The sequence below is a fragment of the Pogonomyrmex barbatus genome, unplaced genomic scaffold (assembly GCF_055798465.1).
Source record: "Pogonomyrmex barbatus isolate J1 unplaced genomic scaffold, ASM5579846v1 scaffold15, whole genome shotgun sequence".
In the NCBI taxonomy this organism is placed as follows: Eukaryota; Metazoa; Arthropoda; class Insecta; order Hymenoptera; family Formicidae; genus Pogonomyrmex; species Pogonomyrmex barbatus.
In genome coordinates, this window is record NW_028297111.1 from 6,144,278 (window position 1) to 6,216,366 (window position 72,089).

The 72,089-nt window shown below is 35.5% G+C and overlaps 1 protein-coding gene across 1 annotated transcript; it reads right to left on the minus strand.

The window, feature by feature from the left end:
- Positions 1-10,493: 10,493 nt before the first annotated feature.
- LOC105429929 (uncharacterized) lies at positions 10,494-49,255 on the minus strand. The gene is made up of 4 exons (XM_011643188.3): positions 47,485-49,255; positions 21,018-21,190; positions 12,453-12,656; positions 10,494-11,976 (listed from the first exon to the last, which is right to left on the minus strand). The coding sequence occupies exons 1-4, from the start codon at positions 47,855-47,857 to the stop codon at positions 11,320-11,322; spliced, it is 1,407 nt and encodes a 468-aa protein (XP_011641490.2). The 5' UTR covers positions 47,858-49,255; the 3' UTR covers positions 10,494-11,319.
- Between the last annotated feature and the right edge of the window lie 22,834 nt (positions 49,256-72,089).

Here is a 72,089-nt window from a genome sequence, read left to right on the forward strand (position 1 = left end):
ATACCAGAAATAAGAAGAACGATAAAAGTTGAAGAGTTCAGACCAAATAAGTTACCAATTTATGAGAAAATACTAAAAATAATAATTCATAGGCAATTGGTAGACTACTTGGGGAGAAATAATTTATTAGAAGAAATAATTTATAGAAGAATGCCAATTAGGGTTTAGGGCAGAGCATTCATGTGAGACTGCACTACAATGGATTATATCGAACTAGAAGAAATGTGTGGATGAAGGAAAGTTGATAGGAGTTGTATTTTTAAATTTAAGAAGGGCATTTGAGTTAATAGATAGACAAATTTTAATGGAGAAAATGAAGTGGTATGGAATAGAAGGGGTAGTATTAAACTGGTTTAAGAGTTATTTGGAAAGCAGAACACAAAAAGTAAAGTTCAATGGAGTATTATTGGACCCTATTACTGTAACGCTGAGAGTTCCACAGGAATCAGTATTAGGACCACTGTTGTTTCTACTTTATATAAATGATTTATCTAGGGTTATTTGTGGCAATTGTGAAATTAGATTATTTGCAGATGATGTGCTAATATATTACAACAGGGCATTCAAGTCAAGAAATAAATAATAATCTTAACGAGCAGAAAAATTCAAGAGTGGTTAAAGATTAACAGGTTACAGTTAAATGTAAACAAAAACCAGTTATGTTAGTTAGAGGGATAAGAAAAAAAGTTTCGGAAAGCAATATAAATGTAAAGTTAGAGAATACAATATTGTTAGTGAAATTAAATATTTAGGTATCATAATAGATAAAAATCTAACTTTTACAGCAAAAAATTATCTTGAGAATTGTAAATTATCTTGGGAAAAAAATAGGATCGAAATTAAGTGTATTTCGTTGAATTAGTGGGAACTTTACATGAGATGTGTAGTATATAAGGCAATAATTGCCCCGTTATTTGAACACTGTTCGTCTATTCTATTAAGTAAATGACACTAATGTGCAGTATTTACAAAAATTGTAAAATAAAGGGATGAGAATTATATTACGATGCAATGATAGAAAATTAAGGATATGCTTGAGGCTCTACAATTTATGTCAATTAAGGAAAGAATTAAATATAAGATTTATATTTTTATACATAAAATGATAAATGGAGAGTGTCCGAATTATTTGAAGAATAAAATAGAATTAATTGGTACAGAGGATGGAGTTCAAACTAGACAAAGAGATAACATTCATACAAATAGATGTAAAACAAGAGAGGAACAAAAAATGTTATTGTACGACGGGATTAAAATGTACAATAATTTACCAAATGAAATAAAAAAGGAAGAAAGAAGCTGTGTAGCTTCAAGAAAGCATACATAGTGATCCTAGTATTGATTCCTGTGGAACTCCCAGCGTTACAGCAATAGGGTCCGATAATACTCCATTGAACTTTACTTTTTGTGTTCTGTTTTCCAAATAATTCTTAAACCAGTTTAGTATTACCCCTTCTATTCCATATCATTTCATTTTCTCCATAGTGCATACATTAGAACTAGAGAGGGATAATGCAATAGCAGAAGTATCGATAGATAGGTAAATATAAGTAGTTTTAAGCAACACTCTAGTTTTTAAGTATTATTAATATAATGTAATTATCTATTGAATAAAGACCAATAAAGACCAAATAAAGACCAATCAATCAATCAATCCCCTCCCCCCCTCTCTCTCTCTCTCTCTCTCCCTCTCTCTGTCTCTCCCCCCTTCCACTTTTCTCTTCTCGCCTTCTCTCTCTTTTTCCCTTTCTTTGCGTTCTCAAAAAAGAAATAATGAAAATATCCCTGAATCTTCCCATACTTTCTCTAATTTTTCCTTCAAAATTTGTCAAAAATCGGCGAAATTGAAGATGTGGGTATATGAAATGAAATGATTATATCTAATTTTGCCAAAACTAAATTTCAAAATTTTAAAATTTTATCTTTAATGTATCATTAAGATATGTTTATTTGCTGTTAAAATCTTAAAATCAAATATTTGCGACATCACTTTTCCCTTGAGAAAAACAAAGATTACCACTATGTTATTATATCAAATAATTTTAACGAATCAAGCACTTTGCTGTGTCAAGTAAAAGATAATTTAATTATATCAAATTGTGCCATCCAAATTGTTCTAGACACATGTCTTGTCATAAATAATTTACTTGCTAGAAGTAAATTTTCGATTTTTTTTTGACAAGCTCCTCAAGCTCATAAATTTTTCTCTAATTCTTTATTCTAAAAAAGAGACATAACGAACATAAAGAAAGCAAAGAAGGTGAGAGATTCTTGTTCTGAATATTGCCTAATTGGCGACAGCGTTTAGGGCAGCTCTCGCTTACATATTAGCAATGTGTAGAAAAGCTGCTTCCAGGAAAAAGGGACTGCGTTAGCAGGTGCTTGATAAAATGATGCCGGCGGATAATCCGGTCGCTCGTTCGTATTCTCTTCGCAAATGGTGATATTTCGCGCGGCATCCTTTCGCGGACCTGTTTTTTCTTGTAATAACGGAAAGATTTAGCGCTGGCATGACACGTCCGTGTCCCTATCGCATGCAACATTGCGAAGAGCTTGCACGACCATTCGTATTAGCATAATACTCAATTTCATTCTTTAGCCGCTTGTCGCCGCTGACACATTCGTGCATTAGCAGGTGTCGGGCAAAATTGCCGATCCTGCGGGATGATTGCGCCTTCCAGCATGACGCTTCGTGGAAATTGTATGAATTAGCTGAGAAAGAAAACACCGTAATAGAAGACCCTGTTAAGAAAGTACGACGACTCGAGTACAGTCCCTTGCATTTTAGTGATTTAACCCTTTGCTTTTGGTTTGCGACGACTATAAATTTCTATTCTTAACATATTCAAGTGAATAAGGAGAATATATTCATTAAGCATATTCATTTCCATCCATTCTCATTCCATGCTATCGTTTGAAAATTTGATCCTTATCAAAAGATTCCAGATATTTTAAGAGATTGAAACGTCGTATCGATAATGGATAAATAAATGACATATGAGAATTATACAAACTGAAAAAAGAATTGAAGAAAGAATATTTAATATATATACAATAATATTTAATAGAATATTTGATAAAGTTTTCATAAAAAATTTCAAACAAAAAAGTAAAAAAGTCATGGTAAGAAGATCATGGAATCGATATTTGCGAAAAAAAATAATTTCAATATGTAAATTAGAAAAAGATATACATATATTAAAAGAAAAAAAATATATAGAAAAAAAATTAGTAGAAAATTAATAGTAAATTAATAGAAAAAATTAATAGAAAAAAAATTAATAATCTAATTTTCGAATACTAATCTTCTCTTTTCATTTTTCAAATGAAATAAATTCTAACTTTGAAACTTATTAAAGCAACGAGAGAAGCTATGTTCTGAATGTGTACCCAAATTGAAAGGATTTCGTGGAGGTTCCGTGTCGGCCTGAGGGCTCGGACGATCGGGAATCGATTTTGGCAGAAAAGTGAATCCAACGAGCGTAGCGACCGCCCGTGAGGCAGCGCGATATCTCGATCCCACGAACGAGAGAGTACATGATATATACATACATACATACATACATACATACATACGAGTATATACATACATACATACATACATACATACATACACACACACACACACATACATATACCATTCTCAGGGTTCGCTAACGGTTCGCCAGTTCACGACTGGCAACAATATCTATCATCTTGGTGCATACAGGCGGAGGAAAATTTGGTAATAAAATTTGTTCCTGCCAGTTAGACCAGGTTCGTTGCCAAAAGCGGCTATTAATTCTTTATCATGCATCTTCGATCTTCTGCCAAGTCCTGATCCGCCTCCGGATGAATGCTTTTCAATATCCGGCGAGATTGCCCTTCGCGCGGCCAAAGTTCACATTCAAAACAAAAAGTACGAAACGTCAGCCAGTCGATACCGAAAAATTAATAACGCCTGTCACGTGTAACGAACGCTCCTCGACGTCACTATCCTAACCGTCACTGCGGAAACGAAGTGCGAAATCCTAACGTAATTAGCGTAAAGAAGAATCGATAAGATTGCGGAATTTTGCGTTACCCAGTCCCGGAACACGTATACATTAATAGATAGTCGATTAAAGTTTCGCAAGCTCGGTCGTCGATTTTTTTTCGGGAGCTTCGTGAACGCTCGTCGCACGCCTCGGCGCATGCGTTTCGTGGAAGTAAGAGCAACGTCCCTCGTACAGCACGAGAAACGACTTAATATGTGGGTAGAGCATATTCCCGTGCACGGCGAGCTATGTACTTGCCCTGCACACCGATTTATGTACATACATACATAATGGCGATTGCTGGGCCAAGTCGCCGGCATTTTATGAGACGAGCTGGCCACGAGCCCAGCGAGTTGTCGACCACGAGCTCGTCAAACTGTCTTGTTTCGCGAAGAAAACAATTCAAGAAAATCAAACCTTTCCTGTTTTTGATAAACATCCGATAAAACAGAAAAACGGTGGTAAAAGAAATAATTAAAATATTCAAAAAATATTCAAAAAATGAGAAATAAATGAAATATTAAAAATATTTAAATATATTGAACGAAATAATTTATATTTACAAATATTTATTATTTGCTGCTAAACAGTGTGAATTTTTGACATTTATTAGATTCTTTTATTAGTTTTCAATATTATAAAGAAATAAAATAAATATTTGAATTCTTGAAATTATAATTGAAATAAACTTTAGAATCCTAAAATGAAAACTTTCTATGGAAAAATGTGCGTTACAATTCTATTTCGATCTTCCATCGGAAATTTCCATCAAAAAGCCTAAAAGTTATTTTCTTCCTAGATTCGTTCATTTCAAACATTTTTTTTTTAATTCATACTAAAATATATCAGGCGCAAGATTATTAATTTATAGGAAATTATCGAATTCGCTCATCGCAAGGAAGAGTACTCGAATACATAAACACATCGGAAACAAAATGAGGAGCCAATGAGAGGGCTAGGAGACTCGGGCTCAGATATTAAATCTGATGCGGAGTGAATAAGGTTTATCTAGACAAGGAAAGAGGGCCTTGTCGGACAAAGATCGAGTGGAAAGATAGCCGATACCTCTGGGAAATATCGGTATCCATAGGTGATCAGAGCTAAATGGTTTATGCGAGCGATCAACCTCCGACCCTTTGTAATAACTAGCAAGGAATCTGCCGCCTGATCTATTGGATCGAACTTGATCGAGTTACACCTTGGCGGGAGGAGCTAGCCGTATTCTTACCCAGGCATTTTTTTCTCGCAAATTCAGAGAACGAGACAAATAAGACAAATAATAAAGTTAAACCCTTCTTTTTTCCAGTTTTGAATTGTGTTGGATCGATAATAAATCGAATCGAATAGTTTATTATCGATCGTAATTTATTAATTGCTAGTGGACTGATAATAATCGAACTCGAAATGGTATAATTGTGAAGCCTCAAATTATCGTACTGACCGCTCTCTCGATCTAGAAAGACTGACTACATAAATGGTATTGATACATGATAGCACAAAATTACAGATATTATTTGTATATCGATTATTATTTTTCAACCTTCGAATTCTTTCAAATATAACACGTTTTCGCAAACATCTAACGAATCGCTCCACATAGACATACTTATTTATTATTGATTATTTATTATATTTTAGTAATAGAAGGCGCTTATTAAATTCAAAAATAAATGATCAGGAGCATATAAGCGAAAACAGTATGTATACAAAAATTAATATATAATTAGTGAAAATAAATACATAAATTAATAAACAAAATTAATAAACATACGTCGTTTCGATCTTATATTAGGTCATCCTCGGTGTGATAAAAATTGAAATTAATTGAAAACAAGACTTGAAAAAACGTAACAATCTTAACAATACACGTCAATACATAAGGAATGTTTCTCACATTATTTTTCTGACTAGGTATATTCCGTCAGTAAAAATTGTATAAAATGAATAAAGCTAAGAAACATAGTTACAAATTAAAATTGTATGCGGAAACAAATTACACATTATTTAGCGGAGTTAAAATCGGTGATAAAATAAGAGTCGTTATTTTAGAGTCATTAAGAGTCGTTTATTAATTTTGTTTATTAATTTATGTATTTATTTTCACTAATTATATACTAATTTTTGCATACATACTGTTTTCGCTTATATGCTTCTGATCATTTATTTTTTATTTATTATATACAATTCTACACGAATTGTGTCAGCAATGAGAAGAGTTCAGTCGAGAAGAGTTCGAAATCAGTGAATTCATGTTTTAAAATAATAAAAACAGAAAAATCATAGAAAATTCACAAAGAGTCGCGCAAGTCAAGTTAGTGTCGAAACTTTGATAAAGTGTTATAGTCGACGAGACATTGAGTTGCGAAAGAAATAATTATTTTAAAAATTTAGCAATAAAGCAATGAATAAAAGACCTATAAGATCCCATTTGTTTTTCTCTATGTCTTTCCTTTTTTATCTTTTTCTTTCTCTTTCACATTATAATCAGTTTAAACAGAAGACGAGCCAGTGATATATATGTCCGTTTGACAATGACATTTTCTTAATAAAGGAGAGTGGTAATCGAGGATCTTGTAAATCTACGGATTATTAATACCTGGCAACTCCATATGTGAAATCCGGCAGGTGGCCGGTCTGGCTCCTAATAGCAATCTTAGAATAATTTACATCCATATTCCTCGAGAATCATCGCGGGAACGTTAATGAGCGCTGCGCAACGCCGCGTTTTCGTGATTTCCGAATGTGCCGGTCGCAAGCCAGGTGACGCCTGTCTGGACAATCATAAATTTCAACGTGACAATATCCCGAATTCTCTTACGTAGATCTCAAGTGTGAAATCAATTGCTTCAGTAGCAAGAAAGAAGACAGTCAAACGAAACCTAATCGTTATTTATATATTGTTAAAATGAATAATTAAACATTATATCTTATCTATCTTATTTTTATGATCTTATAACTAAAATATATTTAAAATATATTTAAAAATATGACAATAATATAGCTAATAAGTATCAGCGTTGTAAACAGTGCACAAATATATGTTTAATCTTAACTATGTTTATTAATAAAAAGTGCTAAACGTTCGATTTGAATTTGAATCATCCTCAGTGATACAAAATGTAGTAAGGATATTCCGAGTCTAGTCGGAAAGCCCAACCATAAAATATATTTCATCATAGAACATGTTTTTGGCATTTACTCTACATTTACAATTTTGATTTTATTTATATGTATAAATTTTATAAATATATTATGTATTATAATATATATTTGAAATTTTAAGTATATATGCACATATAAAATAAAAACAAATATACACACGCTAGAATCTTATGCATAAATTAACAAACGAATCTTAATTTGAGCGGCTTTGCTACATTACTGATGTGATTTGTCACGACTAAAGAAATCCGTATAACGATGCGAATAAATCATCACGCACTTTACAAATTCTTGCAGCATGTGCATGTATAAAATCAAGATAAATTTAACGTTGGATTACATCAAAAAAAGATAAAAATAATAAATATTTCCATACTCACGCTAAAAATTTTAAACTAAAAGGTCACATTCCAAATTTAGCTGTATATATAAATAATTTTTAGGTTAAATAAAATTATAAAATAATATAAAATTGCAAACACATTTATGTTTATAACATTCATCAATGTACATCAAGAAATATAAGAAATTTAGTTTCTTGGTAAGAAACGTAAATCTTGCATTTTAGTTTCGTTGATATGGTTAAGTAGAATGCTGAATCGCGTGTAGCGTCTTTCTTCCGAGCGTCCTAGACGACATTATGATCTTCCTCGACAATCGAGTAGCGCCGCTTTGGAGCCCGCTAGACTGAAGAGGGCACGTAATGCCATTCGTGCCCGGCGACAATAGACTGGTATGCGGTGAACGAGGAAGAGGAGGCAGCCGCTGCGAGGATTGGACTTTGGTAATAGAGTCCTCAGGCGAGGGCGAAGGCGAGGGCAGAAAGCATCGGCCGTTTAAGCGCGGCTCCTCGACGGCTAATAATATTAACCGCGCCGCGTCGCACAATGGCCCTTTGTGGAAGCGCCCAGTCGCGCGCGCGTAAATGCCCGTAACATAAATCGCGAGCGGCGACGCGTTTTATTGTCTTCGCGCGACGCACATTACCATCCACTGTGCCCCTACTATCCTTCTCGGTCGTTTTGCAATGTCCGCGGATTTCTATTCGCTAAAGTGGCAACGCCATTTTGGAGTAACTTGCTCTTCTGACGCTGTTGATCGTGAATTTGTCTTATATTTAAAGAAATGAATTTCGAAACTGCCACGTATTATGTTGTCACTTCTTTTCCAGGAATTAAGAGAATTGTTTATATAAGATAATTATAATTATGTATTTATTTTGCTACTTGATTATAAAAAAAAGTTTATCTAATTTTTTAAAATTTCTAATTAAAAATTTTTCTTTAAAATTGAAATTTAGATTTTTAATTATTTTTTAAAATAATCTATACTTATATGTGTCACAAAAATTTGCAAGAATTTAATAACATTTAATTATATCACAAAATATTTCGTATATATCACAAATGTTTAAGGTATTTAAATATTTATTTTTTTTATTTTAATTAAATTTGGTAAAACCATTTTAAAATAATTAATTGCTAAAAAGAATTTTCAAGACATACCATCATTGTTAAAGACCATCGCTATTTTATATATAATATATATAATATATAAATAATGTATATATATATATATATATATATATATATATATAACAATGTAACTTATTACACACAAAAAGCAAATAAATTAAAAATTTTTATAGTGATTTAAAAATATTCTGAAATGTGAAACAGATTCAGAAGATTCAGTATCACAAATCATAATTTTTAAAAATGATACAAATGTTAAATTGATGTAATAAATTTATTTTGATAGTTTGTTGTTGATATTTTCTTGTTTGGATTACAACTTTGAATTGCTATTCATTATTTTAGCAACTATCAAATTAATTCACGACATATATAAAATCACATCTCTATTTCATTATCATTATTTCAATATTTTACAGAACTGCACAATTTAGAATCCAAACGAGCAATACCGAAATTCCGTTGAAAATGCAAGGTCTGCTCGAAAAGGCTTTTAGAAATCGGCGACCACGATATTTTTAACAGTGCCGAATATAAATAGCATTGCAACTACAATATAATAGCGGAAGCAATGTTGCATCGTGTTTATGATTTATGCGCGGTTCATTGTTCGCCACGCGACGCTGACAACGGCCGCATTGTCGTATATCGTTATTATTCCGCCAGTCTCCTTCCCCTCGCATCGACGTTAAACGAACAAAAGCTCTCGACTTTCAGCGAGAGCATCCCGATTCGTGGCGAACATAAATCGCGCTCGTACGAATTTACATAAATATCCGTGTTGCAAACGCGATTTATTCTTCGGTAAACTTCGAATTGACTTTCGCCTAGTGAAAATTGGACGTGTTGTATTCTCTCACATTTAAAACATTCCAACATGAAGTTTCGAACGAAACTGTTAATAAAATTTAATTTTATTCTAAGAACATAGAAAAAATGTTTCGAAAAAATAGTTTTTAACAAGAAATATTTTTAACTCTTTCGCTGAAATAACAAACTCACATCACGTAATTACCAAGTCCAAATTAATTTAGTTTCATACTTACGCTCTTATCCTGTCATTGCTTTCTTCAGATGCGATAAAAGAGAAGAGGAATGAGATGACAGGGGGGGAAAGGGATGCAATGACTGAACGCCGGCGTGATTTGGAGAATAAATTAATATATTTTTAATGGATATATGATAGGTACTGGTTTTTTGCATCCTGGATCATTCGTATGGCAACTTTTAATCACCCCAACCATAAACCGGTCTCGTAGGTCAACTTTGCTTACGGGGGTGGAGCAAATTTTGTACCGCACCGTACTCACGCTTATCTAGGATCTTCGAAGTTTATATACAACACAAAACAAATGCCTATCACAGAGGTCCTCAATGACGTTTTTTCTTCGTTTCTCTTTGTCTCCCAAATCAGTTGACATTATTAGTTAATCACTTCGCTATTACAATAAAATAATGTTGGGAAAAATTTAATTTAAGGTTTAAGGTAAATTTGCCCAGACTATCTTTTGTATAGAAATTTAAGTTTATGTTTATATTAATGTATGTTTTTCTAGTAATTTTCATTAAACCGATCGAAAGTGTGTAAAGAATTGAGAACCTCTATCCTATTGCTTTAAATAATATCCGCGATTGACGAACACTGGGGTATCAACTACTCACAAATTAAATAAAATGGATTTTCTTCTCATTATTTACATTAAATACACGCGTTTATGCACTCACATGCTCGTTCTCAATTTCTCTTTCTCTTTTTTTTAATCAATCAGACACACACACACACACACACACACACACACACACACACACACACACACACACACTCTCTCTCTTTCCCTCCCTTCCTCCCTCCCTCCCTCCCTCCCTCTCTCTCTCTCTCTCTCTCTCTCTCTCTCTCTCTCTCTCTCTCTCTCTCTCTCTCTCTCTCTCTCTCTCTCTCTCTCTCTCTCTCTCTCTCTCTCTCTCTCTCTCGCTTTTTCTGTCTTACCTCAAAAACGGACCTGCCTAATTGGCAAGCGATATCCGCATTTATTGCACATTTTGCCATTTTCTTCCTTGAAAGGAGACACAATGGACGAAATCAAACGCACTCTATGGCGGTCACGCATGCATTCGATATGTCGAACTGATATCAAGTCTTGTCGGTTCGTGCCGATGACGCGAAACTTAGATCCTCGAATTCCTTCGGATCCAAAGAGTCTCAGAATTACGTAACTAATCGCGGTAATATAACCTGAATTTTAAAATTCGATCTATTTATTTCTTTTCTTTCTTCCTTCCTTCGGTTACTTCTGGCTTTGAATTCGTGTCGTTCAGACTCTCAAAGACCTCAGGATATCAAGAATCTAGACGCGCATTCATCGAAGGATGTAAGAATGTTTATAAGTACGCGAGGATATCCATAAGTTTAGCGATTTCAGTCAAAGCGATAGGAAAATCCGTAGAAACGGGGCTACAGAGGACAGTTACCGTAGCTAGTCCTTCCGCGCGATTTCACGACCAGGAAAATCAGTTCCACTTTTCGCGCTTCAATTTTCGCTCATCCGATGATCACTTTACTGTCACTAGTAATCTCGATGAAGGATTACCTCTGTAATCGCTCTCTTCGCTATCTTCGACTGCATTAACTTTTAAGCACATTTCAGAGTCTCTCCACGCCTATTTAACTACGTTGTAGAGGGCGACGTGCAAGCCGACGAAACAGGAGATGTTGGCGACGTCGGCGTCGCCGGCCTGCGATCTGATGCCGCGCTAGTCCGATTGTTCCCCAATAGGCTGTCGATGGAGAATGGATTCAACCTCTTCCTCTCCTCCCTGCCCTTCACCGACAGATCGATGCTGCCGCTTTGGACTTCCTCCTCGCTGGCGGCCTGTCTGATCAGATTCCTGGCGCCGTTACCGACCGGTTGGCGACCCGCCCCGACTCCCACCAGCTCGCGCCGTCGCTCCAGCAGACTCAAGCCCCAATGATGGATGCCTGGTTGGTGATTCAAGTGCTCCATCGATGGATTCTGCGGGTTCTTCCGAAGCTCGCCGGTTTCGCTCGCGTTACTGTTAAGCGCTGGAAAACATTCGCCATCCACGGAACCGTCGGCTGCTGAATCCACTCGCTCGCTACCGCTTTCGCTGCAAGAATCCAATCCGCCGACTACGTCGATTTCCTCGTTAGCGTCGTTACCGGACGCGGATATGTTATTGCTCTCGTTACTTAGGCCCAGTTGACCAAATGAGTTCAGGGGACCACTGGAGGAACTGCGACCCGATGCTGCCTCACTACGAGACTCCCACTCGGCACGCAATGTCGATAGGTCCACTGTTATGCCCTGAAATTAAAAGACGAAAGAATCTATATTACACAGCTAGCATTTAATTATTTACTCGTTTAGAAAATAATAATAAATAATAAACGAATAAGTATGCTTTTACATTTAGATGTAAAGATACTGTCTTGGAATGTTATGAGCTATGCCAAATGCTAACATACAAAATCAATAAATCTTCATAGATATTGCAAAAACGTTATAAATATGCTTACAAGGTTATATTATAGTTACGCATCGTTTCGTTTGTATATCAAATTATTGAATTATTAATAAAATTTAAGAAAGGTAAACAAATATTTTTATTTTTGTTGCTATTATATAATCATCAAGTGTAATGATTTTGATAATATAAAGAATTTCCTTCTTCTGAAAGAAATTGACACGTTAAAGAAATATATAATAAGTAATAAGTAATAACGTAAGTACTTTGAAATTTTTAAATTGCGGAAGGATATTTTTGCGAGCTTGCGGCTTACTTTAGCAGCGAGCTTCCGCTGCTGTCTCTCGAGAGCTTTCAGCAACTTCTTCTGTCGCCTTTCGCGTTCTTTCCGTCTCAACTCTTCAGGTGGGATAGGTTCGCCGCTGCAGCTTTGAGGGTGAGCGTTATGTGCCGGCCTTCCGGGGCCCTTTTTCGTGTGTTCCTTCTTTCGCCATTTTGCTCTCCGATTTTGAAACCACACCTGTAATTGCAATGATTAGCGAAAGTTTAAAAAAAATACAATGTTCGATTATACTATACTTTTTAACGTATTGTTATAGTTAAATCTTTGATAAAAATTAAATAATCCCTTTTATTGAAGAAAATAAAGTTGGAACGATGTGCCTTCTCGTTCATTTCGTGAACGTCAATGAGTTTCGATCACCTGATTCAACTCACTTTCTATGCTTTTAAAAAAAGAAGATTAAATCGACTATAAGTTCACCAATTGACGAAAGTTCGGCGTTGTTCCCCATAGGTGTTGAATTGTAACAGACGTTCGCCGCGTGGCGTAAATCTGCGGATCTTTCCCCGAAGCTTCCTTGCCCTCACCCTTCGTACTACGTAAAATTTCTCTGCGAGCTGTTTAAATCACAGCGCCATCTTCGCCGCGTCGCTATCAGAAGCGACACGAAGGGCGGATGCATTAAGTTCCGAAATTACAGGAAGGCTCCTGTCTCAGAACGAAGGACCAACGACCCTCCCGGGTGTCTTGATTCATTGAGGACGACAACCCTTTGCTTGCGTGAACGCTCGTGGCATGAACGACGATTTAGGGCTAGCGTGAGCCACGGCGCGACCGAAGGGTAGTGAGGGCACTCTCTCGAGAGGCAAGAGGAAATGAACAGAGAGAGAGAGAGAGAGAGAGAGAGAGAGAGGAGGGGAGGGGAGAGGGAGGGAGAGTATGTTGTATACGTGTGAGAGAGAAAGAGAGAACGATGGGGTGGCCGTGGGGGAGAGATAAAGACATTAGTTGTATGGCCCGGCCGACGAGCGGCGCTGAGCTCGCGCGAGCCGAAGATCAATAGATCCCCTCGGCTCCCTGAAACACCTTCCTCGCATCACGTAGCTTTACGAGACTTTCTTCGACTTTAGGACCCCTCCCGAACGAGACCAAAGCGCTCGCTCGCCTCTTCATCCCGCTATCCGTGAATCCTCGTTACTCGCGATTAAACTTCAGGCGATCGTAATTAATTCGATTACTTCGACGGCTCTATTTAGAATCCGTCGCACGCGCTTTTGCTATTTAATCCTCTAACTCTTCGACTTTCAGCTGTGGTTAACGTAATGTAACTGTACTACATCACAAATTTCGAATCCAATCATATTTGAGTAGTTTATGATTATAATTGATATTTTCGCAAATAAACTCGTTAACTCTAATCTTGATTGTTTAACGTAATAACGTAATTTGTAGAAAAAGACAATCTTTGATGTGAAAGCGAATCTTGTCACTAAATTTTTATAAAATTGCTTAAAAGAAATGTCAAATCTAAAAAAAATTGTTACGAAAAAACAAGATATATCAACATCAAATCTAATTAAAAAAATTTTTTCAAATTCAATTATAATGTTAATAAAATAAATATATATAACATAATAAATATATACATATTTATTTTGTAAGTAAATCATAACTTGTAAAAAAAAACAATCTATGATATTGTAAAATTATCGCTAAAACAAGTTTTCTCACTAAACTATTTTTACTTATACATTTACTTAAAATATGATTAAGATTCCAAAAAGACATCATACACACACACACACACACACACACACACACACATATTTATTTAGTTATTTATTTATTTCATTAATTCTGTCACTGAATTAATAAGACTATTTTCAATTAGATCTTATTGGATCTGATCCATTATATTTTCTCGGATTTTATTAAAAAATGTTTACAGAAAGAAAAAAACATTTCAATGTGACAGATTACTATATAAAACTAGAAAAGTAACAAATTGAAATGGAATTCAATTAATTTATCGTCAACAAAAATATCGTCCTTGTCGACAAATATCGCTATCGTTATGTCATCCGAAATCGTACTCATAAATCTCACAGAGTCGTCCTGCCTGCAGTTCAGAAATCACCGTAACGCACAGCTGTAATGCATTACATTGACACGATACATAAGAAACACGACTCGAGTATTAGCATAGCTATTCGTCAGGAATTATCAACGACTGATAACAGTTTAACAAGCTATTTCTATTCGATGAAAGCCGATCTCGTGTTCTAATGGACTAAATAACACAGTTTTTCTTCAGTCGTGCCGCAGCATGCGAGAGAGCATCGCTGAGAGGAAATGCAGCTTACATTGTAAGCGCACAACTGGCTCGACATACATAAAGCGTATCTTTATGACAGTAAAAACTCGAAGAGGCGACATCGCATCCGATAACCATAATCATCATACAGAGCCCGTCGGGAAGATAATGCATTCTAATATGATTACATTTCCGTCAATTAATAAACGATGTTTTCCATGCCGCGCCGATAAGAGCGCTCTTACTTGGCCAATTAAACTGTTCCATACTGTAATTAACCCTTCGCCTTACAATCTTCTTGTTTTTATCATAATAGGAAGTATTCGGTTGGTTATTTGACAGAGTGTAAGAGAAATATAGAAAATGAATGTCAAGTGGAAGAAAACAGAGCGATCGTATCGTGATCTGAAACGTACTATATTCAATTGTATTCTTCCTCCATTCGAAAAATAACGTCGATTTCGCGAATCGAGCTACTGAGTACGAACAATGGACTGTAATAAAATCGTAGAATAATTGCGTTACGGTTAGCGGAGATGATTGGAAATGGCCCAAAGTTTTACAAGCTCGCCGTTGTACCGATACCAATAGGTACCCGCCCGTGATTCGCTGTCAGATGCAAATTATACCTTGATAATGGCGATCACATTCGCGAGCTCTTCTTCAGCCACGATAAATCAAAACATGAGTAGCTCTCGATGTTATGTTTATTATTGCGACATCGGTCACGATTCGCGCATATAATTTCGCACACGCGAAATCGGAACTGCGACGTCGGCCGATAACGCGAGATCATCCCGCGGCAACACCTATGCATCGTAAAATATTGATCGTCGAAATAGTCTCCTCAGTAGAATCCACAGATATCTCAAACCTCTCTTTCGATCAGGACGAAGGATCGAATCGGATTTTGCCGAACGAAGATGGCGGAGACGATAACCCGGTCGAGTGGTGACACAATGTGACACGATGTCATACAGCCGATGCGTCCTTTCGAAGAAACTTCCCTACGACAGGGAATAGCTCTCAGATTAGATAACATCGATCACCACGTATGATAACCCCCATGAACGTATGTGCTCTTTCGGGCACATCTCTTCGGAATATCGCAACAAACAGATAAACGCGATCGACGATCAATCGACGTTATCGACCTGCGCCTGTGGTCGAATTTTGCACTCGCGAATATCATCGAGAAAACCATCTTTTTCTAAAAATATACATTCTAAATATATACATTTGCTACATTGAAAATTTTCAATTTCAAGCTTAAAAATCATGCGATTTTGAATTTAGTCCGGCTCCGTGACATATTTACACGGATTTATTCAGTCTATGGCTATTAAAGATCGACGAGGCGATAGACACGAATTTAAAGTGACTTCAAGATCAAATTTTCGAGGGTCGACAGACAACCGAGGGTTGGTTCCGGCCTCGGACCTTTGCCCCTCAGCTCCGTCTCCAGGGGGTAGTTAGTCCATCTGGTACGTTACCTTCGAAGATCCACTCGAGGGTGCAAACTCGACACAGATTTATCCGCTCAGCGATCGTCTATTTAAATAATGCCGGTGCCGATAGTACGCCATTGTTCTTCAATGATATTTACGCAAGGGTCTCGCAACTCTTCTTTTTTTCATTTATTCATTTCTTCATTTATTTATATAATATCTACTTAAAAATTTTTTTTCTGATAGATCCAAGTTCAAATTTCACTTTTATTTTTTGATCTTAGTTTTAAAACATTTATAGATTTTAAGGAATTGTATATATTTTTTATGAATTGAACTTTAAAAAAGGAGTTTTCGACTTAATAGAATTTTGTGACTTAATAGAATTTTGTGATTCTAAGTAGCAGCTATAGGTGTTAAATAATATCAAAAGACGTAGATTTGACTGTTCAGTATTAAAATAGACGCAAAAATTCTAATTGAGATTAAAAGTAAAGAAAGAAAATTTTGAATTTACACCTATTTTAGATGATTTATCAATGTTGGATAGGATCTATATATAACTTGTGAATTGTGTAATATAAAAAATTTTTTAAAGAATCGGATACATAACAATATACAACATATAAAATTATAAGCATAAAACTCTTCAATCTGACGCAAATTACAAATTGTTTAGACCTATTTTACATCAACGTTATTTTAGCTTTAAGACTTGAAACTTTAAACTTGTTGCACCAAAGCAAAAATGCCTGAAACCTGCGAAACATGCTTGAATTTGCCCTAATCTTAATAAGATAAGCGCAAAATAAATCATTTTAGATGTTGCTTTTGCTTTGATACAACAAATTTAGAATTTTAAGTCTTAGTTAAAGTCAAAATAATATTAGTGCAGTCAGATCTTAAAGTCTTGAAAGCTTTGTCTAAACATAAAGAAAACTTTGCTTTGATAGTAGATGTACATTACTTAAAAAATTTTACACTCTGTTAACAGACACTCTATTAACTTGCCATATTTTGATACAACATAGAATATCTAATGTAAAAATGATAGTTTATAAAGTAGATCCTCATAAAGATCTATCATAACAAGGCAACGTGGGCGCGTGTCATTAAGGCAACGCCGGTAAGAAATTGGCATTAAATCTGTTTGACATGGTTGACCTTCTTCCGGTATTTCGGACAGCTTATGCTTGCGTTCGTCGAATGCAGTCCAGTCGAATCTTTCGACAGGACCGCGGGAAGGGTGAATTCTCAATTTCACGGCTGGTCGGACACACGGTCACCCTTAGATCCTTGAAGCGGATATTTATATTTATCCGCTTAGACACCGCATGCATCCGTTCTCTCCTCCCACATCGATGCATCTTCTCAATTTGCATATCTCGTCACTCGTTTTTATCCTCGCATCATACTCGCGTTACAAACAATTTCGACATTATTTTATCACTTTATTTCTTGTCCGTTTCTTTCGTTGCGTATGTATAATCAGGGAATCACGCGATGTTCGTACGTTATGCGCTCAATCGCATGTTTCTTTTACACTACAGACCTTTCAGTAAAATTAGAACTTTGTTTAGTGAAAAAATAATAAACAAAAAATGCCAAAATAACGTTATAATTTTCGATAGAGATACTGGCTGTATAACAATAACAAAAAGGTTATCAAAATTTTGAAAACAAAAATTTCATATATTTAGAATATCAAATAAATAAATCTGAGTTAAAAAAATTAAAGTTTAAATTAAACAAAATAATATAGGTTTTAATATTAAAAAAATAATTACAATTAAGACTTCTTCATAAATGACAAAAATGTTTGTTTAACTATAAATAATACAACTGTTCCAGTTGTAAATCATTTAAGACTATTGACTATTGATTATTGACTAATAGTTGATAATGGTTTCATGTGTTAAAGAAAGAATATATAAAATGTCAATATACATTTTGCATACTCTAACTTTTAATTGTCATATTTTGTCATTAAAAATAATAATTTTTAGTCGTATTATATATAATTATTTAAATTTTAATAAATGTCTATTAATGACCCGGTGATAAATCGTTCATAATCTTTTTATTTTAATATTAAATAAATATAAATGTAATATAAAACTAAAAAATCTTTTTTGTTTTGCAGAGAAATATATATAAATTTATCCACTTAAGAAATACTTTTACTACTAATTCTAGAAGATTACTCTGAAACTTAAAAAATGAAAGTTAAATATTGCGATTAACAATCTTGCTTTTAAGTATTTTTCAATATTATAGTTAAATAAAAGATGTGATATCTTACTAATAAATAGCATGATAGTAAATAATGATATATAATACTTACCTCTTTAAATATATTTAATGAATAAGTTCTTAATAAAAGAAATTAAAAACAAAAGTGATTTATTATTAATACATTACAATTGGAATAGTCATCTTATTTTCTGAAATCAAGAAATAATAAATAGTAATAATGGGCAATCTCGGCGAACAAAATCTTAGGCGTCTAATAATCTATCTTTATAGAAATTTAATATTAAAAGATAAACAGTAACAGGCCGACGTTTTAAGACCTTTTTTTTCTGTTGTTTGAACAAAAGATACCTTTTTCGATGTACTTTTGCGCACTGAACACGAATCCGGCAATTAAATTGCTTTATCACATCAGGTTTTTGAGATATTTGTGATTTTTTGCTAGTAAAATAAATTTTTTTCTACTTTCATTTACATTTTAAAGTGCCAACTTTTACCTTTAAAACAACAGAACAAAATTTTTTTAACGCTGTACGTTTTTTCATCGAATTGCGTAGTCAAATAGCCAAGAAGAACATTTTATGCCAAATGTTTTTAAAAGAAAAAATTTTAAGAACTGCGTGATGATTTTAATTGCAAGGTTTTTAAGATCATTAAAATCCGAATTTGAAATCAGATTTTTCAAAATCTGATTTCAAAATTAATTAAATGCAGATTAAATGTGACAGATCAAAAATTTGTCATCGGTAAAAATTTGCCATTTGCGCTAATTTAAATTAATGCGCTAATTAAATTTTAGAAAAATATTGTTCGCAATATAAATTTTGCAATTTAAACAGTTGTAAAAAAATTTCAAATTTAAATTAAGTAAAAAATTTGTAAATAATTTTAAAGCTTTAAGATACATCTACTTGACTAAAAAGATTGAACACCCAATAAGTAAATAATTATTTACTCAATGAAAAAAAAGTACGGCGTTAAAAAATCTATTTTAAAGATAAAAATTGTCAGTTTAAGATGGCGTAAACGAAAGTAGGAAAAAATATATCAAATCACAAATATATCAAAAAAATATCAATTGTGACACATTTAATTCACTTTTTTCATAAACTTGACGTGATAGAGCAATTTAATTGTTGGATTCATGTTCAGCGCATAAAAAATATATCGGAGAAGGTATCTTTTATTCAAACAACAGAAACCACATCGGCCAGTGTAATTAATTACTTATTTTGAGTATTAAAAGCACTATTATTTAATTGTTTAATATTAATTTCCAGTATCATATTAACTAGTATTAAATAGTAATATTAAATTTGATTTCTCTAAGAGTATTAAGATTATTATTATTATATTATTATTATTATATTATTATTATATTATTATTACAAAATTTTTTTAATTTATATATAAAAATTCAAGATAATGATGATCTATAAATTCCCATACTGTTATTTTTAACAGACTTATCACATAATGTCTATTCAGAGTTATTCTCGATTTATTACATCGAATTTATAAGAAATAAAAAACTAATAATTTAATAAAAAATTTTAAATTACTACAGATATCGAATAACTTAAACTAATTATATATATCAACTAATTATATCTAATTAATAATTTTAAAACAAAATATATATGCCCTAGATATATTATTCCAGTATTAGTGTGTAATACGCAATTTTTCTGTATAAAAATCAAAATAAATTTAAAAATTAAATAATTTCCAAACTGTTTGAAGAATGGCTTAGTTTTTAAGCCAGAAATGGCTAACCTTTCTGTCTGACATGCCGTTATGAAGATTTGATTCTTTGATGTAGTCTGCTACAGAATTAAGCAAAAATAGAGTCTGTAATCCTACTTATGCTTTCTTATTCAAAATCTTTGTCACAAAGTATTGTCTTTGTGACAAAGGCAATAATGAAATATAACACAACCCAATGCTTGTAGCGAGCAACAAAACAAACGCAGTCAGAAAATGCAAATATAAAAAATAGATTTTTATGGAGTACAGTTATTTATCTTACTATACCATTTTTGGCTGTTTTTCTGATAGCATATGCTATTTTAGATTTGCTACTGATTGTAAGAAGTGGTACGCGTACCCCCCCCCTGCCCCTCATTCCTATTTTAAATAGACACGCAGAAAAAATAGTGGAATACGAAATTTTAATGCTTTTACTAATGTTTCGATGTAGGGATATTGTACATACCTAAGTAGCTTTATAACTAAATTGAAAATCTTGTTAAAGTTTAATCAATTGGAGTTGATTAATTTTATGCTTCGTTTCGAAGTAAATCAATTGAATTGAATAGAATTGGTTACGTTGAGTTAGAATATATATATATATATATATATATATATATATATATATATATATATAGTCGAAATGTGGCGGTTAATCGAAAAGTCTAAGATTTCGTTATTAACTTACGTGCTTGTAATACTTTTTATTTTTAATTAATAGTTGCTAATGTTATTCTTTTTATTTTAATATCTGTTAACTGCAATTTAGTCATATCATGAAGTTCCTTGTGATATCAAGATATCAAATAAATAACGACAGAAGAAGGAACTTACTGCCACGCGGCTCTCTTTTAGTTCGAGTCTCACAGCCAGAGCTTCTCGCATAAAGACATCGGGATAATGACTCGACAAGAAGGCCCGTTCCAATTCTTCCAACTGCCAACTGTTGAAGTTAGTTCTGCTTCTTCGTCTCTTGTTGCCGCCCTCATCTGACTCCCCGTCGCAACCTGAAAAAGAGAACATATATTCGAGATGAAATAAGCCTAGGCTAAGAAGCATATAATTCTGCATAAACATCTGAGATCCCGAAAATTATTTAAACTCTACTTCAAGATTTCCTTGAAATCTTTTAATTTTCGGAAAATTGAAAAATAAGATTTAACAAACATTCAAAAAACTGCTCGCAATTCCTGATAAACAGAGACATTAAAGAGATTTGATGCTTGAAAGACACAAATGCTAAACACATGCAGCAATCAAGATAATGCTGCAGATTGCTAATGCTGTAAAACTCGAAGAAAGAGCTCGAAGGAGCAGAGGTCTCTAGGATCCAATACCTCGACGATTGGAGATCTAAAGATCCAACGCATGTCTAGGAAAGAGAAGAGCCGAGAGTAAACGATAAAACGGCGACATAGGCCGAACACCCGCAATTACTTAATCGGCGCGAGCTATTGTTGCTGCACGGCGGGATCGCGTAAGTGCATGTCTCGCAGCGAAAACAAATGCAGTAGTTACGCTAACCGCCGAGCAATAATGCGGCCCGTAGTTGTAACGGCCGACGCGCGCGTTCCGATAATGAAGTTAACCATGTAGTAAAGTGTGCACTCCTCTTCAATCTTCTCCTCCGATCGAGCAGCTGCACCAGCGCTCGCTTTCGTGCTCGCCACTTTGCCGATGTAAATCGATGAATTCGCGCGCACGCACACTTTACAAGCCGGTACGGTCCTTTTTGTTCGTGGTGGTGTCAAGCCGAGCGTGACGCGAGTAACGGAGAGAGATTATAGCGGCAATCATCATTGTTAGACATAATCTAACAACGTAATAATTCTTAACGCGAGTTCATACCTACGTAATTCCAGAGTCTCTCTCTCTCTCTCTCTCTCTCTCTCTCTCTCTCTCTCTCTCTCTCTCTCTCTCTCTCTCTCTCTCTCTCTCTCTCTCTCTCTCTCTCTCTCTCTCTCTCTCTCTCTCTCTCTCTCTCTCTCTCTCTCTCTCTCTCTCTCTCTCTCTCTCTCTCTCTCTCTCTTTCTCTCTCGGAGAACACATATCGCCGGGGTAGATTTTAAAGATAAAAAGAAGAAACTTTCGAGAGAGAAGTCTTTTTGTGTGTGCGAATCAATACCTGATTCTCTCTCATAAAGTTATTCTTTCAACTTAATCTTTCAATCGCGGCAATTCGCTGAAAATTTGCAGGTCTCACCCCGATACTCTTGACGTCATCGATCGCAATTTGTCGATTTTGATTCTTTTTAAGCTCCATTTTTACCACGTTTACCGCATTATAATATATTTCATGTGAAAAGAAACAGGTTTTTTTTGTTATATCGTTTGTTATTCTTAATTATGAAAAAAGGTTATGAATAATACTGTATGAGTAATACTTTAACCTTTTTTCGAAGATTCAAGTTTGACGAATGATCGTTTGGTGAGATCGTTGCATCCGGGTAGCGGAACGTTATAATTTGCGGCAGCTTATCTCGCGCGTGATCGATATCGATATCGAATTAAGTACTGTATACTTTCGATGGGAATTATTATGTTCGTGCGACATGAAAATGGAGAACGATGTCGATGGCGAACGATCGTGAATTTATCTTAATTTCGCGCCATTTGTAATCGCGACGCAAGGTAAACATCTCGCCGGGCGTCGAGTGACTCGAGTCCTTGCAAAGTGACCTTAAACATGTAATTTAATAAAAAAAAAACAAAAAAAAGAGAATAAATAAAAAATAAATTACACAGACGATAAAAATATATACGAAATTGAAACGAAAATTAATATCGAGTGTCAAATATTAAATATATGACGAAACGAAACGAGCTTGTAAGACGTGCGTGAAAAAGAAGGGCGCGTAATATAAGCGGCAATAAAACATCAGTCAAAAATATGCGGCTGTTTTTAATTTATCGTTTACCAGAAGAGAGAATGATTCGACCAATCCCACCGATATCGCGCAAAATCTCCTTGGTATTGATTAAAATGGCGTCGGTTCCGGGCTCAGCGAGGCCATCCGAGGAGCAATAACCGCGGGTGATCCGCGGCACGGAAGCCCGCACCGAAAATCGCATTCCCATCTTATCTGGGCACGCGCGAGATAAGAGAGTCATCCGCGCTGGGCCGCGGCATCCCGGCGTCCCTGTGTATTGAATAAACATGGAATTTCGGTGATTTTACGAGGACAATCCTCTATCCCCGCCCGGCGGCAATATCTCCAGCGAGAATCGCGGCGATTCCGCGCCGCGTGTATGCATGCTAATGGCCAGAATTGAATAAAAGATCGTGAATTATGATTGACCCCGAGCTATACCAGAATTCTCCCCTCGTCCGGTTTATCTGGATCTCGCGCGAAACGAGATGGAAGTAAATGCGCGATCGCGATCGTATGAGGAATCGACTCTGTGATCGCAATATCCCAATATTGACTATGTTCGCATAAGGGTAAAAGAGGATAAAAGGGTAAAAGGGTTGTAAAAGATACCGCGTATGTGTACGTATCTTACTTCGTCGGTGCGATCCCAATGCGAGCATAAAATTGAATGGAACATCATATGCAAGATTATGTGCGAACAAAAGAAAGTTTTTAATATCCTACGTTTTCTTTCATAATCTATGAGAATTAAGACGTTATAATTTATTATTACGAATTTATTATCAAGTTCCAGACAGTACAACGTTTTTGTTGCAAAATATACACGAACTGGAGTGTCAAAACTGTCAACATACGTAAAATGCAAGATCGAGAAATAAGAGTCATTCACGTCGCATTTTATTTCGATCAGCGTTCAAAGAGCCGATCAATTAAGAGCTATCAATGGCAAGATCTATCAATGGGTAATAGGCGCTGTTTTTGCGAATCGGCTCAAGATCGTTCGTCGTTGAAGTGGCCAGAGGCAGTGAAAAATCGCGGGGTTGGGCATTAATCAGCATAATTAGATGCTATTTGTCCGCAGGCCGTTGCCAATCTCGCTCATTATTGATAATCTATAATCCGTAATAAGCACCCTGGCGCAATGGCAGGTTGAAGAATCGTCGTGAACGATAATACCTTTATCGTGTCAATGCCGGTCCCAATCACCGCGCTCACTTGCGCCAAATTTCATAATGAAATAAAGCGACGATAATTAATAATCCCGATCGAACGCGGCGATTATTTAGAGTAACACGCGATTCCGGCGTTGCGAGATGAGAGAAGCGAATAATGCCAGACAGCGAAACATGAGTATCGATAATATCAGCGATTATTTTTTCTTCTTTTGTTTTGGAAACTTGATTCTTGACTTTGTTTACAAAAGCGCATAATAGCGTATCGCGTATTCATAATTTCGGACGTTTCTCGTTGCGTCAAGTTACGTATAATTACGTGGAAAAAGGAGAACCGGCTTACGTAGAAGGAGAGAATGAGAGAGAAGTCACATCGCGTCACGCTCATATCACGAAATTAGTCGACTCATTATCATCGTGTCAGGTTCATTATGCGTCAAGTGCATTATGCCGAGAGACAGCCGCTTCCCTCCCTCGTTAAGAAGGAAATGCACAATTCTGCTGCGAGGCAAACGCAAACGAAAATAGATTAAGACGATGGATCCGGACGCGATCAAACCGGACGTGAAAATTGTTTAACTCGTTCCCTCATAAATTATTTAGCGCACCGCCCGCTATCATCTATCAAGTTTGATAACTGCGCCCGATAATAATCTCCTGTGCCCGGCTGGTCGAAACTACAAGCGGCCTCGAGTGCAGCCGCGTAAATACATATACATATCGACCGAATCGTGCGAACGTCAAGAGCGAAAAAGAAAACGTGCGAGCTATCCACGTGATTGCGCCGAGGCCGATTTACAACATTCGTCGTGCGATAAAAAAAATCAATCTATGCTATTTAATTCGGAGGTTACATATGTATAAGCTAACAATTGCGCTACACACGCAATACAATACAATTACGCTATCTCGTAAAACGCTTCTCATAAAAGTTAACGACAAATCAAGTTAAGATATTAAATAGAATTACGCATATAATTCTAAAGATCTGTAAAATTGCTTATTATTGTTGATTAAACAACTTTTTGAGGAAATTATTATTTGCATCAATCACGTGCCGCTTAAATTACTTTTAATAAACTTGAAATCAATCTTCTAAAATAAAAAATAATTTATAAAAGATTATTGATTATTTTAAGATTTTGCATTTAATATCTTAATTTTTAATATTATTATGATGAGAAAAAATTTGATCTTTTAGATCTAGAAATCTAAAATAAATAAATTAAAAAATAAATTAAAATACATCGAAAATTTTATTCTTCGTTTAAATTCCTGCTTTTCGTAAAAATCTTTTTTCCTTTATTTCTTCATAAAAATGCAAATCATGAATATCTTTGTGCAGATCGCTATACATAATAACGATAAAAAGATTCCATGTTGTCACCATGTTTTTCTGCTTTCTCAGTAATGTCAATTATATTTGAAATTTAGGTCAGATCTCAAAACTTTGTATGTTCTCTTAGAATATTTTGTTCTTTTAAAACTGATTTTTTAAATTTAATTTTTATTATATTTCATATTATTCTTTTTCGTTATATTTTACATGATTATCTTAATACAATATAATATAACTTACTTCATATCAGTGCAATCAGTATTCTTTAAATTCTGTCATATTTATGTATGTATATATTTGATCTGCATTCTCTATTTCTCTTATTGTTATAATGTGTGCAAATATAATTTATCATTTCTACATTTTGTCTAAGAAAAAAATATTAAAAAGAATTAGTAAAAATTAGTAAGAAAGTTATATTTGATCATTACAAAATCGATATCTTGTAATAATTAAATTTATCTAGTTTCAGCTCGACAGTTCACTATTAGCATAAATTAAACTCAATGCTATTCATAATCAGAGTATAAATAGTAATTAAAAAATTCTATCTCACAGCGCAAATTTAATTTTTTCAAACTAAACATTAATTTTAAGTTTCTCAAATTATTAAACAAGCGATTTATATCACTGTTGTATCGATCTTTTTAAAATTGTTAAATTTGAACGTATTGAAATATCAGATGTTTAAAATCAAAGTAATAAAAATCACGTATTCTTTTTGAGAATTAATCATTCGCTTAATGAAGAAATAATTCCACAAGAAGTGTATTCGTTTAGCCTAACATGCTTGATATTTCTCACATTTAGGCTTTTTTCTCACATATTAGGCTAGTCTTTCATTATTAAATGCAATAAATACGTTAACGACGGGTCTGGTCTTCTCTCTCTGACCGACGTTTTAATAAGTGACATACACTTCCTCAAACACGATTCTTGTCTGCGATTTCAATGATAATGATCCAATTAGCCGCCGTTTTCTCGAACGTTCCACTCTGTTTACGCCGCGGTCTATCCATTCTTTTACTTTCAATGTCGCAATCTTGTTGCTTTTTAAAACGTGTTTTGAATACTCTACTCAACAGCTAATAAAGTGTTCAGTCGTTTAACGATTTACAATACTAGCGATTTATGTCCTATGTAATTAAACTGATAATCCAAATTAAAACGCGTAATATAGGAGTATTCTTCCAATAGTATCGATACATTGTTGATCAAATTAATATTATATAGAATATGTAAATAAATATTTCTTGTATATCTGTTCAATACATTGCATAAATTATTACATGCAATCGGTTTTAAAATACTTGAACGTTCTATCAAGTTCATATAAACCATTTAATTTAAGAAAAAAATAGATATGTAAGTTTAGATTTTGTACTAATTGAAATTTCCCATCGATTTACAATAAAATGATTTAAAATAAAAATAATTTAAATATTTCCAATTGTATATTAATTGTATATTAATCCAATTGTATATTAATTCTAAATACTCCGTAAATTACATTTACGAGAAAATGAACTTTATCTGATTATCTCAATTTTTCATTATTCTTGACCCTTATTACAAATGCACTCAATAATAAAATTAAATGCACTCAATAATAAAAGGGCCACTAAATTGCTTTGATACTAGAAAACGAGATAAAAAATTCAAAAGAGATTTAAATCGAAAATTCTATAAATGTTTCTATGAAATTGCAAAAATTTTTATTATAATTCAAATTTGAATTTGAAAACCTTTTTCTTAAAACAGCTTATTAAAAAATGTGTCAATTTTTTCGCCATTCTATTGTATTTTGAACAGTTTTTCCCAAAAGCATTAAGTGTAACACCGATCAAGATATATCATAGAAAGATTGCATAACATGTTGGACATGATATATCTATAAATGTGTATGGAAAATCTATACAGATGAAAATACAGTTCCATTCTTTGAAATGATCCTAAAAAGATTGTTGTTATGATATTTTTGTTCATAAAATTATAAAAGTTCAAATATCGATCATTTTTCTGTTGGAACTTAATAATCTTTTAATATTTTACTATAGTGTGGTTCAATCTTAGATAGATCCTAAAACTGTAGTTTTTTCGACAAATCTTTATCTGATAATGGGAAGACTTTGACGAAAAGTTTAATAAAAAAAACGTCCCATGAGATCTGGTGGATCAACAAGACTAAAAAATTTCCTTTCTCGAGGTGAGGCTAGCACGAAGACCAATGACGAAGAACATCATCATCCGGCATGGTCGATGAAGATCTCGCGCGAAATTCTGGACCGTCGGGGCCGCAATCAATTTGCTGGCAAACGAGGCGTTTTTATATATGATTTCTCGTCGGTGTGCAACCGCTCGCGGCTGTGTGCGTTTAATACGCGTTGACGTGGCACGTTTTTAGCGCGGTATAATCGCGTGATGATACGTTACTGGCCTCTAACGACGCACGCGACCCTTCGTGGCAACTCTCCTTTATGCGGACGTCTTACTCGCCGGGAAAATGAGCGAGAGAAATGCAGGAGAGATGAAAGACGACAGAAAGAAAGAGAAAGGGGGGGGGAGAGAGAGAGAGAGAGAGAAACTGTGGAGAGGGGGTGCGCGTGTGCGCATGTGTGTGTATATCGGATATCGGAGGAACTGGTTCTTCGCTGGCCGTCGCGAAGGGCGAAAATCCTTTACCGGAAGAATTTGATCGGAGCAACGATTGAAGGATCGAGAGCGAAAATGGATCTTAAGCAATAATTAATACAACCTATCTCGTTTGTAAGATTACTTCAATTATGAGTTCAGAGTATGCTTCTTCAGAAAGTGGACTTTGCAGATTACAGTCATGCTATCTCTATCTCATATCTCTCCATTTTAACATTCCAATCTCATATCTATTGTATATTTACCGTATTGTATTATTAAAAATACTAACTAATTATTAACAATAATATTTTCAAGGATATCTCGATCGGTTTGCTATTCACTGTATTGGTCGTGAATGCACTGCATACAGCGTTGTTTAAGTTCGCGTTCGAACATCACAAGAATTCAGATATCGATGAAGTTAACGAAATCCTAAAAAGAAAAAATTCCAAATTAATCTCGATATGCCCCCAAGACTATAAGAAGATTGAAATCTCTAGGAGGAACATTCGAGTGCCCTACCCTCCCCGGTCTTCCACGATCCTCTTTCACGGCCTCTTGCACGGCAAGAACATGCAAGCTAGGCGAGGCGAAACGAGTGAGTTCGTCAGCATAGCGGCAAAATGCGGGACGGCGTATAACCCGAGGCGTTTAATAAGGCATCGTCTTACCCTACACGCGTATACGCGTACGCACGACCGAAATAACGTGCAATTAAATTGAAATTACACCTGGACCATCCCGGGTAACACCTTTGCGCATTATGTGCCATCGTGGCCTTGTGCTATGCCGGCGCGAATGGCCGACAAACTCGCGTGCGTTTCATTGCGTTGTATCGCAATGTTACGTCGCATTGCGTGACGTAAAATATAAACATGTAGCGTAAACATCGGTACAAATATAATAGGTATAAACGAATGGCGCGTCAATTTTAATATTGTGGAAAATACGTTGCAAAATGAACAACCATTCCTCCTTTTGTCTCTTTCAAGCATCTTTCTGATCTACTTTTCAGATTAATTGGAACAATAGGGATTTTTTGATGATGATTCAACACTCATTGTTTTTTTTTTTTTGTGATATTTGCGTATTTCCACAATTTTTATCAGCCATTTTTATTAGCGATTAAAATTGATTATACCTTCGATCATTTATTGTCACGACGGAATAACGCTAGGATAGTGTAACTGTCGCGAACGCAAAGCGAGGTCTCATACACGGCACTTACGCGACGAATGCAATTCAGAAGTGAATCCGAGTTTCGTAATCACCAGCTTGGTGAGCGCCGCCGGGCCGCTTCCAGGGCGCAAGCCCCCATTTAGAGGATAGTCTCTTGTTAAGTGAGAGTCAACGACGTCATTAGCGTTAGGAACGACATCCTGGCACCCGGGAGACCACCACCTACTACCTGACAAGCAACACCAGTTTCCAGGTGAGGAGGATACACGCCGACGTTATCCATTTCGGGTCAGCCGAACTTCGCGCCCACATCTCGCCACTTTAAAGTGTGATTAACCCTGCTAGAGAACGGGGATAACACGCGAACACCAAATACTCAACCATTTGCGCGTGTCCCAAATTCTTCTCTATTGGATGTCTAACTGTTAAAAATCCACCGAGAGTCACAAAATGGACAAAATTTAGTAATAAATACGAGGACAAGTAGAAAATTAAATGGATTATAATTTGGATTATAAATGGCTTATAATTTGGATTATAAATGAATTATAATACATTGTCCATATCCTGGCCAATTTAGTATATAATTACACATTAATAGCCTTTAATTATTTCATCTTTAATGAACACAAGATATGACATTTCACAGGGAGGAAGATATTAAATATACAAATTTCATTTACAAGTGCACAGCTGAGTAGACGGGAATTAATTTTTTTTTTACATTGTCGGTATATAAATTATTTATTAAGTGACCTCTTGAAATGTTAATACGAACTTAATGACACCGACGTTTAACAAACTGCAGGATCATTTCTGCGCCAGGACCGATCGGTCGTTTTAGTTCTCTGAGATCTGGAGGGTTGGGAACGATCCCGGGAAAAAGGGGTTAATAAAGTAATTTAGTCTGGCGCGCGAGTACGCCAGTGATAAAGGACACGGACGGCGAAGAAAGAGAGAGAGAGAGAGAGAGAGAGAGAGGGGGAGAAGGAGAGAGAACAAGATTATTAAGCTGTAAGGCGTTAACTGGCATAAGGCGTCGGTAGGTGGATACGTTGCTTGCGTGCCAGACTGACTGCATTTGCATCTAGACGCCATCAATCCTCCAGACGCCCGGTTTTACATTCCCCTCCTTCCCTCGACCCGCAGAGCCGAGAAGAGGGAAAGGAGGCTTTCGACTTGCTTCAAGAACGGCTGCTAACATCATATCTGACTCGCGAGGTGCGAAATGAAGATCCACGGAATATCTGAAAGACGGAAAGGGTCGTTGTTTCGCAATCACTGTAGAAATAACGAAGAGGAAGAAGCAAAGAGTAAATTTTGGAATACACATTTCTAGGACATATAAGCCAAGAATGTTCTTGACCGACATTCATTACGTGGATCACTTAAATTCTCGAAATATATTCTACTCGTTCTATTTTTTTTAATATAATCTTTTAATATAATCTTTAATAATCAACAAACACACTGATAGTTAAAAACATAATAATACGACATCAACTATTTTGGCTAATCTTGGCCATTATTCTATGGGGATAATAAATGAAGATACGTGTCCTGTTACTACTAACGAAGACGAAATTCATTCAAATTTACTTTTAACTATATGGAGTACTCAGTTCATTAAGAGACATAGCAATTATATTTATATTAATGCTTGGAGAGATTCGAGATCTTAAAGTCCATTTGTATCCGCGAAAAGTTTACTGTAATCGACAGTTGCGCATCGTCATCGAATTAATTATTAGGGATTATATCTCAGTTGGTTCGTTGGTATAATAAAGCGTTTACCAAATTAAAAAACCAGTTCTTTCAATATCTCTTCGCCATAATATATTTTGGGATTCGAAGATAATCGCAGAGCCATTCGAAACTATTTGAATTCTTCGAATTCTGTAAGATGTTTCATGAAATTGACATCTGAACAATCTGAGCTGATCTAAGAAAATCTATTGAATATCTATGCAATATTTGCTAAAAAATTGTCCAAGTCTTTATCCTTTCAAAATTTATTAGCTATATAATCATAGCAAAAGATGTCGAAATTTAAAAAAGTATCTTTTATATTTATATTTATATTATATTTATTTATTATTTAGAACATTAAATAAATAAAGTTTGGTTATAAAAAAGTTAAAGCATAAACAAAATAACACAATTTTAATATTTTCATGAAAAAAATATATTTGTGATTAACATTTTTCTTAAGTAACAAAAAGTTTTAGTATAAATCTTGAAATCAACTGTAAAAAAAAATGAATAGAAAAATGTATAGAAAGATTTTGAGCTACTACGTAAAGTATTGAAAATAATAGATTTTATCAAATTAATAATTCAAAAATAAAATCCGTTCATTTGGTTCTAATATTTAGTATTGTTTTTTTTTTTTTTATAAGAATTAATATGAATGTAAAAGTTACACAATTTCCCAATTATCCGAAAAATTGTGCTCTTACATACAAACACTAAAAAAAGTAATAGAATAATCTACGAAACTTTTAAACTTTTGTCAAATGTTTTGATATATGACACAAACATCTATAAATAACAGTGAATATATATTTAATTTATATAGTGCGAAGATTTCAGAATTTAGTTTATTAATAAGCAATAACTCTCATATTTTACTTTTATTATTCATGTTACATTATTCATATTTAAAGGAAAAAAACGTAACAAAAGATGTAAATGTGTTTCAAAACTAATTTTGATGACAGATTTTGTAAAATATTTATTTGGAACAACTTTCTAACAAATTCATTCAACAATTTCAATGAATTGGAATACAAAGCCAAACGTTTGTTCTATATTTTATTTAATTTTTATTTCCGAATTCTTTGAATATTTACAAAAAAAGACACGATATTTCTCTCGTTTATCTTAACTCACTTAATTATAACGTGACACAATTATGTATTAATGCTGCGGCAAGAGTCTAAAATATTAAATCCTGTTTTGTAAATCTATGCAAATGATCATCTTGATTATGCGATGTTCGAAGAGCGAGGACCTAATTAAGATGGGTGAACGTTGGGTGAAGCCGAAAAGGATCGAAGACGCTTTCCGGAGAGCCTTCGCTGTTACGTAATGCGTATTTAATTATACGCGTGATCAAATATAATCAATGCAGACATAAATTGAAGCGGACGACGTCCGATGACGTTTGACCACTAATTCCTTTATTTTTATCCGCATCAACAATAAGATTTAACTGTCTGGAATTGTTATTCTCAAAAAGACGATGCCAGTTTTGACGCTGGTCGCTCGGATTCTGTTATCAGATCAGATCTTTTAGATATCTATATCATCGCGGACACACTTCTTTGGATCGCATGGATCGCAATAAAATGAAATTATAAAAGCCGCCGATCCGACGAAACCATGACACGATCGAGGAATACATGATCGGAACAATGTGTGAGTAGCGATGGCAGGCTACTAACACGAAGAAAAGGACGAAGACGAGGAGGAGACTATCGAAGGAAGGAGGAGGAAGGAGGAGGCTATCGAACGAGCTACGTAAAAGATTCTTCGCATAATATGGGTAGCCAGCGTATCAGCCAGCCGATAAGGTGGCTTTTCTGATACGATCTACAACCAGGCCAGTTAATTATATATTAATACCTTCGCGTGTGCGATCCTTGGTCGCGTATAACTGGCATCAAGAGGCCGGTGAGCCCTGGTTGGCTGACTGGCTGATTAACTCAATGGGAAGGGACGATCGGAAGTGCCGTCCCGAAGACTTTATATAGGCTCTATAATCTATCGATTGGATCAATTCTCATCAACAAGATAGAATTACCTTTGTAACGCAAAAGCGCAAAACATTGTCGCGGACTTTTTTTACGCATAAACAAAACTGTTTCGATAATCCTAGATATAATTCATCAAAAGTATATTCTTTAATCATCACTTGAAAATTGTATTCAGGAATTCGGGATTTCAATTTTACAATTTCAATCAACTCGTTTAAAACATTTTTAAATTCAATTGAAAAAGGGTGGTATTTTCATCAACACTATTTTGCATAATTGTCCCATTATTGCTATTATTACTATTATTATTATTATAAAGATACGAAGGTAGCTTATCTTGAGCACATTACGAAGCAATTTCGAGAAAGAGTTAAAGCTCCGCGTCGAAAAGCTACTCTGATTGCCATAATTAATTTATGAATAGTTAGCCATTCAATTTGCAAGCAAGATCTAATGATAAATACGATTAGACGCGATCGTTCCGCTTGATAGGTCTTTTCCAAGGTGTCGAAAAACTCGGAATTGGGAGAGCAAATGGCACTGAAACACGCGCGCATACGTGTGGCGACAAGCGGGAAATATATGGCTATGCCGGCCCGCGTATCTCTTAATTCCCGGTAAATACTGGGAATTTAACCAGCCGGTAATAAATACTCGCATTTAAATCCCACGCGTCCACAAGTCCTGAACTTGTTTCTGCGACGCGAGATGTAATTGCGAGTTTGTATTTATTTCGCGGAGCGGCACCTTTTTATTCCGGCATCCTCCTCCCTCCCTCCCGCCGCTTGCAAACTAATTACTCGTCGTGTTTATTTAACGTGTCAATTAGAAAAATTATGTGATGGCGGGAAAAAAAATACGCGGTGCAGCTCTCCGACAATTTTTCGAAACTAAAATTGCCTTAGATCGGAGCTGTGGTGGCGCGGAAAGTCCAATGTTTACGCGAGAAGAGTTCACGTCATACGCATTTCTTTACCTTTAAAACTCAATAATTTGCAATAATATTTTGATTAGCCGTCGCGTTTCTTCGCAGTTGCTCCGGTTATTTGCGAACCGTCATTGTAAATTCTCCTACTAATTAGGAACTGACTTGGAATCACGAGAGTATCACGATCAAGAAAATCGTAGAAAGAAAAAGGTCTTAGAGTGCATCATATTTAATTATCTCGATTCGTAGGTAAATTATCAACGTGAGCAACGCGCTTCACGACAATCTATTCCAATTATTATTAATGCAATGCATGAACAGAGATACGATATAAACGATGAAAGTCAATATTGTACAATATTCCGCGTGCGCATTACGGGCGTTCTCGCGCGGCCGATTGCGTCTGGCTTAAAAGGGAGAAATTGCGTGCCGGACTTCGGCACGTTAACTTACTTACACTACTAGCCACGGATTGTTACCCCCGTAGCGTGTCATTTGCCAGGCGATATTATATCCCCGTCGTTGCGTGAGATCCCGACTGGCAAGCCGATTGTTTTAAATGACCGATCGACACCGTACATTATCACTGACGAATAATAAAATTTAAATAAAATTTATTAGATGTTTTGTATTTCAGGATGTAAAGACGTGATTATAATATGCATTTATTTACATCAACTTAGCCAGTTGATGTTCATCTGAAAATTATAATCAGATAATTTTATACATATAATTCCACGTTTTGTAGAATTCAACAGAGTTTGAAAACTAATCTTAAATAAATTTTTTCTAAAATAAATTTATATAGTTTAAAAATAAAGTTTTTCATTTCAAGAGATTATATCACTCATTATTTTATTTTACTTCACCATGACATAACTCAAAAATTGTCACTTGTAAATTGTTTGTAAAGAAAGAACCAGTTCTTATTTGGAGTTCTTATTTTTATTATTAGTAGAGCAATATAATCAAACATTTACAATTCTTAACTGAAAAAAGAATTTTGCATCAAGAATATCAAAGATAAAAAAAAACTGCTATTAAGGATTTATATTTATAATAGTTGAAAATTCAATATACTGAATGAAGACTTAATAATACTTTTAGCGTTGGCAAGCGTTCTTTCTCATTATTTATCTGTTGTTGCGATAAATATTATCACAAACTTCAGTAGTTGAATGGTTAAGACACTTGCACAGAAAGTTAGTGATCCAGATTTGATTCCTGGCTGGAATGATACTTTTCGCAATAAGAATTTCGTTGAGTAGTTTAATCGATTTTCAAAATTGATTATCAATTTATTAATAAGAGAATAAATCTATTGCTTTGAGCGGGCTATGTTGCAAGTTCGATAATTATAACGACACATGATTTGCGATATAAAGTATTTGCCTTGAATTTATATATATATTCATATATATGTGTGTGTGTGTGTGTGTGTGTGTGTGTGTGTGTGTGTGTGTGTGTGTGTGTGTGTGTGTGTGTGTGTGTGTGTGTGTGTGTGTGTGTAAAATATATATAAAATTATATATATAAGAAAACGAAAGAAAAATTATTCAACACTAAGACCCGCCGTCTGTTATGACCTTATTGTAAGAATACTATAATAATATTTTTGTTTCTCTGTAATCAATTATTATACATAAAATCTCATTTAAGAATAATGATACAAAATTTTAATGATTAAAAATTCATTTCCTGGAGAATTATTTATTATTTATTTCTCAGTTATATCGTTGTAGTAAATAAGCGATATAAATAATATTATACATATATTTATATCCGTATTATCATTAAAAGACGTGTAATTATATATGTACAACAAAAAAATAAATGAAAAATATCATAAATCTTGAAGACGTACATGTTCTTTTCAAAATTAACACCCATTTTTTTCAGTTTCAGTCAAGAGATGTAGAAGATGTAAGTGGATATAGAAGCACCAATGAACATATAACTTTGCAGATGAGTGAACGCTCGCGAAAATAAAAATGTTATTCCCAGCTCAAGCTTTGCGAGATTGCAACGGACAGATTCCAAAAACAACGAGCACAACGGCATCGGAGTCTCGAACACGATAGAGCGACTTAGCGACCTTCGATTATCACTTATGACTCGTTAGAGGTCGCCATTAATTCCGACGGCGGACAGTAGCGAGTAATAGAATGTAGCGAGCTGCTGAAAATGTTAATTTTCTTTGGGCGTACGCGAGAGAGTCCGCGCTCGTAAAAATGTGGATTTATCACGCGGTGCCATCGATTAATCGAATGCAAACGGCAGTCTCGCGGTTGTATTATCCGATGTAGATGTAGGCGTGCCTCGCACGATAAATTCAAATTCGCCGAAGGGTATTTTTTACAGCGTCTCGTTTCCCTAATTGAGGATGGAAGCTTCCGAGTTCATCGACTACCAAATTCCGAAATTACAGTTGAAAACATACGTACTCGGTTCATCACGATATATATATATATATATATATATATATATATATTCGTACAAAACAACAAGAGTTCCAAAATCTCAGAATTTTTGTATAAAATCTTCAGTGTATAAGAGAAATATCTAAAACCTTACTTTTGTGACACTTTGTTACCTTATTTCTATTTAAATTCTATTTAAATTAAGTTGACTTAAATGTAATTTAATTTTCTTCAATGAACGACATTGTTGATAGTTAATAAATGATTCATATCACGCGAGATATATTATTATCATAAATAATAAGCCTTACTTCTTGGTGTCTCCATTTTAAAAACAAATTTCATTCTGCACTACAATTCATTCAATACATTCTGCAGAACAAAAGCGACATCAATAATGATATTACTTGTGCTTATGTATTGAAAATACGACAATCTGTCGCAAGCCATTGGCGTTAGTAAATTACTGAAGAAACATTAAACGAATTCGCATTACATCGTGCTGTTTAGCTACCTTGTTTCTCCACCTTGGTGGAGATCGCTTCACAAATCATCTGACTGTTTATGTTGCCCGAGTAAAGACATTAAGAGGGCCACGTGGTGTTGTGAGAAGGGTTAATTCCAAAGAATGAGATCGCTGAGGTAAAGAGCATTGTGGCTAATGTACAACGGACTAATAACGGAGATAATTTATTTGAAATAATTCTTGATGAGATATCTCATCGATACGCCATAATCCGCCGATGTTCGTTTATTTTTGTCGCGGCAGGTCGCCGTGATGAAAAATACGCCGGTTGATAAATACTCCCCTTTCCTCATAATTATGCGCAATCTCGCACTAGCGTCTTAATTTACGGCAAACAATCCGCTCACTTGTCATGACATTTCAGGGATTTGAAAAATCTCTCAAATTTAAGCCGTTGTATACTTAAAAAAATGTGAAATGTGAACAATGTGTTATAATACTTAAATAAAGAAACTTTGAACAATATAAAAATTACTTTTACCATAAAGACATAAAAAGCTTGTTTAAATGTTTATTAAATTAGGCAATAATCTATTCTCTTCAATGTACATACATCTTGACATTGTTATTATGATTGTACTTAGCGTTAATTTGTCAAGGTAATGCAGCTTCTACTATAATTTCTTTTTTCTTTCTTTTGTGAATTTCTTTAAATAATAATAACGCTTTACATATATTTATAAAGTAAGACTTATCCAAAATAAGAGTCGAACCGAAGTTCGTTTTAGTAATTTGTAGAAATCGCATTTATAAGACATTGAAACAAGCCAATTTGGGGCTAGGAAGCGAAATTGGCAAAGTAACTCAGAAAGTAATAAAAGGAAGATTCTTATCGTTAAAGACAATTAGCGGGGCATATAAATATGACGTATTTATAGTCTGTCAGCCGTATCTTCCCACTATATGCGTCCACTGCCCCGCCGCACCCCACCTATTCTCCATCATAACTCAAACTATTTAATTAATGTTTCCCTTCTCTCTCTCTCTCTCTCTCTCTCTCTCTCTCTCCCCCCCCCCCCTCTCTCTCTTTCTGGTCGCAGAAAAAATTGACGATAAGAAATTTCGCAGACACGATGCTTCGTAAACGCTATGGCTGCTTGGTTAACTTATAATCATGTGATTCTTCGCGGACGTGTAACGACAATACTAAAGATTATAAGATAGAAAGATCATGAAAATCCAAATCTAAGTGCACAAGCATTTAACTCTCTAATTATTGTTTTTATGAGCTGAATTATGTAATTCTATTTGTTATCATTTTATAAAGCAAATAGAAAAAATATATCTATCTATCTTCTGAATAATAAAAGAATCTAATATATATATATATATATATATACGAGGGCAGTTCAAAAAGTCCGTGCAAAGTCAGAAAGATAACATCACTGGTGTATCGAGGTTATTTTCAGTTAGTAGCATCTCGTGGAAAAACATACACCAAGTTTCAACCAGATTGATCTATTTCTCTGTACTTGGCGTTCGTCTAAATCGAGGAAGTCGAGTAATTTCTAAAAAATGGATGAAAGAGAATTTCGTGATCAAGCATTATTTTATGAAAGGCAAATCGCCTCAGTAGACTAAAAAAAAGCTTGATAAATATTATGATGAATCTGCACCTTTGATTAGAATAGTTTATAAATCGTTTCAAACGTTTCGGAATGGCCATATGAGCACAAGTGACGCTGAATGTTCTGGACGCTCTGTTGAAGCTATTACTTTAGAAATCATTGATAAAATCCATAATATGATAATGGATGATAGAAGAATCAAGGTGCATGAGATTGCTAGTGCTGTGGGCATCTCGAGTGTACATAATATTTTGCATCAACATTTGGGTATGAAAAAGTTATCTGCAAGATGGGTGCCGCGATTGCTCACAATTGATCAAAAACGAAATCGTGTGAAGTGTTCCAAGAAATGTTTGCAGCTGTTCCGGCGGAAATTTACAGGACTTTAGGCGTCGTTTCGTCACTGTGGACGAAACATGGACATACTACTACATGCCTGAGACCAAAGAACAGTCTAAACAATGGATTGCCAGCGGGGAATCTGCAAAGAAAGCGAACATCATTCCTCCGGTCGAGAAGATTATGGCGATTGTCTTTTGGGATTCGCAAGGAATCATATTCATCGACTATATTTAAAAGGGTAAAACTGTTACAGGTGAATATTATTCATTGTTATTGGACCATTTGAAAACCGAGCTGCAAGAAAACGTCCACGATTGAACCATAAGGAAGTCCTTTTCCATCACGACAACGCACCAGCTCACTCTTTCGGAATTGTGGCCGCAAAATTGATGGAATTACGGTTCCAACTCGTTCCGCATCTCCCCTATTCTCCAGATTTGGCTCCCTCGGATTATTACTTATTCTCCAATGCGAAGAAATGACTAGCGGGAAGGAGATTTCATTCAAACGGAAGAGGTGATTGCGGAAACGAATGCCTATTTTGCACAGTTGGATCAATCATATTATTCGGAAAGGATCAACAAACTGGAGCGTTGGACGAAGTGTATAAGTCTAAAAGGAGACTATATTGAAAAATAAAAAAGATTATCCCGAAAAATTAAGTAGTTTTCATTTCTGCGGACTTTTCAAACCACCCTCGTATATATATACAGGATGGACCATTTAAAGTGTGATGAATTTTTATCTCAGAAACAAAGCACTACAGAACAAAAGCGTTTAAACAAAAGTTATTTGGTTTCAAGGAGGACAATTGGAATTTCTATGTATAAGGATAAGAAATAACTTAAGAGTCTGAGAGTGTCTCAGTCTCAATAAAGGAGGATTCGAAGAATAATCAAAGCAATATCGAAAGTATTAACGAGAAAAAATCTGTGCAAAACAAATTGGAAGACTAAACTTGAAAACTAAGTTTCAGTGCCCGTATAAGGCGGATCTATTTAACGAATGACAGACCAGCCAAACATCACTTTGAGCATCTTCTTTAAATACTCTAAAAAACAAAAAAAAAACAAAAAAACAAAAAAAATAAAAAATAAAAAAATAAAACAAAACCAAAACAAAAGAGATCAAAGCCTATCACGTCTACATCGTTGATTCTGGGTAAGAACGAGTGATATATCATTTTGTTAAATATCTTCGAAAATAAGCTCCGGATAAAAAAAAGTATTCCTACAAAAGTTATTTTCTTTTCTACACAAAATAATACTGCGTGATAAAAACAAATCGTTTAAGAAATCAAAGTTGACCTTCAAATAACTTTGAAAACGTTAAAATGAATTAAAAATATTATCTTATGTCCCCCTTGAAACCAAATAACTTTTCTAAACGCTTTTGTTCTGTAGTGTTTTGTTTCTGAGATAAAAATTCGTCATGCTTTAAATGGTCCACCCTGTATATAAGTAATGTAAAATAATAAATTATATATATATATATATATATATGTGTATGTAAGCTCTACGCAACTTTTCATAAATTAGTAAAAATATAAACTTCAAAATTTACAAATCAAATTCTCATAATTTTTTTTTAAATTTTTAATATCCATTAATTTATAATATAATTATACAATAATTTAAAGGGGCAATTAAAAAATATAACGTACTATAACTAGAGAAACCAGATTATAAATTATGTTATATTCAATTGTAATATACCTGGCTATAGTAAACAGAATATTACTGATTGGCTACAGTCAATCCAAAAATAGAGATTCAATATTTTCAGTGATAGATGTAGAATTTAATGTAAACGTAACTGCGAAAAAATAAAATATTGTCACTTTAGGATTATTATCAAACTTATAACTTCGTACCTTTGCGAAAGTCTATCGGCGGAGATCGGTGAATTATATAGAGGATCCAGTATTTCAGCAAGCGATGCCCGGCGGCCGAAAGACGAGGACGATTCAATTTGTCGGTCGCGCCGCGCCGTGCGGAGTATTTCTGAGGGCCCGTGGCGATATTCACGACACGCAAGCCACGCTCGAAAATTAGCTCGTGACCAAGCGTTGGTAGCTCAGGCCGCGCGAGGGTGCGAAGAGCGAAGAGGGTGAGGACAAGGGGAAGGTAGCAGAGAAGCTGGGGGAGGGCAAAGGCAGCGCGGGAGAGAGTGCAGGAACGGGGAGGAAGAAAGAGAGGAGTTTTGAAAAGGGACTAACGACCGGCAGTTAACGGCGGCTCTGAAATTGCCGGTTGCCGGCGCATCTTCCACGGCCGACTCGGCCGGGAGAATTATTAAACTGTAGTTTAGTTTAAATTAAGTTATTACCCGGAGCCGCGCGCGCGTTTTGCCTGTCTGTTTTCTACGCGACTGTACGGTGATCCCGTGCGCTTCCCGCGAGCTTTCCTGCGTCTAGCGAGCTTTCTCGCGAGCTTCGTGAGCCCAGGGACCTCTGAGAGGAATTCCTCTAGTAATTCGCGTTCCCGCGCAGCGAATTTAAGCATTTCTTTATATATATAGTGACATATCTCAGTTAGTACGTAGAGATTTTTGAGAAAGTTCTGAAAAGTTTTTCGCGCGAGATGAGTGATAAAGAGATGAGTGTTAATTGCAAAAATATTTTTAGAAATTTTGAGAAAATCTCAGCTTATACGTCTACTGTGTTAATATTAAAATTACCGACGAGTTTAAATGTTCTCGATGGCGACTTTTATGAACGGACTGAATGATTTTCATTGTTTCAAGCGAGGCCGGTTATTATCGCGACTAATGAGCGGCTTCGTTAATGACGTGCACATTTGTCACTCGGCAAAATCTTCCAGATTACCCGCAATTTGCACTTCTCCCAGCGGCGATAACTTCAAGCGTGAAAAGCACGTAACCCGCGACTTTGAATTATCGCGTTAACAAACATGCGATGCAAATCGATGTGTGATACGATTTTATGCGCCGATTAAATTTATTATTATAATCGGACATATGCGTAAACGACGCGTTTATATTGTGCGAAGTAATAATGACAATGACGAATATTCGACACAATGGCGAATTGCAATACGTTTGTACAGCGTTTGTTGCGAAGACGATATCCTATAACACCATCCTGTATAATAACTCGGTAGTTATCAATTTTTCCAATCGCGTGTCGGTACTTGGAATAAATTCGCATCGTTATTGCAACGATAATCGCAACGCCGGTAACACTCTGATGTTACGATGTGTCGGGGTTCCGAGTGTTAATGCACGTCTATTTCTAAGTAATCATTTTTATAATCACGCGTTGGTGATCTTGCATAAAATTACACATCGTTATCACATGGTAGCGCAACGCTGGAATCATTTCAACGCCATAATTTACACAAGCGTTAAAACGCAATAGAATGTATAGTATGTCGATCATTTTTCATAATTAACCATTACTCTTCAAATAGAGGGATCTAGCATTTCGACAGTGGTTACGATATTAATCGTACGATTAATTTCTTATTATTATAAGCGCACGCTCAACCGAAATCAGATCGCGAATTCATCTCGTTATTATGATAAATAACAGCGATTTACGGAGTCAACATTAAGATGAGCGTTACACACTTCCAAGTCAACACCTCGCGGATTATTCCGCCATTTTTCCAGAGGGAGAGAGGGCGGGGCGGGAGGGGGGGGGGGAGAGCGATATCCGCGAGAAACCGCAGTACATCCAAGTGGTTTTGTGCGTTAAAGTGCCTTTAAACTTCCCCGTCTCTCGGCCAATTAAACTTTCTCTGCATAGCGCAGGATGTTGAAACGGAAATTGTATACCAGATCCATAAGACGAATTACTAGGACGCTTTGACTTTATGTCTTCAGTCAGTTTTCAATCTATTGTAAAATGTCCAATTGAACGCACCAATGTCTAATTACGAGAACTTCCATTTGTAAAGAATGACACGTACTCTCGCTTGCAACACATGTTCAGAATGGCGGATGCAGTCTCTGACGTCCTGCGCCATGGTTTGAATCAATTCTTCGATTTCCGGTATTTTGATTCTTTAATGCGAATTATTTTTTTCTAATCTGGTGAACTTTCTCCTCTTTATATCTTTTCCTTCTTTTCTTTTCGCTCCTTCTCCCCGCCCTTTCTTTTTCTTTCTCTTTCCTTGTGGAAACCGGTCGGCCTTTTTTGTCAATTGCCTTAATGCCTCCTCCTTTGGTCTAATCGTAAAATAATGACAGGATGCTACGACAACGCGACTACTTATAAAAGAAGCCCAGCTCGTTTAGTCTCACCTGCATCCCTCCGTTGCGCTAATCCTCCCCTCCCCCCAAATGTACTGCGTTTCTTTTGGTGATGGACACTATTATTTTGTTCGCTATAATCAACGGGGTAGTTTACGATTCTTCAAAGAGGGTGTTCACTATCTTTAAACAATTTTTCTTTAGACGGAACAGTTTCGGAAAGAATCAGTTTAATCGATCAATTTAAAAGGTTAAAACCCTACCCTAATGATATCGTTAAACACATGATACACGCCGATAGTCAGATAAACACGCATTATTGAATGAAAACTATTAATTTGAAAATATTACACCAACTACGTTTTAGTCCATAGAACATTTAATCTAATCCTTTCTCTAAGAGACCCATCGACGTGTAAAGAGCTATGTTTAAAAAAAGCACTATTTTCATTCAAACAAAAAACACAATTTAAACACCTGTTACGACGTACCAATGTGCACGGCGTACGACACTTGAAGCGGCGATTAAAATCCAATCATTCTAGAACTAATATCATCGTAATGTAATAAGTTATGATTCATAAATACTTCACACTTCGAGAGATCATAAGGAACTACCAATATAATTTATATATTTATGCATAACTCCTTTTTTACTTTGGCCCAACGTGAGATACGTCTATTTTAACTGCGTTTTATACAATATGATCTACGATCGTTAGATGCGATGTATAATCTGATAACGAAAGTAGGATATAACAAAAACATCGCTGTAAATTCATATCTCTTAAATATCAAGAAATAATACGAAAGTTATTGTTCTCGGCGCAAATCAGGCTTTCTGCCTGAAAGGTCATTAGGCAGGTTTGAAACAAGGTTCAATGCTCGCGCACTCGCGTTCTCTATCTCTCGCTGATTTGAATGGCGTAACTTTGCTTTTGAATAGTTTCGTATGCAATACAAATAAGAGCAAACAAGCATGAACTCAGATCTTAGACTGATGAATTTGTAATTTATAAATCCGTGAATGTGCGAACAAACCGAACAAGATTTGTTGACAGAGAAACATGATAAGTTTCATCAGATAATTATATAAAATAGTTGATTAGCCTAAATTAAAGAAAAAAAGAAATGAGAAATAAAATAAGAGACAGAAAATAAAGAAATAACCTAAACACAATTCGCACAATTTGCAGGATAGATTTTAATCCTGAATTGCGTCGAATGATTAATTGAGATTAATGTTCGGTATACCTGTTCTCCGTTCTCACTCGTTTCCCCCTCCGGCACGTCATTCTTGGATCATTCCTTCATTTTCAATCCGCATGAGAGAGGAACTCGCGCTTCAAAACTTTTTGTAAAGGAAAAGTCAATTTGCCGAAGAATGCGGGGAAAAGAAAATCAAAATTGTCCGATGTGAAACATCACGCAGAAACTGGCAAAACGATAACGGAGAACGGCATCACATTCCACTTCGCATGCCACTGACACCGGCCCGATCGTCGATGACGATATCGCTATCAGGTTAACACAGGTGAAGCGACATGTTTTAATCCAGCCGATCTAGTCCTGAATCTTAATTCACGACGACGACGGGTTTGCGCGGCATGTGGCGGCTTTGTGACTCGTTGGAAGCCGCCGCGAGCGCTGACGCCGACGGGACGCAATTTCGCGGCGACGCTAAGCGCTCGGCTTAACGATCGCTAGCGCTAACGTCGAAAAAGTTTAACGATCGTGTATAAAGACATACGCACGCGAATCCTCCATGGGCATTCCGCCGCTGAGCTAATTATGTAAACGAGAATTTTCGAAACCGAGGGGATCGAGAGAGAGAGAGAGAGAGAGAGAGAGAGAGAGAGAGAGAGAGAGAGAGAGAGAGAGAGGAAGAGATCGCGATTCCCTATACAAGAAGTCTATCGCTTGATGACATCGATTGACGATAAAATCGCAACGCGTCGCGAACATTTCATTAAAAATCGGTGTAATTAAATGGTTAAATTAAAAGTATAATGCGCTCGAGTGTGAAGGACGCGATTCGCGATATGGAATATGACCGATGCGATCTCGTTCACGTCGTTTTGGCGTCTGAATCAAGATTTTTCATTAGAAAAAGCAAGTCTATCTCACGATTGAAGAAAAGAAAAATGTAGACTTTTTGAAAGTTGCTTCTAAACGTGGTCACAAACGTTTCAGAAAATTGTGCAGAAATTTTAAAATTATAACTCTCACGTAAGGAAGCTGTAGCAATTAACAAATATGACATTTTAAATTTAGAGGTAATTTCTTAAAAGTTATGGAATTCTTTTACCTCTGAATATTTTCAAATGCATTTAATTTATACTACGTTACGGCACTTTTATGCATGCAAATTTTATCGTAGATTGCATTATTCGATATCTCATCTGCAAATGCTCAAAGTATGATTCCTTCGGATTTCTTTGACGGCCGATGATTTTTTTTCAATGGCATAAAAGTCATGCGAGTGATCGCGAGATTATTCGAGGCGAATCTAGGTTTAGGCGAAGCATATCAAAGCGAAGATATTAAATGCAAAAATAAGCTTGGCTGGACTACAACGTGACGCCATAAAGGGCGTTCGGCAGACGACGTTTCGATCAGAGCAAACTCGCAATTACGCGCGTTCCTATCGTTGCCAATAAAACTATTTATCATGGCAGAGAGGATAGGAACTTTCGTAAATCCCGAAATAACCGGCGGGTCGATCTGATACACGTTTTCGCGTGCACGGCTGACGTTCATGAACGAAATGCTTCTCCTCGACGTAGAAATTATTATGCAATTATAACGAATCTGACCGCCGCATACTTTTGCGGAACCGACAAAACCGCCGAGTGTATTACCCGATGCAACGTTTGCCGTTGTAGAAGAACTGTGAAAATTACTGAAAAAGAAAAACGAGCCGATAATAAGTAGAATTTTTCTGTAATCCGAACGAACGAAGACATAATTTATATTCCTCAAAAAATTGCATATAAGGATATGAAGCATTTTGGATATTGAATATTTATACAGTCATAAATCCTTCTCTCAAACGAATTTAAAGCTCGTCCGATACTCTTTCAATAAAAATGTTTCACTAATGTCAATGCAATTTGTTGAAAACAGTGTCATGATAAATTAAACTTTAGATTAAATTTCTAGATATCCTAATTAAAACTACTTTAATACAATCTTTTATTTTTTTTTTATCGAATAATACTTTCTTTTGAACAAAATATTTTTTTCAGAATTTGTATTTTATTTAATTCAAAATTATCAAAACTTTTCTAATTCCTAATCTTATCATATTATAGTGTCATTAATGAATACATGTTGATATTCCTACAACACAAAATTATGAAAGACTATTCTTTTTAATATATCTCATATGAAAAATACCAGAGATTGAAGAATTCTATAAAAGAAAACAAATTAGACAAAAGTGTTATATTAATTATTTGATAACTCGCATTATACAGATTTGGATTTTTCTTCATGAAAGAACCGGCAAAATTAACGCAAATTCGCAGAAACGCGTGATAAATTCATAGCGGCGGAAACAATCGAAAGGCAAAGGCAGGCGAATTAAGTGGCGCTCCCTTCAAAGCATAAACAAGTGTTAGGGACGTGAATGGGATCACGTAAAAAACAGATTTCCACCCTCGGCAACGCGGACGTTCTCGCGCACGAAATACGATTTCAGACGGGCGGTCGTCAGGAAGGGCGGGAAAAGGGGACAGGGACTAACGTCATAAGCGATCCCATGGGCTCGTCAGGAACGATCTTATGATTGACCGCGTTACGCCACTCCCTGAAGACCGTTTTTCAAAAGCTATTTCGGAAATTCCGCCGCCATCAACGCACTTCAACGAGAAACATCGTAAAGAGAAACACTTTAAACTATATTACTAATTCCAAGAAGCATTTATTATCTTAATTTATTTATCTTATCTACAATTTTTTTATAGCATGTATTTTTGAAAAGAAAAATGCCGTAAAGAATATCGTATTCATTCTTTATAAAAATCAAGCAAATCTTTGTTTAAAAGTTTTTAAAAAAACCTTGTAAAAAATTAAAACTTCTATTAGACAACGCGAAGTCACAAATCGGGACATAATACGTCTTTAAGATGTCTTTAAAATATGTCTTACGGTCCGATTTTGAATTTTGTGTTGTCTGGAATATTTTAATCATTTGTATTATCTTATAGAAAATTATAAACAAAAATAATATAAAATAAAGAAGTAATAGAAATAATCAAATTATTACAATCATGTTACTTTTAGAAAGAAACCATATTAATTTCAAGTTTTTCAACTTTGTGCAATTGTTAGAATTTTGCTTACCTTTCTTTTCATCCTCCTCCTCTCCGTGATCAGCAGCATGATGCAGATGATGTACGGTGGGATGATGACCAGTAATCGCTGGTACCAAAGAATGATTGCTCAATGTCGGATGTGGGTGATGCGGATGATGATGACTGAGGAATCTGACAGCCGCGGCAGCGGCCTGGTGCTGGGCCTGCATACTTTGCTGGACCTGGCTCTGCACCTGACCCAAAACTGGATGATGCGGCGGCCATCCTGCCAAGTGAAACGGAAACACAGGCGTCGTCCTTTGAAACAATCTGGTCGGGGCCAACAAGGATCCTCCGGAGGCGCTGGAGCCGCTGCCGGGTGGCAACGGAAAGGACAGACCGCCTCCAGGCTCCAGGACCATCTTTGGTACCAACTCGCCGGTGTTGGTCTCTCCCACGGAGAGTGATCAATCCGCTCGCATCAATCCTCGAGATCAGCGAAACGCGAAATTACCAAGAGAAAAAGGAATCACTTGATCACTGGCACATTGAAATCATGTGTCTGTCAAGGATGCGAGAGATACAGGATGTCTGACGCCGTTAGATATTTCCAGTCAACGTACGTTTACGTCTTCCATTTCAGGTTTTTTGGAACATTTTTTCAGGGTTTTTGGAACACTGAGCAAGTCTATAAATCATCATTCCCTATATGTGCCACTCGTTTGTGATGATCATTAAGATGCTTGTGAAAACATCGATCTCGTTGTTTCAAACGGGTCTTTACATCTCTCATTCTGAGTCTTTTAGATCATTACACATATCCATCTCAAACGCCGATCTTCTCGAGCGATGATTTTAAACAACGATGATTCTGAACACAATCCAAGATTGTTGTTATTGTCTTCCCAACGTCAGTATCTTATATATCCTTGATGTTTTGTGACGTTTTTGAGATTTACACATCAATCTTGCGGTCCAAAATGTCAGTAACAATATTTTACATATTTTATAATTTTTTATATACTAAGCTGTTTGTCGAATAGATAAAATTTCACCAGCCGTCGGCCAATTTAATAATGTTTTCGCAGCTTTTAAATAGCCTTTCTATCTAAGTTCAACCAATATCACAATTCAGGATGTAATGTCTCGATTATATATCCATAATCAACGACCCCAAATATCGATTTCACCATGTACGAATGTAACAAATCTTTCACTTGTCAAACTTGTTCAAACTTGTTCAATCAAAGTTTGACAATCTTCAACAATAACAATCTTTTTGCAAAAGTCCATCATAGTCTCTGATCCGTGATATCACTGGGAGTCTCACGATCCACGAAAACGAGCTTTTCGATGTATTCCAATATTCAATGCACGCTGCGATTGAATCACCGAATTACGCACATTTACGACACTTTCTCAATCACAACACGTCACCGGAGAAATTTCCGGATTCTCGCGATCCTCGGGTACATGCGCGTGACAGGCGGGTCTCCGTGATTTCCTTGGTAGCAAGGACCTGCTAGTATTAAAAGCACTACGGCATGAGCCAACGGCACAATACTATCTGCCCAGAGACTCGAGTCAACGACTCCCCTCTGTCCGCAGAACTGAAACTAGTTTCAGGATCCGCCCAAAGGTACCTGATTGGCTGAGCCCGTGGCAAACTCGTGGGTTACACGGAATATTGGACCAATGCGGACGCGGGAATTATACGGACGGTGCCGCCTGCCGGACGCTTTTTTCATCCTGGAATTGAATCGACGCCTGCTTGTGGTATTTGGTGGGAGCGAATCAATTGGTGGCTGCCCTGAAACAGGCCGCAAGATGGCTCCTCCCTTCCCATAGCCGCTACGAGATACTCTTGCCGATCTCATCGGCCAAAGCACTTGGATTCGAACAGAGTTGAATTCGTCGTAATGGACAAGCAATATATATATATATATCAGTGAATTGTGCGATTGTTTATTTCCCAACATTCTTGTCTCGCTTTTGTCCATCTTTTTCCAAATAATAGTTTTCGAAATGCTTATTTTGAATCTTTGGCTTACAGACGCAAAATAATTTAAATTTTATTTACCTAATTCAAAATTGCGTTCAATATCAGTTAGAGAAACATATGCAAATTAATTTAGCACCAAAAATATATCAAAGAAAAGGTAATTCAATTTATATAAAAAATAAATATTTTATTTCTTAATTATTATTATTAATATAAATGCCTTTTGTCACATCCTTACATTAAAAAATTTTGAAATTCTTGATGTCTGATATCACAGATGATATTCCATATGGAATATCTTATTGATAAAATTAATAAAATAGAATATCCTTCTCGGATCTCGAGTGGACGGATGAGCTCGCGAGGAAGACACCCCCACGATCACATACCACCACTCCCGTGGTCCGCAATCCCCACTCCGAGAGCTCTTCCACCCCTCCAACCCCCGAGGGCGCGATCCTCTTTTAATAAAAGGAGCTCGGAGGCGTTAAGTAATTACATCTATTCTCTGCTGGGGAGGAAATTACCTGCGCTGGGTCGGTGTGGGAAAAATTGGGAAATTAAAATTAACCCCCACCCCAGCTAAACCGCGCGCGCTTGCTCGCCTGTTCTGCCCCCTTTCTCGGATTGCGCGCTCGACCGGAACACTTCGTTCTCGAATTTAGGAGGAGCCGGCGGCCATTACCGCTTACGTAATCTTTTTTTGCACAGTGACGGCGGCAGCTTGTTAGCGAAGTTATTTAGCACGCGATTCGCCCCCCTCCCGTTCGTCGACGAGAACCGAGAGAGCCAACTCATCTATCATCTCTGGATATTGTTGCCGGAGTAACACTAATAAAGGACAATACATTTTAACGCTTATTGTTTTATATCTAAATAAAATTTAAGTATTCTTCTAACTTTGACAGTTAATTTCTAATCTATCCAATAATTATTAAAGTCTTTTATAGTATGTTTTGTTGATATTTTCTGATTTAAAATATATTTATTGATCGATAAAACGCATTACATAATTACCTTTTGTAGCTTTATTTAATCGCATCAATGAGATAAAGCTAAACCATTTTTGATAACATTATTTCATAGGAACTTTTCTTTGTCATATATAATAATTACAATAATATATTTGAATTTTTTCTTTCCAATATCATTCGTACGAAAAATATATGATAATTAATTCTTTATTTAACTTTTGTTACTTTTGTTAGTTGATTTTCAAGAACACTACTGTACTGTAACGATAAATAATAATATTTTAATAATGGTGACCAAGTTGGTGCAAAATTTAAATTATATTCGGAATGTACAAACTTTCCAAATTAAGAGTATAATTTACATTTTAAAAATTATAACTTTTCCGTATCGGTAAGTAATGAAATTACTTACCGATTAACAACGAGAAATCCCAAACTTGTTTGTGCTGACGAGAAAAACGGAAAGGAGTTGAAAGAGATGAAGTAAAACCATGAAAAATTGATCGGGCATGATATTTCATGTTTAGGTGCATCTTGGTGAAGGAACCAGAACACGCGCGGGTCATACATCAAATACCCGAAGGATCCACGCGCGCGCGCGACTGTGCTTTAATATAAAACTTAAATAACGACACACACAAGAGGACGAGGATGCCATGACGAAAATGGCGAATAATCTTATGAATAAGTTCTTTAGCTAGGTTCAACCACGAATACCAAAGCCGCACGAAAATCTGCACCATTAAGTTTTGCGGTGTATCTTGAATCGATGTAAGCCAGATGATTTCATAAATTTATATCTTCAACAGCTAAGATTCTGAAAAAATCGAAATAAAGTTTTGTCAATGTTTATAATTTTATATATTCATAAATTTTATTTAAATAAGTATATACTTTAAGAAATAACGATTTTATACTAACAATAAGTTTAAATTTTAAATTTATCTATCTACCTCATTAATATTTAATATGATTCTATTTTCTTGATTTTAGCATCAAGTAAATACTGCCATATAAAACAAATTGGATTTTGTGCCAATTCCTTGTTGCCTCATAACGAATCGTCATAACTACACTCCGTACTTACTTTATCGTTGATAACTGAAAGAGAAGGGCAAAAAGAGAAAAAAGAAAGAAAGAAAAGAGAAAGAGAGTTCGTCTTTAATCAAGGTCAAATCCTCATTTGGCACGTTCTCGCTCACGCCATCAAATATAATCATCAGAAAGCGCACCATCTTTTTTCCCTCCTCTGCTTTAGGACTCTTGCCCCCTCTCCTTGCTCCGCAGAAATCAGCTCCCTTCCTTCAGACTCGTTCTCACTCTTTCGAATTGAATCTCTCCGAAAGAGAGGAGAGGGTGAGAAGACGAAGGAGAGGGTTGCCTTGGCAACGACAGAGGGTTTCTCGATGTGGTTGCCGAGGCAACCTGTAACTAGCGACCCCTAAATATGCGCCAGAAACCGCAGAGAAGAGAGGAGGGATTGAAGGAAAAGAGAGACATTTAATAATCGAGTTAAATGAAAGCTTTCCTGAAAAGAAATAACGATGTAAATGAAATTGGAGCAAGAAGTGAAGGAGGATGATTTTATAATTTGCGTTTTGGAAAATATAGCTTGTAAATGGATTATATAATTTTGTGTTTAAAACGATCCTGCAATACGTATGTAAAACTTGTTCATATATACATGAAAATTCTTTCTGCAAATTAGTTTTCTCACATATATATTCAGACCTGACAAAATTTAATTTTTAAGCTTGATAAAAAAATAACAATAGTATAATATTATATAATTAATATATTTTTATACGAAATTCGCGTTTTTATTTTCTATTAGTTGTCCAATTAACTGAAAGTTCCATTTAACAGTTCTAATTAACTGAAAGTTTTATGTTAAAAATATGTCAACTCCAGAATATTTAATTCTAGCAATTGATAAAGCACGAATAATTTCCTCGGAAACATATAATTCGGAAGAGTTAATTTCAAAGCGACGCGCTATTACATAAAAGTCAGCCTTTTGCCAGAAATTAGGCTGACACTCGTCTCGAGAGACTCGAGCGTACATAATGCGGACGCGGAAAGGAAGGAGCGAAGAGGAAAGCGGCGGGATCCTAATTTACACCGTCGCCGCATCCTCGAAGCCCTTTCCGGCCCAAACGGAACTTTGCCGGCGATTAAAACGCTTTAGTAATTAACTGGGTCTCCTCACCTTCCGCGGGCAGTAGTTATCACCGCCATGCCAGGAGCACTCCGAAACTCCGTTTTCTTCTTCCTCCCTTCCAGCCTCTTGCTTGTTTGCATTATTTAACTCTCTCACCGCGGAAAGTGGTACTTTTTAGCGAACAATTGTCAACGAAGAATGTAAATCGACGCGTTACAAAAAAAAAATATATATATATATGTATATATACATAAAATATAGAGAGACGCGTAAAAACATAATATGCATAATATGCATAATCGCGCGCTTTGATGATAAAAAGAAGAACAAGCGAGATATCGTCGATGCGACTACATTAAATGGAAATATTTAGAGATTATCAGTCGCGCGGATCAGTCAACTTGAAATTTGTTAGAACTGAACTTACACTGGATGGAGAAAAAATTTGATAGAGTAAATTTATATGAAGTAAACTCCACTATCTAATTAGTTTACGAGAAAAAAACTGCGCAAACTGTCTTATTTAATTTCGCCGCGTTTTTCCCTCCTTCGAGTTCACCGTCCGCCACTTTCCATATTTTTCCGCATTAAATGTCGGCCCTTTTCAACAGATGATGCTGTAAACTGCGCACGTCAGCTTCATCTCCATCTAATCCTGTTTGGTTTTCATCGATAAACGCCAACCCTTCTCTTTACGCCAGCCTTCTCCCTCCAACGCGAGACGTCCTCCCTTCCTCTTTTCTCCTCTTCACTCCAGACGCGTCCCCTTCCATCCCTCTTTACTTTTCCTGCTTTTCGCACGCGCACACTTACTTTATTCGCCGAGTACTCGGCGGAGTAGAGTTGTGCGATAAAGTCTCGAAGTAATTAGCTCGATGTTTACACAGTTTAACGTTTCTCTCGTATCTACGGCTTTACTTCTACGCACAGCATCTCAATTAACTTATGGCGTACTTAATTAGCCGGGCCAGCACGCCGCGTCGCGACTCGCAAAGCACTTTCAAATCGATCTTGTCGGTTTTGTCGATCACTCTTTCTCAGTAATAACGATCGAGACATTGCACGTCTTTATCGTTCTCTCGTTCTACCAGAAAAAAAAATCGCAAAACGCGCGCTCTATATTATTCTGAACAGCCACATTTTTTAGAAGAACACCCTATTAATCTAATTAATCACTTAGCGCCAGTAGCGCAATTTCAAAATATAGATTAACTCTCGCTCGCTCCGATTAACCGCTTCATATAACTGAATTAAATGATATCGCATATTTTTTCGCGATGTGTCTTGATCGTAAAACGTGAATGAAAATGTAATGGCTAAGAAAAGTTATAAAATTATTATTATTTATATTGTTACTTATATGTATTCAATTTTTGACATGAACGTTTGGTAAACCTGCGATACGGCAAATGTCGGCTCCGACGTCGACAAATTGAAACTTTAACGTTATCGACATCCGGCCGACTCTTCGCTCATTTAACGTTGCGTAACCTCGATGATATTTCTGGGATCAATGGATCAAGTCAGCTCCATCGATCTTACGAATTGAAATTTCTCAATGCAACGCTTCTCTCGACGCGACTCCGTGCTATATCGAATGACGTCCGCGAGGCTTTATCGCCTCTCGCGATTGCAGCTGTCGATTTTCTTTCGTCGCACGGCAAAAAGAGAATGGGGTGAATGAATTAGATGATAACCAGGCTTTTGCCCTTCGTTTTCATTTTTCCTTATATAAAAAGCAATGAATTCTAGGAAATTATAGAAATAATGAAAATAAAAGTACAATTAATATTATTATCTTACTTACACAGTGTGTGATAGAAGTACATCAAAATGTTATTTAATTAATTTCACGCTCTTAACAATTTTCAAGTATAAAATAGATAATAAAAACCTATAATTCGAAATAGGATTATTTAATAAAAAAAGTAATATAGATGAAAGTGTTCCATGTACTTTGAAAAGTACACTAAAGTTATAAATAAATTCATTTCTTTCGATTATTCAATGACAATGATAATTAAATCCACCAAACTCACGACCCGAGGATCCTCGAATTGTATGGGTCCTCCTCGGAATTTATTTAGTGAAGAGACTGGCGCGTCTCGTGGCGCTAAATAAATTCCCATAAACCCGTGCTGGCCCACCGTTCCTAGCAGATCGCATATATATATATATATATATATATATATATATATATATATATATACTCGCTGCTTGAGTATTCGCGACACGGGAACCTGGCAGCGGTACGTCATTCGCTCTGTCGCTAATCAGAACTAACCGCCGACGCGTGACCCGCATCTTTATTCTCTATCGGCGAAACAAAGAGAAAAAAGCTGTGCGCGAGACAAGAAAAGAGTCGCGGCCATCTTCACATCTCCGCGTTCCTTCGCTCCGTTTTATGAGCACTCTTTCTGCCAGACTTGTTTTATCGGAATCAAGTATCGGTATCAATATCGAAAAGAGTTATAAATGTCTTTAACTAATAATATTGTCAATCAAACAAGTGCAAGATTTCTTAAGGTAAATTCAAACTGAAGATGCTTTTGCAAACTGAAGATCCGAATTTTAAACCATTTATTACTTTAAAGTATGATAATTGCACCTTTTGAGTTTGATACTGTCGGCGATTGTTACACAAAAATTATGTTACACAAAAACAAATAAATAGCATGATATTCTGCAATTTATTTTTAATTTTAATATACACTAACTTTATGTATCTAATTAAGCTAGTTTGCAATACATTATAATATTATAATATAATATAATTAGTGAAATAAAAAAGATGTTATAAAATGATATCTTTTTCGCGTAATTCTTTTACAAAATATATAAATAAAAAGTCTAAAAAAAATTAAAATTTAAAAAATCAAAAGATAAGGAATTATGACAAGAAGATTATTAAAACAAATAAAGAATGTATTTTCCCGATGTTAATCGAATTCGTTCGACGAACGGATCTTGAGGGCAGATTTCTCGTCGCTTAAAAATCAAGCAAAATACAAGGCTTGGTGCGGAAGCGGTCCAAGCAAATTCCTTTAAATCACCAAACGGATGGTCAGCCTCCTCACCGCGACTCCGGGGGTGTCTCTCTCTCTCCTCCTTCGAGTTCTCGAATCGTTCTTATCTAATGGTCGATCTACGGATCAGGCATCTTGGTGCCGTACCATTTTCCTCGCCCGAGTCGAAGCCGGTTAGACGCGCACGAACACGCGGGGTGCTGGATAATGCCGTCGCCAGTTGATTTATGAGTTAATAGTTAACCGGCCGTAAATAATGCTAATCACACTCTTATTATACGTTCCGTCACGCCGTAGCCGGGAATGTTTTGTCCAGACCCTGTTTTAAAACGATCGTAAGGGCCGAGCAAGATCGACCGAATCTTGCGCATCGGCATTCTCTTTGTCAACCGCGACCATTTTCAAATTTGAGCTACATAGTTGGCAAGGTACGTAAAATAGTAAAAATACACTAGCAAAAGTTCCTTCAAGAAATCTTCTTACGCGAGTCTAATTCCTTTTAAACATTATTTTTATATCGAACTCCTAATTTAGATATCTACTCATAATTTAGCTATCCAATTTAGGTATTCTCGAAAAAAAGACACATTTTGTCACAACATTTATAGAATACTTAGTCAAAATTTTATTTTACTTTTGATTTCAATTTTTTTACGCATATTTAGGTATTTTAAACAATCAGATTGACTTATTTTAATATTATTTTACTTGTATTATTTATTTAAAATTGCAAACTTTTATTAAAAACAACTAAAAAAATCTTCTTTCGAAATTCAAAATAGAACATTGTTCGTTTATTATTTATTTGAGATACAAAGTAGAAATAAATCAATTGTTCTTAATATTGTTGTTACAAATTAAATTTATCATGATCAGTTGCAAAGGCTAAGACTTGTAAAATTACCTCTTTAAAAGTAGTCTTTAGAAGTAAAATTTCAACTTTGATCACAAAAAGAAACATAAATATAATAATGAAATGTCCTTCCAATTTCATGTCGTTGTTTTATTTATTTCTGTTTTATATCAGCATTCCATATATTCAGCATTTATAAGAAAAGGGATGATACTCGGCACCCTACTATTTGTACGTGCACCACGAGCGCAGAGAAAAGGATGGGATATTGAATGTGCGGGTCAAATCGAAATCCGTGTCGTGCACAGCCTCCCTCAGAACACACGGGATCGGAAATCGACGGCTTGTCCAACCTACATACGACGGTGGCGAATAAAATGCCCGATACATTTTATTTGGTCCGCACGAATGGCACCATCGGCGCGCTGACGCTGCGTTTTCCGCCCCAAACGAGCGAGGACCGAAGAAAAAGGCGAGCCCGACGGGGGTGGTGCGCGCTGAAAACGCCGCTAGTCCGAATCGGAGGATTTAGCCCATTCGGAATCTCCTACGGATTGGATTGTATTTCGAGGCACACCTACCGTTTCGCCGATACTCTTGCTTAGAACGCGCGAGCGAAAATCCCCAGCTCGATTACGCTGAGAAAGATTTTCACGTCACGATCTCGTTCGTCTCGATTCGGATAATATAAAAATTCTTTCGTAACACGAACTTGAATCGATCTAGACGCGCTTTTCCGGTTTGTGTGTGAGAAAAATTGAGAAAATTGAGATTACTTATTTATAAAAGTTTGTCCGTTATCTAAACGTTGCAATTACATTATGTTATCTCTAAAATCAAAAAATATATCGAGTTCACTGAAAGTATTGTTGCTTTTACAATTATACAATTTTGTATTAGTAATAAAAGTGACAATAAATTATTTGCAAACTGTTGTATTAACAATATTACAATATTACAATATTTTTACAAGATGAAAAATTTTTGCAGCTTTGTTTAGAAAATATCTCGTATTTTTTTAATTTAATTACTTCTAAAATTCAAATATATAAATCTTAAAATTATAGATCACTAAACAATGTATTTTATTAAATTTCGGAATTAAATTCTGTTTATAATTTTCTGTGTTTTATGTTTACGTTAATGTATATAACGTGTATAATGTGTATAAAGTGTGTAACGTGTATATGCGGTTTAATATGAATTTTATGTATCTTTACACCTGCAGAAAAGATTTCTGGATCTAATGCTATTAAGCTTCAAACTAGCATAAAATAGGATCGATACAGGGCCAATCATATTTATTATAAAGAAGAGAATATTTTAGTTTTAATTGGACTATTCTTAAATCTAGAATAAAATAATCTTGATGCTACAATAAATAAGAGCACAATCTTACCAAATACTGGCGCTAATATCGAGCATTATATCGGGCGATGATTTATTCTATACGTAAGAATAAACAAGCTTAAATTTGCATTATTTGTATTATTTTTTATTCAAGACAAAATGTCAATCATATTTAATTCGAGGCAAAAGAATAGAAATTATTAATTTAATCTTAAAATAGTTTTAATTTTATAATACATGAGATAACGATAAGATTAAATGCACCAAGAACAATTTTCGTCTCATTATTAGAAATTCTTTTTGGGAGGGTACTTGCAAAAAACAGAATATTTCTGGTAATTATAATACGTCAATCCTGAAATTTAACTCATCGCCATTTATGATAAAATTACGAAAATACAATAGTAATATTGAAAAGATTTGTGTAGCAAAGCAGTATACTATGAAAATTTAAATAAAAGATAAAAAATTCTGTGTGTAACAATTTTATCTTGATAATATAATATTGGATGTTAATGTTATTTTATTAGTAATATGTATATAGTTATTAAATATAAGTATTAGATAGTAATAAAATAACAAAATATTTGTAATAATTATATAAACTGTATATAATAATTACACTACAATAATTACATTTTTGTCAGTTTAGTCGAACATTTTTCTGAGTCTATTATCTATATTTTGTTACCTTATCTTTCTTATTCATTATCGTTTTATTATACTATATAATATATACTTCTGCTGATATACTGCTGATATACCTTCTTAATTTTCTTGTTTCTCTAGTACCATTTTTTTGTCTGAATGCATTTCCTAATTCTTTAAATTTTTTTGTACTTTATATAAGCACATAAAATTATAAATAGAATTCCATTCCAAATTCTGAGTATAGGACGACTAAAGTTTAATTATCGTAAAATTAATTCACGGATTTATTTTCAAATGGGGTAACGATTCCGCATTCGAACCATACGTTCTGTATTTTAATAAAGGGCCGTGAAGAGATAAGACAGCCGAGAATGCACGTGCTCGTGCATGTGTAAGTATGTGCCTGCGTGAGCAACGCCGAGATATTGATATAAACAGGGGGCAGGGCCGAGCTGGAGCGTGCTTTGTAATCAGGGTCCCATTAACATCGGAGGTGGTCAATCTGCGAGAACGTTGCCCGGATCAAACGTTCGTTCAAGGCTATCTCCGACTTTTCGCGCGGCTCCATCCTTTTTTGCCCATCCTTCATCCCAAGAAGATGCCACGCGTTGACGTCATCTCTCCCTTTCCCCTAAGATATACACCTGTCCCGCTACTTACGAAACGTCGAATTATACTAAACGCGATCCGATATACAACGGATACGCCTGGTGCGAATCTACGACTATAGCTATGTTTGTATTTGACTGACTGCCACTTTTTGTCTTTGTAAATTCGTTCCAAATACTAGAGATGCAAAACTGACCAATATGTAGATATTCGTGTTTTCTGTTATTTTAATATTTAAAAGTATAGATAATTTAAAAAGAATTGATAATCAATGTTACAAATATCGATGAAATATATCAAACAGAATAATTTTTTAATATAATACATGCACAATATCTTAATTGTGTGTGTGTGTGTGTGTGTGTGTGTGTGTGTGTGTGTGTGTGTGTGTGTGTGTGTCTTATTCCCCTTAATTTCTCCTTATACATATTTTTTTTCTGCAAGTATTTTTCAACCAACTTTTACAAAATAAGAAAATGTAGCACTACATTATGCTTTAGTTGCGACAAAGAACGCATCGCAAAATACTCCCTCATTTTCAGAAAATGGCAATCGAAATTCGCAACGGCAACAAGCAAACGACAAGAAAACGAGGAAGTATCCAAATGGAGGAGGAGGACGAAGGGAAGAAAGAATAGCGTAATCTCGATATTGTCGAGGCATCGAGGCATCGGTGCCATCGAGCTGTGAGGCTAAGTATACATTTTATCCATAACGCGTTCGCCATTACCCTACGATGCCCAGGCCATGAGCTAAGTAACGGGCCGTGAGGCCCCGAGAACGGCTTCGTAATGCAATGTGTGTGCAATATAAGTGGCCATCAGCCAACATAAACAATCGCCATGGTAAGTATACGGTACGACGATGCCTCTTTCTCTTTCTCCTCCTCTCCGCTCCACCTGCGCGAGGGGGACTTTTAGGGCCCGATAGGGAACGGAGGAACGGTGCCGCAACATGCCGCGATGTAATGGAGCCATTATCGCTGGATAACTTCATCATTGGACATTGGCGTAGACTAAGAGAAAGGGACGCAATCTTCCAATCAAGGGGGTGGTGGAAACGACAATGGGAATGGCCACTGATGTCTCACAATATACGACGGAGGAAGTTGGTGTCTGAAACTTTCAATTTTGAAGACTTTATCATAAATAATGAAAAGATGTTGTTTCCTGATAACATAAATGCGTGAATGTTTTAATTTTCCTTAGGAACTTTATTCTTAGGAACTTTATTGTTAAAGTCATAAATTTCTCAACACGCGAATAGATAAATACCTGTAATAAACATAAATTCTCAACTCGATTATTCGTTTTATAGTAATCTCATAATAATAGAATTTGTAAAAAAGAAAAAACAAAATTATGAATTTGTAATTTTTTTAGAATATAAGTAATAATTTTGAAAATATATATGGTAACATTTCTTTATATAAGATTATATAATTCATGAAATGTAATTTTATAGAAATCTGATTCGGGCTACTGAAATTATAAAAACGATCCTAGGACTTGCGTTGCTTCGTAATGATGAACGGATGAAAGTTGGACATAATTTAATACGCAAAAATGGTTTTTCGAGCGATCACAGACCCCGATTTGGGATTTATTAAAAACCAAAGTTGAGAGTTGTTCTCAAAAAGTATATGCATCTTAGGCGAAATTGTGTAATCCAGGATATATTAGATCATCCACGATCTATCTTAAGTACTTGAATCAATGTCATTTAGAATTTCAAATTTCTTTTACTTTGATAAAGAGTGAATCATCAATAAATTAATGAAACTAACTTTATTAATTTTTCGAAACATTAAAAGAAAGGAGAATAAATATTCCGATATAACAAATAAAGAGAAATGCATAATTGTTACTAATTGTTACTTGCTAGTTCTGCACAACAATGTGTATTAAATGTCCAAGAAATACTTCTTTTCCTTTTTGATCTATCTCGCTCGAGGTCATTGGCATTCACAGGAAGCTCGCGTCCAAAAAAGATCATAGCATGTAAGCTCGTGATAGAAATACCAAAGCAGGAAGCGGTTTGTCGACAATGAGAGACGGTCGATTTCCAATCGTTCACCAGCGGACATATCGGCTGGCCTTTCGATGGCTTGACAGCGAAGCCGGCGAAGAAAACGAGGAGAAGAACAGCGAAGCGAGAGCGCACAGCGGGAGATAAGACCTTTGAAGATAGCCGCAAGGTCAGCGAGAAACTGACCCCAGCATCCTGTCCGACTGAATTCGAGTTTAATGAATAACTATTGAATCCCGCCTCTATCATCGCCAATAAGAGCAAAGAGGTGGTACGCCGCCGCCGCCGCCGCCGCCGCCGCCGTCGCTGTGTAGAGGAGGAAATCGCTAAGCTTCTATTTATGAAGCGGCAATTTCGAACAATCGAACGTCGAGAATTGATTAGATCCGGCGTTTGCACGCGCATGGGACAGTCCGCAGCGTCCCATCGCAAATAAAGAAACAGACCGCGATATAGCGAGAATTTATCGGAGATCTTTGTCTCTTCTACCTTTTCTTCTCCTCCCCTCCCTCCCTCCCTCCCTCCCTCCCTCCCTCCCTCCCCCCCCCCCCTCTCTCTCTCTCTCTCTCTCTCTCTCTCTCTCTCTCACACGCACGCACGCACGCACGCACGCACGCACGCACGCACTTTCGTTCTCTGTTGCCCGGTTTATTGTTGCGAAACGAGACATTAGAAAAGTTGCATGATTGTGCGCATCGACTTAATTAACTGTAGCCAATCGGCGTGTTACGTATTGAAACCATTTTCACGGCGATCGGAATTAGAGCGACCGACCGACCCGCGCCCGAAACGCCGATGGGGGCTTGTTCCCATGACGCAAAACGAGGCGTATGTAATCGTGTGTACCAGCAATTCGACGTGGTTGGGACTAGCAAGATGGCTAAATTATTTGGGAACGTTTCCTGGACTGAATTACTTGGGAAACTACATCCTCCATTAATCATTTGGCATGTACAAAAAGAAATTACTTGTAAAAATAAATTTGATTTTATCAAAAATGTGTACATAGCCATAATAAATCTAAAAATATATACGTTTTTGTGTAGTGATAAAATCATATTATGATTGATAACTATTCTAATTTATTATTTCTCTTTGGCACTAATATAATGAATTAACAATACATAGATATAGGCCGAGTACATGTTAACTAACAAACTACAACGCGAATGGCATTTCCTCGGCAAGCAGGATCTTGGTTGCTAAAGTCTTTTTAATATGAAATAAATTCAATTAATTATATTACCAACTACGTGCCGTTTTGGTTTTAGCAGACTTTCAATGTTGTGGCTCTATAATAATTCGATGGTCAATATTATTGATATCGATTAAAATAATTTTTATTATCTCCCCCCATCAGAAATATATATTGCGAAAAATATATAAAATAATAAAGTCTGCTAAACCAAAGCGGCACGTAGTTGGTCATATAATTAATTGAATTTATTTCATATTAAAAAGACTTTAGCCAAGATCTTGCCGAGGAAATGCCATGTTTCGCGTTGTATGATGAATTAAGTTGATAATACTTAGGAAGCCTTCATTTCACAAATTCTTACTTTTAATTCTAACATTTTTATATGTCAATTAAAAAAATTTTGATACAAATCTTTGAGTCCAGTCTTTTCTCATTCAGCTGACATCTTCTGACATCATTATATTTTCATAAGTATTTCGCTGATTTGTCCTTCAATACTTTCGTGGAGAAGAAAATTTTCTAGGTAAGGAAAGCTCGTTAGATTCTAGTAATTAAGTCGACCGCGGGAAAGCCGCGTCCAGATGTGTCGCGTAGGGCATATCGAATTCCCCATGGACCGTCATGAGTTTGCATTCCCATATTAACATAGAGATACGGTCACCCTATGAGTTTTATTTCTTTCTCTTTCTCTCTTCCCCCCTCTCTCTCTCTCTCTCTCTCTCTCTCTCAATGTAATAGGTTTACTAAAGTAAAGGATATGTTGCAGGCGATACAATGTCGATAAAACAGACACTACACTATAATGTATGCATATTCGTTTTTAAAATTCTGAATAACTTATTACCGGAACAGTTAAGAGATAAATGTAGGGTAGTGAAGGAAGTGAAGGAAGAATATCAACACGACAAGCAGACAATATTGAAATTCAATTTAGAAGAACAGCTAGTGCACAAAACAGCATGTTCTATGAGGGATTAAGATTGTATAATGCATTACCAGCAGATAAGGCAATGTACGGGATTGATAAATTTTAAACGAAAGTTAAAGGATTATGTGGTAAATGGAATAGAATAGTTACTTGTTTTCGTTGTTTGTTTTGTTTGGCGTAAATTTAATTTCAATTTTAATTATATTATATGTTGTATTAGTTATTAGTATTAGTATTAATATTAGTATTAGTATTAGTTTTTGTTTGTAAAGTAGCCGAGAAGGCTAATAAAGATTAATCAATCTCTCTCTCTCTCTCTCTCTCTCTCTCTCTCTCTCTCTCTCTCAACTTTTGAAATTTAACATAGATATCTCTTAATTCATGAACCTTTATCAAAATTCAGAAAATCGAATAAAATTATTTCGTAAATTCTACTAAAATGTTAATGTATTTCCTCAATTCGATCAATCTGACTGGAGATAACGGAATTTAATTCAAACGACGTCTACATGGTCGTCAGAGGGCTAACCCGGGCAGACTTTCTCGTTCGGCACGTTGGCAGTGATTTAAAATGATACGCGCTGCAGGCTGGCGCCCGTGTTTGCCTGGCGCGCTTGGGGTCATCCCAAGAGTGCAGTATCTCACAGTCAGCCGCCTCCGGTTTCATGCGACGCGATTAAAAAGCTTCCGCTTCGGGCGCTGCGGACGGAGCCCCGCGAATTTATCAGCTCGCGAGACAGGTTGTCCCGAAAACGATCGTTTTGCCCGTCGCCTTCTATTCTCGTACATTTGTAGAAAGCATGTTCCACGCTCGGACGGCCATTAACGATTCTCGAGGTCGACCTCACTTCCTTTGATAGCGGCGTCTTAAAGTCTGTCACGGTCACACAGAGCCAGTTGCGCGCGCTCCGATATCTCGCTTTCATCCCTCACCCGTCTCCTCCCCTCCCGGTCTCCTCCCAGGCCCTCTGTTGCTCCCTCGATGAGGGATATTAATTATGCTCGGCGATAAGTTGCCCGCGCGCGAGCAACGAATCCGTTAATTGGTCGGCAGATAGCCGGCTGCCGGCTTCCTAGTGTGAGAGACAAGTGTGTCGATTGATAGGACGGAAATAGATCGCGGCGGAACTTTAAATCGGAATGGCGAATTCATGACTTTCCGCGCGGGTGATTTATGTTTCCTCCTAGACCGGAGAGTCGCGGCCTAGTTTGCATCGCTGGAGCGACGCGCCGCACACGCTAATCAATATCGTTCTGTAATTTTCCGACGAGCTTCTCTCGCTGAAAAGCTGAGAGAATTAATGGAAAATGATTTCTTCATATCCCGAATTTTTCCCGAGACGCAATTGTCTACTTAATATAGGAGATATAAGCTTAAATATAAAAAGCATAGAGTACAAACAAGATAATTCAGAAGCAAGTCATTGATAGATTTTGATGCGAATAATTGTGAGGTTTATAATAGTAGACGGCTTTCAGAAAACAAACTTAATTTATCAAGTGTAAAAGATGCATCAATCGCTCGCAATCGTCACGATTTCGCAATTGTCGTATCCATATCTATGGATGCTGAAAATATCCACAGATTGAAGAAGAGATAATTAAACAAATGTCGAATACTTGTCGTAATTACCAAAATAATAGATTAAAACGTAATTATAAGTCATACATGAAAGAAAAAAGTATTATCTTATCTTATATTACTTTATTTCTGAACGCTAGTCTGCGCTTTTTTATATCCTTTGCAACGTCGTTATCTTCGACAGAATAATACAAGATTTTGGCATAGTCGGATTATTTTATCGGAGAAAGAGAGTGGAGACAGAGGGGGGAATTTGCGAGATAGGGAAGAAGGTGATAAAGAGGATGTCGGGTGGAAAGAGAGAAGGAAGCAGAGACAGATCAGATAGAGTGGTATACAGTATTGTAGCAGGATCGCGAAAAGAGCAACAAATCCAGTGGCTTTATCGGCCATCGCCGGTGTAATCCTATAGGTGCTTAGCGTGAAATCCCATAATCGATAGTTTGCTTAACCCGATGCCACGTGGCGCCGCGTGCGGGCCTCCATTAGAGCGGGCTACGCACACCTTTAATGCAAAGTGTGCACACGTTACATTGCACGTAACAGAGAGAGAGAGAGAGAGAGAGAGAGAGAGAGAGAGAAGAGGAAGAGAGAAAGAGAGAGAAACTCATAGGGTGACCATATCTCTATGTTAATATGGGAATGCAAACCCATGGCGGTCCATGGGGGAATTCGATACGCCCTGCGCGACGCATCTGGACGCGGCTTTCCCGCGGCCGACTTAATTACTGGAATCTAACGAGCTTTCCTTACCTAGAAAATTTTCTTCTCCACGAAAGTACTGAAGGACAAAATCAGCGAAATACTTATAAAAATATGATGATATCAGAATGATGATGTTAGCTGAATGAGAAAATCAAGATTAGACTCAAAGAAGATTTGTATCAAAATTTTTTTAATTGACATATAAAAATGTTAGAATTAAAAGTAAGAATTTATAAAATAAAGGCTTTCTAAGTTTATTATCAACTTAATTCATCATAGTTCCAAAGAGAAATAATAAATTAGAATGGTTATTAACCATAATATGGTTTTATCACTACACAAAAACGTATATATTTTTAGATTTATTATGGCTATGTATACATTTTTGATACAACCAAATTTATTTTTACAAGTAATTTCTTTTTGTATCATTGTTATGATTAGTCCTCGTTTCTTTCCTAGTGACTCTCGGTTTTCGGACGGAAGTTTTTTTTTAGAAGAATACGATGCATCCTCGCGAGAATAAATCAGTGGAGCAAAATTTCCGAAGGCGCGCTCATCGATCAACGAGCGTTTCTTCGACCTCGCACGTGACTTCGTCAACGTTTTGACAACGTTTAACGGACCAGCTTTCCCTCTCTTGGGCGGCCCTTTTAAAGGGATGATGGATGCCCGGCACGCGACTCGCTTCAACACCCCGAAGAGAGGCTCGATGGATATTTAGGACAATTCGCGCTTGCGTTCTTCGTAACAAACAATTCATATATCACCTGGGCGACGTCGCGAAATAATAGGGAAATGAATTCGTGCGAAGGATGGAAATCGCAGACCTAATCGACGTTCAGTATTAAACGAAGACGACGTCATCATTATAAGTAACGCAGAATCATTTTCACTAGCAATTCTTCTAGAAGATCTGTAGATAATTAATATCCAACCCTTTTGTCTTTTTGCTTTCCCTCTCGCGCAAATGTTTTTTCATTTTCTATTCATCATATTATAAATATGCTCTTAAAAAAGTAAATAACTATTTTTTTTAAGATAAATATATGTATATATAAATTTAATATATGCGTTATAAAAATAGTATAAAAATATATATAAAAATATGAAAAAACCTATTATTTTTTTTATTACTTTAAATTAAAATTGGAGGAACAATAAAAGTTTTTTAAATAAACTATACAGATTTGTTAATATTTTAAATAGATTATTATAAAGGTGGATTAATAAAATTATAATTAAAGATTTGTTACAAAAAGGATACAAATGTAATATTGTTTAAGATAAAATCGATGATCATTGGACTAATTTCCAATTGAATAAATGATAAAATGATAAAAAAAGACAGCGAAGCTTAAACCCCCCCGTAACGATTCCGATGCCATAAAAGTCAAGTTTAGTCTAAGGCAATAATGCTTGTAATTCAAATATAATTTTTGTCGGCGCGATGGGGCGCAATAGTGGTTGAAAACACCCCGTTTCATGGATGTGTCCCAGCGGTCACTGGTGTTAGTGGCCTTGTCCCGAAATCATAGGAAAGTCACCCCTTGTTAAAGCCACGTTTTACATCCCCCGAAAACTTAATACGGACTCAGAGGCACCCCGTACTTAGGGACGGTCTATCGCGGTTACCATGAACTTTGCGTAGGATTTATTGCCCCATTGATTCTATGTTTTTGAGAAATATAAACCAACCAAACTTTCCTTTTTTTTATCTCTCTTAGAAAACTTTTAGAAATGCGTTTACTCGACAATTATTAATATCAATGATTTTATTTTAAAATTTATTATTTTATTTTAAGCTCTTTAATCTAAAAATAATTATCTAGAATGATTTTTATATTCGCAGATGAAACGCGCGCGCGCGCGCGCGCGTGTGTGTGTGTGTGTGTGTGTGTGTGTGTGTGTGTGTGTGTGTGTGTGTGTGTGTGTACGTGTGTAATATAATAAAATAATAATAAAATTGTAAGAATAAACTACTATTAATAATACTGGAATAATTTAATAAGATATAAAAGAACACAAATACAATATAAGAGACTCGAAATATAATTGTTAATCTTTTGTTTTACTGTTAAATAAATACAATATTGTTTGATATTCTAATTATCTTTTCTTAATAATTATTTTTTAGGAATTTTTAAACATGTAACTTTATTAAAAACCTGCAATAAAAAAGTTTTATTAATAAAGTTTTTTATTAATAAAGCTTTTTTAATGAAACTTTTATAAAAAGTTTTATTAATTTATAATAATTTATATCATCATTTTTAAAAAAATACTTTTATATTATTATAATAAATTGCTCAACTATTGTTTATTTAGTTTATTTAATAGTTTTTTTATTTTTATTTATTTTCTCTTCCCTTGGTAAGCGTGATATTTATTATTACAACACAACCTAACTTCATAACTCAATACATCAAGTATAACTATTTATTCTTAAGGGAAGTAATTAACTAAAATTCTATCTCTTAAAATCGGTTAAAATAACTTTTTAACGCGTATAGATGCAATTAAAATTAATATTTCGAAAAATTAATTTAAATTTATTTCACAAACGTCAAAAGTTGTATATACTATTCTATTGGAATTCATTTCAATCAATAATTTCAACAGCTTTAAGTTATATGTTCCACGCAATTTGCGTCACTCGTAAATAACTATTCTTGTGAATAGTCCACAAAGTTCCACCAGTTCCAATCGTTCTAGTGTTAAGTGGCACCGCCGGTCGACGTCTGGCGGCGCGACTGACGGCCAAATAAAGGGCAAATAAATTAAGTTAATGCGCTCCACACTCGGCCAGCGAGCGCAATCTCCCTCTTGGCCGGTCGCATTAACGGCCGGAGGTCCTCCCTCTGCTCACGCCATTGTTCGATGGAATTTGTAATTTAGATTGATACCGGGGCCATGACTCCGATCCCTCGACGGGCGAGCGACGCTTTCGAGAAATCGTCCCGCGAAACCCGTTGCCATCATGCGCTGCAAATAATTCGTCGCAGTCCGCGAAATTTATGATACCGTAACGACGATGGTGAAATGTTTCGGAGAATTCGTCCCAATAAAGTCAACGAGTCACTCCTACGTAATCACGCAGTAGACAAATGCGGAATACCATCCATCGGATAAAATCACGACGGACCGTAGCCAACGAGATGATAAGAAAGGGTGAGAAGTAAGAAATAAATAACTTAGCAAGATTACATAAATTTCTATTTGCTCACATATGAACAAATTATGTACATATATATTTTCAATTAAGTAATATTTCTCTTGCTCAGAATAAAACTAGAATATCAAAATGTTGATGATGATGTGCGATATTTCATATTTCTCATCTTTTCCTATTGTCTCATTGCTCGCAGCTCGCTGTGTTTACTTACTATAAATAAACAAATTTTGGGAAATTCAATTCAAGGTTTCGTTACATTTAATACAAAGATGTCTATTTACCCTTACAGAACATTTAATTTCTTGATCACTGTAATTTTCGTGATTCAAAGGAAGACTGCAAAAAAAAAGAGATTTTGAAAGTCTTGTTCCATCTTTCAGATTTTAAATACCTGAAAGTTCTCGCAAGTCTCGACAGATCCTCGCAGGTGACTGCGGCGCGTATCGCGTCCGTTCCCTCGCACCGCGGGGGGAAGCCGGTTTGTGGTTTCTCGCGAAATTTATGATGATTAAACGTTCGGTCCGACTAGAGGTGCGACGACTTCATTGACCTATCCACATCCATCGCGGTCTCCTCGGACAAATTGGATTATGATTTTATGCCGCGCTGCAGCTACGCGAACGACTCGTGCTGATTGCCGATCGCGAGAAGAAGGAAGGCACAGGTGAATGTTACGCGTGTCAAACAAAACTTTCCTTGAGACGTTCTCACGTCACGATAATTATTAGCAGCAGACATTTTTACAACTGGCGACCGCAATGAATGGATTTGCGAACAAACGCCCCTCTCCCCCCCCCCCTCTCTCTCTCTCTCTCTCTCTCTCTCTCTCTCTCTCTCTCTCTCTCTCAAATTTGTTTTTTGAATATAATTTCTAAAATTACTGTATAGTTTGTAGCTACATAGGTAAGCTTATTATATAAATTACAAATACAAAAATAATAATAATAATAAAAACAGTATTAACAATTTATTATTAACAATTTATTATTAAAATTTTTTACACATAATATGTATTATTTACATATATAATAGTATATACATAATAATACTTTATGTGTACACATACACACACACACACACACACACACACACACACACACACACACACACACACACACACACACACACACACACACACACGTGTGTGTATATAAAGTATCATATATATATATATATATATATATTTAGTATAGCAATATTTATAAATAAAATAGACTACGCACAGAAAATTAGGGATACATAAATTTGGTTATATTATTTTTTTAATCTTTTTTTAAAAGATAATTTTGTTCGAGCAATAATTTAATTCAAATATATAATACAATAATTTGTTGTTGACAAATATTATTTACATACATACATTTACATACATTTATATACATTTCTGACATATAAATCCCATGAAATAATATTACAGATATTTATTTATTTCGTGTTTTTTTAGCTTTAAAAGGATTTATAAAAATTATATTTTCAACATGTAATATTTGTCGAGAACATATATTGTCGAGAACATAAGTGTAACAAAAATATAACAATTTAATTAGCAATTGTTGTACCGCATATATAATCAAAACTGCTTCAATATCTTGATATAATTATTTATCGAAATATTTTGATGCAATATTTAAAAGCTTCAAAACAATAGATTGTCATGAAACATTGATTGTAAATGTAATGTAAACAGAGAAAAAAGAGAGAGAGAGAGAGAGAGAGAGAGAGGGAGAGAGAGACAGAAAAGGACAAAAAAATAAGACAGAATAAACAAAAAATTAAATACAATCGAAATATCTTGTAATCTTGTTTAATGTATAGATAAATATATTTTTAAAAATATATTTTCGGAAATTTTAAATTGCAATTTGCAAAAAATTGATTATTCCTATTTATATCAATTTTTTTACATTTTTTTATATTCAACTTAATTTAATACTAAAACTTTAATAGTTACATTTTGCTCAATGCAATGTTATTTTGATCTCAAACTAAAATAAATCTTCTTGCTTTTCCTATCTTGCTTTCGTTTTGAATTAGTCGAGTCAAAGATGCGAGCATGCAAGAAAAATACGTTCGGATAATAGTGCAACTGATAGCAGCGTCCAACTAGAATACCAGCTATCCCTCTTACTATTTTCGCTTCTGTCCCTTCTATCCGCCTAATTTTCGGTTTGCCAGAGCTATCGTCGTCGACCAAGGGAAGTCCTTTCAACCCTAAATAGTTCTCTCGCAGCACTGTACATTTGTTAACATCGCACAAACAAGTTACTTTTACACATTACATACTTTCTTTGTTTTTATGAAAAATCTTTTATTAAAGAAGAGTAGAATACAATTTGTCGTTATTTTTTCCTAAGCAATATAAGACAAAATCAACTACTTTTCAATGAAAATTTAAAATAATGTAGCTTCTTAACATTCAGCGTAAATTCGTAAAATTATTTAATTCTAAACTCGAGACTCGATTTATCTTATGTGGTATATAATATTTTTTTCTAAGAATCTCTTGTTATTTATAAAAATTCAAAAGTTATATTTATATATCTTCTTAGCTTACAATTAGTTATCATAATTTTTCCTGCATAGTGTAACTATATTAAAATCTTAAAGTTTAAGTTTCTGCACATGTGCACATGTTATTATGATAATAAACCTTAATAAAATTATAAATTACATTCGGAGAAATAAAACAAAATATAAAAGGGTAAAATAAATACACACGCGTTATACGGAAATAAGGATTCATTTTGATGGTAAATTTAAATGCGTACCGAACTTACTCTCACACGAGACGAGTTAATTTGCATCGGGCGATAATCGCTATGTAATTATCGTATTTATTGCGCGTTCCCCAAAGCAGATGGATTCCCGATATCTTCCGATTGGCACACCCGTTATAATCACACCTACGGCCTAGGCGGGATGAAGGTAATTAATTGCCATGGCAACACCGAGAGTGTTCGAATTTCTCTCGCACTACCGAATCCTTCGAGTACTGTGATAGGGCGGTCTCGAAATCCTGGAATTCATTCCCCCGCCGCTTCAATTCCAATTTTAGTTGACGTTATGCATGAGATTTCTATCTGTATCATCAGCCTCCTGCTGTCAAAACATATTTATACATCCAATCGCTAAATAGAATCAATTTTATAAGTCAATTTGTGGAACAAAAAGAAAGGTTACAGCTAAAACTTTTCCTAGATAAAATAATTACAAATATAAAATTCTGCTCTCTTTGTTGTTAAATTAAATATATTTATATAAAAAACAATTCAAAATAACAGCTATATCAATTTTTTTAATATTTAATATTAAATATAATATACTACCTAAGTAATATCATAATATATAAATTATGTTAATTTTGTTGTAATCAAAATAAGGATTTGCCCAAAGAAAATTTAAAATAAGTATT

Coding starts and splice junctions, on each gene's coding strand:
- LOC105429929 (XM_011643188.3), bottom strand. CDS start 47,857: ATGGTCCTGGAGCCTGGAGGCGGTCTGTCCTTTCCGTTGCCACCCGGC. Junction 21,191..47,484: donor GGAGGAGGATGAAAAGAAAG/GTAAGCAAAATT, acceptor TCTCTTTTTCAG/GTTGCGACGGGGAGTCAGAT. Junction 12,657..21,017: donor TAAAAGAGAGCCGCGTGGCA/GTAAGTTCCTTC, acceptor TTGCAATTACAG/GTGTGGTTTCAAAATCGGAG.